The sequence below is a fragment of the Ruditapes philippinarum genome, unplaced genomic scaffold, assembly GCF_026571515.1.
Source record: "Ruditapes philippinarum isolate M1 unplaced genomic scaffold, ASM2657151v2 ctg2433_1_1_1_1, whole genome shotgun sequence".
Classification (NCBI taxonomy): Eukaryota; Metazoa; Mollusca; class Bivalvia; order Venerida; family Veneridae; genus Ruditapes; species Ruditapes philippinarum.
This window is the reverse complement of record NW_026862936.1, coordinates 1-72,089: the sequence shown is the minus strand read 5'-3', so window position 1 is coordinate 72,089 and position 72,089 is coordinate 1. Positions and strand designations below refer to the sequence as shown.

General features: G+C 31.9%; 4 protein-coding genes across 4 annotated transcripts; 1 reads left to right on the top strand and 3 right to left on the bottom strand.

Moving 5' to 3' along the window:
- Positions 1-41,823: 41,823 nt before the first annotated feature.
- Positions 41,824-49,417, bottom strand: LOC132720655 (uncharacterized). The gene is made up of 6 exons (XM_060704823.1): positions 49,345-49,417; positions 46,850-47,320; positions 46,514-46,558; positions 44,771-45,250; positions 44,033-44,069; positions 41,824-42,694 (listed from the first exon to the last, which is right to left on the bottom strand). Exons 1-6 carry the CDS (start codon positions 49,349-49,351, stop codon positions 41,824-41,826), a joined length of 1,911 nt encoding a protein of 636 aa, XP_060560806.1. The 5' UTR covers positions 49,352-49,417.
- Positions 49,418-49,590: 173 nt separating this feature from the next.
- LOC132720653 (uncharacterized) lies at positions 49,591-62,433 on the bottom strand. Its single transcript, XM_060704822.1, has 3 exons — positions 62,307-62,433; positions 50,105-50,787; positions 49,591-49,595 (listed from the first exon to the last, which is right to left on the bottom strand). The coding sequence occupies exons 2-3, from the start codon at positions 50,784-50,786 to the stop codon at positions 49,591-49,593; spliced, it is 687 nt and encodes a 228-aa protein (XP_060560805.1). The 5' UTR covers position 50,787; positions 62,307-62,433.
- A 4,189-nt stretch (positions 62,434-66,622) lies between these two features.
- Positions 66,623-67,933, bottom strand: LOC132720652 (uncharacterized). Its single transcript, XM_060704821.1, has one exon. The coding sequence runs from the start codon at positions 67,931-67,933 to the stop codon at positions 66,623-66,625; it is 1,311 nt and encodes a 436-aa protein (XP_060560804.1).
- Positions 67,934-69,730: 1,797 nt separating this feature from the next.
- On the top strand, positions 69,731-70,945 carry LOC132720657 (uncharacterized). The gene is made up of 3 exons (XM_060704825.1): positions 69,731-69,848; positions 70,275-70,357; positions 70,511-70,945. Exons 1-3 carry the CDS (start codon positions 69,731-69,733, stop codon positions 70,943-70,945), a joined length of 636 nt encoding a protein of 211 aa, XP_060560808.1.
- Positions 70,946-72,089: the final 1,144 nt, after the last annotated feature.

Genomic DNA, 72,089 nt, shown 5'->3' with positions numbered 1-72,089 from the left:
GTTGCTATTCGGAACACAGTAAATATGAGATGTTCTTATGCAAACACATTTGAACCGTTTTAGCTTCAATGTGCATTAGGCCTGGCGTTCAGTAAAAAGTAAATATCTCATATAAAAGATTAAATCTGTATGTAAACATCCACCACAATGCGGAAATAGTCCGTTTAATTAGAACTCCTACCCAAAGACTCGTTTGATGTACGTGGAGTTTCTCCTGCAAATAAAAAGTGTACTTCTGATTGCGCCACAATGAGGTTTCAGATTGTTATGCTTGTTAAACTCATTATACCCCCAGAAACGAAGTTTGGGGGGGGGGTTTATAGGAGTTACCCGGAGGTCGGTCGGTTGGTTGGTTGGTCGGTCGGTCGGTCGGTTGGTTGGTCGGTCCAGAGGTCCGTGCATTTTCCTTGTCCGGGTCATAACTTGAAGGCTAACGGTTGGAATTCAATATTACTTTATACAATGGTCAAGCACAATGAGAGAAAGTGCAGTGCACAAGAACCATAACTCCATCTCGACTAATTACAGAGTAATTGTCCTATGTTACTTTTCCTTGTCCGGAGCGTAACTTGAAAACTACTGGTTGAAACTCGAAACAACCTCATACAATTGTCAAGCAAAATAAGGGGAAGTGCAGTGCACAAGAACCATAACTCTATCTAAAATAACATCAGAGTTATTGCCCTTTGCTATTTTCCATTGCTTTCTTTTGTCCTGACTATAACTTGAAGGCTAATAGTTGTAATTCAATATTATTTCATACAATGCTCAAGCACATTGAGAGGAAGTGCAGTGCACAAGAACCATAACTCCAGTTTGACTAATTACAGAGTTACTTCCCTTTGTTACTTTTCCTTGTCCGGAGCATAACTTGAAAACTTCTGGTTGGAAATCCAAACAACTTCATACAATGGTCAAGCACATTAAGGGAAAGTGCCATGCACAAGAGCCATAGCTCCATCTTGACTAATTACAGAGTTATTGCCCTTTGTTACTTGTCCATTGCTTTTTTTTGTCCGGAGCATAACTTGAAGATTAATGGTTGGAATTCAATGTGGTCAACACATTGAGAGAAAGTGCAGTGCATGAAAACCATAACTCCATCTTGACTAATGACAGAGTTATTGCCCTTTGTTACTTTTCCTTGTCTGGAGCATAACTTGAAAACTACCGGTTGGAATTCAATAAAACTCCATGCAGTTGTCAAGCACATTAAGAGGAAATGCAGTACACAAGAATTATAACTCCATTTTCACAAATTACAAGGAAATGCAGTGCACAAGAACAATAACTCCAGAGCGACTAATTTCAGAGTTACTGCCCTTTGTTACTTTTCCTTGTCCGGAGCATAACTTGAAAACTACAGTTGGAAATCAAAACGACTTCATACAATGGTCAAGCACAATAAGGAGAAGTGCCACGCACAAGAACCATAACTCCATCTTGACTAATTACAGAGTTATTGCCCTTTGTTACTCTTCCATTGCTTTTTTGTCCGGAGCATAACTTGAAGACTTATGGTTGGAATTCAATATAACTTCATACAATGGTCAAGTACATTGAGAGGAAGTGCAGTGCATGAGAACCATAACTCTATCTTGACTAATGACAACGTTATTGCCCTTTGTTACTTTTCCTTGTCTGGAGCAGAACTTGAAAACTACCAGTTGGAATCCAATAAATCTTCATGCAGTTGTCAAGAACATTAAGAGGAAATGCAGTGCACAATAATTATAACTCCTTTTTGACAAATTACAGTTATTGCCCTTTGATACTCATCCTTGTCTGGAGCATAACTTGAAAACTTATAGATGGAATTTAAAACAACTTCATACAATGGTCAAGCACAAGAACTTTAACCCTGAGTAATTATAGAGTTATTGCCCTTTGTTACTTTTCCATTGCTTATTTCTCGTCCAGAGAATAACTTGAAAACTACTAGTTGGAATTCAAAACTATTTCATACAATGGTCAAGCATATTGAGAGGAAGTACAGTGCACAGAAACCAAAACTCTTTTTTGACTAAAAGTTTTTGCCCTTTGTTACTTTTTATTGTCCAGTGCATGACTTGAAAATTAATGGTTGGAATTCAATGAAACTTTATACAATGGTAAAGGGCAGTGAGATGAAGTGCAGTGCAAAAGAACAATAACTCTATTTGGACTAATTACAGTTATTGCCTTTGTGACCTTTTTTGTCTAGTGCATAACTTGAAATCTAGTATTTGGAATGCAATACAACTTTATACAATGGTCAAGTGCAATGAGAGGAAGTGCAGTGTACAATAACCATGACTCAATCTTCATTATTTATAGAGTTATTGCCCTTTGTTCCTTTTCCTTGTCTTTCTGGACTTATTACAGAGTAATCCAATAAAACTTCATCAATGGCCAACGATAATGAAAGGAAATGCAACATACAAGAACCACAACTGTCTTTAATTGCCAACAACCGTAACTCTATTTCAATTCTTTACAAGGTATTCTGTTACTAGTAACATCCTCATTTCCGAAGCAGTCTTGCGGGGGGTATTAATCACATTTAGTGATAGTTCTAGTTTTGGTTGTCTAGACACCAAAATTACACCTGGCATCGATATAAAACCCTATTTGAAATGTCGCTATTTCTTTTTATCGAATTTATTTAATACAGCTTTAAGCTAGCAAATATTTTATGATCGTTCGAGTTTTGGGGAGGAATTTACATCAGCTTAGGAGAGGCACACTTGGAGAGTGAAGCGTTTATTCTTAAAGAGAAGAGACTATTGATGTTTTGAAGGGAGTTTTGTTGATTTGTTGAAGTTGGTTTAATTTAAATGTGGTCATCTTATTTGTCGTTTTTGTTTGTTGCACGATATTTGGTTGTCGAGATATATTTGTTTGGCAAGATATATTTGTTGCTGTTGCTTGAGTTGTATTGAGTGATTTCGACTTGACTTATCGAGATTCTTTAAGTTGAAGTTTGGTTTTGAGGATATCATTAAATTTTGTTTATTTTGGTTAACTTGTTTTCTCAGTGTGGCAATACCACGTGACTATGACGTCATTTTCGGCATCATTTCCAAGACAAATATTGCTCGATTCGGAAAAGAAAATAGCCGTAAATATTTTATTTCTGTACCAATATCTTTGGGATATGCACCAGTCTACGGGGAAAAAATATAAGCTTTCCACAAGAATGTTGGATCTTCGTCAGTTTATAAGCCGTTTTATCAAACACTTTTGCATAACCTTGGGAAGTTGCTTGTATTAGAGCGGGCTTCAGTTGCAAGCTATTTCGTTTTTTCTGGCGTTATTTGGCTATATGCCATGATTAAAAAGTCAGGTTTACATCAAACCGGGGGTACCGAGAAGGCAAAATCCTAAGCCTTAAAAGTATGTTTATTATGTTTATTATTGTATGCGCAAATCTTGCCTGCCTTTTTCTTCAATTGTCAATTTTCTGGCAAAGCCAGTTCCAAGTCGAAAAAAAAGACTACAGTTTAAAAAGCAGATTTTATAATCGTTGCCAAATGCAAAAGAAACATGCCTTCGTTCTCTTTCTATAATTGTGTTATACCATGAAACACATTTTTATTTACTATATAACCATTTTACATAAAACACAATGAATATTTAAAATGATTTTTACTCGCTGCGCTAAATAAGTGATTTTAAAAGTCGTAAAATTGTTGACTGTATTTTGAAAGGAAATTGATTTGCTCTTTTTCAACGGTATCTTTTTAGTGTCATGTGTAGCAAATAACTAAAACGTGAAATATTCAAAATGAGAGAAAACAGAAACCCTAAATATCGCCCAAAAACGGCAAAATTGAAAATGTTTAAGCAGGCTTGGTTTGACTTAGCTAGACTGTCCAATGAACGTGCACATTCAGGATCACTTCCATTTGTATGCTGGGAAAAAGCGTTACGCCTAAACGCGGCAATTTTAAAGTCAAAAGGTTATTCTTTTGTAAAGAGTTATTTCATATATATAACTTGGTAAAGAACCTGTATGATAGATTCAGCTTTTTAACACAGTGGCACTCGTTGATAAAAAATATTTTTACATCCTGGTTTCATACCCACGGTAACCGTTTTTCGTGAACTGGATATAACTTCGTTCACATAAGAACACTTAACACTATTTTATTATAGAATTAATTTCTGTTGATAAACTGCATTTCTGACAAATTAAGTTAATTATATCAGTCAACCCACCATCAGAGAGGTCACCAATACACATTGTAAAGAGAGGAAGGGGTTTGAAAACATTTAAATAGAGTAGAATGTTTTAACAATAATGTCTCTTTCAACTGAATAAAAACGATAGGGCTATTTGGGACAATTTCTTATCGATGTGGTCATTGGCTGTAAATGCATGGATTATTGCACGCGGCATGACCTGCAGATGTCCTCAACAGGATGTTTGTAGCATTTTAAGATTTAAAAAAAGGACCACATATTAAAATCTAAAATATGATAAACATAATACATATGCCAAATAAGTGAATTATCTGATATGTAAACAAAGAAGTAAGTCATTTGACAGTTGATAGATAAAAATTGAATATACTCTTCAAATGTAATCGTAATTTTACTTAGCTTATGTTAGATCAATTATTCAATGGACGCACCAGTGTCATATGGACCCCAGTCATAGATCTTGCCGGTGTTGCTATTACAGATGTTAATGTAAATATTTATATAATTATTGATAATCATTGTTACTTCCGTCTTTTTGAATGTTTTGTTTCAAGAAATTTGACTGTGAGCGATGGCTGTTGGTTTGTAAAATCATTTATCTGTTTACTATTTTCTACTTTGTTTACTCCTCATGGCGTCCATTCTCGTTCTTTATTGGCGACTCATGGCTATTTTGGGCCTTTTTGATAAATAGTGAATCATAAGTAATGCAAATAAGTAACAATACTATCAGGTTTACACGGCAAAGTTCCAAGTTATATGTAATGATATTTAAAAATTTTAAATTGTTCTACACAAAGAACAAAATCTGACTGATGATGAAAGTGCTTATAGTTTAATAAGCATAAAATGTCAACGCCATGTTAATGCGCGTGACAATTAGATTCATGACTTTAATTCCGATACATGATACATGTGCATAGTACTTCAAATAGTGATTTCGTTTATTAAACTCTATAGAAATTTATTATACGGTAATTACAGAAAATATATATACCTTTTAAAAGTCTCTCTTTTGAGGACAGAAGTCTAACCTTTTCGTCACATTCACGAGAGTGACCAGTGTTTGTCAGTTACTCTTTACAAAAAAATAGACTGAAAAATTACCTTAAGCTTTACAACACTCGCGTTAAAGTGTAACGCTTTACGTAGCATACAAAAGTTTTTTTTTAAATTTTAACTCTTTCTCTCACTGAGAACACATACATTTCTTATCAATTTCGCCAGTGTGAAATAGAATAAAACATATTTTACTACATAGGATAAGATGAGCAATACTTTAAACATCTTCAAAACGAAACCAAAATATTATTTTTCGATAGGAAGGACTAAATCTAAGTGTTTTGACGTGCACTATTGCGATATAAATAAGTGTTATTGCTTTAAGGAACAATCAGTTTTTTCACAATTTCTCTGTGAAAGATCAACAATGAAAAACTAACTTGTAGAAAGAGATCGGTAGGCATGTTGCTTCGCATTTGCAACGGATTCTAAAATCTGCTTTAAACTGTAGTCCTTTTTTTCGACTTGGAACTGGTGCCAGAATTGACAAATGAAGAAAAATGTAAGATTTATGTCATTCATAATAAAAATATGAACATATTTAGGTAGAGTTTTGCCTTCCGTACTCCCGGTTGATGTAAACCTGACTTTTTAATCATGGCATAGACCAAATAACTTCTCTTTTCGAAAATGTACAATATAAGATCAGTTGGTACGTACGACAAAAATCGAATTTTAAAGCGAAAATGCACATTTGCCTAGGTCGGACATCATTTGACCGAGTGGCAAGAAGACGATTTTGAACATAAATCAATCCTTTTCTTAAGACTAAACTAATGTCAGTACATGCAAAGGCAGCTTCAATACAATCGCTTACTAGTCCAAATTTAATTCAAAACGTCTTTAGGTAGGCACTTTGAGTAGTTATTTGCACTAGCTTCTTTAATTTCTTGATAAATATTACATTTATACAAATCCTGATCCGGATATTCAAATATGCATGTCCTCTTTCTTAATTTAGAAACTCGATTTCCCGCTGTTACCGAGCTTCACTTACTATACGAAACGGGGTATGCATAAGGGGGGCTTGAAGTACGGGGGAGAGAAAGGGAAAATTAAAAACTATAGGTGTAAAAGTGAAGATACCTACCGTAGACGTCAAAAACAACAAGAAGGGACAAAGTGTCACCATAATAGTATAAAACAACAAAGACATACATCTGAGGGGCGCCGCCTTGGAAACGGTCAGAAGCATAAATACTGCTGGGGAGTTTTAACCCTTAATGATGCACCAAACCTCAATCTTAGCCAAACCATGTTCCTATAAACGAGACAATATTAACAAAATGAATCCCTCACCATAGGGAACGTGTTACAGTATCGCGTTTTTCGGTTACAGTATAGATTTTTCAAGATGGAGGATTATTTATGGGAAGAGAAGTAGGTGATTTTTATTCAGGTCCATACTACTAGTAGTTTAGTTTCTAAAAGATGTTTTTGTGCTTTGCTTGTAAGGAACAGAATCCGGTATCTAGTCATATATTTCTTCAGACTCTGCACTGCAGATTAATCTCTATATTGTCTCATAAATCTGCAGATTTGACGATTTAAAAATTTGAATCGAGAGACCAACGCATTTTTCTCCCATTTCGACATTATTTAAGCATGCCTAGATAAAGTAAATCTACAAAACGTTAGTCCTTTGTGTTTAGATAAGTTTATTAAAGTAAATGACCAGTTGAACCTATTTTCCTGTTGGTAAAATGCGTTTGAAAAAATAAACAATGTTACAGTATAGAGCGAGGTTAATTTTGAAGGGTTACAGCATAGACCTAGCGACTTTGATCCAATTTTGTTACAATTTTATACCCAGGTTTCGGTTACAGTTAAGATACTTGCCAAATTTCAAACAAAGTTCGTGTATCCATTATTCTTATGAAATAATACATACCTTTCTATTTAATACATTCTTGAAGGGTTGTATTATTTTTTTCTTCTGCAGAAAAGTTATAGTTTGCTATTTTTCTTACTTTAAGTTTCAGATTGAGACTTTTTGCAGTATAATAAGTAATGTCCTAAGTAAGGACTGTTTTCACGACAACAAGAGTAACTTTTATCGAACTGTATTGTGAGAAGAAAGATCATTGCTTGATTTCACATTATAATAATGCCTATTAGTAATAAAATAGAGAAAAAAGAATCCAGAATCCTTAACGGAAGTCCAACACGGAAAACATGAAAATGTTGCAGGCTCAGTTTGATTAAAATGTTCATAGACGGTAGTGGTAACTGCAAGCTACCTTCCATGCCTCCTAGCACCGGCTTCAGCAGAATTCACATTAGACATAATCTGGTACACTTTCGATTTTTTAACATCTGTGGATGTGTTCATATGGCGGTTATAATAAAGCCCTCAATGTGACACGTTATTGCAATTCTATGAAAAGCGGCATTTTACCTCCAGGTTAAAAATTGCGTGTGCCCTAAACGAGAATACAATGAGTGAAACTAAATAAAATGAAATTTTGCGAGGGGATCGGAGGTTATGAAGCCTGCATACCATAGATAAGCTGTCAAAAGACACAATTAACAAGCAGTCAATACCCTTAGAATGATTAAACAGTATTTAAGTGAGCAATACTGCAACCTTAAATTTTATTTTAAGTTGGAATTTCTATCTACCATAATGTATTTTGTAAGTATTTAAAAGGGTTTGTTACGTTTGGCTTTCTTGGATTTTAAGTTTCAATGACACTGAGGTCATGTGAAAACATTCCTGCTTTAGTGTAAAGAAAGAACCCAGATACCCTTTGTGAAACATTTCAGACACGAGCGGGCACCTGACTTGAACCACCGACCTTCCGTAAATTAGCTTGATAGATTCCTCACATACAAAGAATCTAAAGTCATGATTGGATTTCAACTACAGTAGTAAATGAAAGATGATTTGAAGTGGACGGCCGTATCCCGACTCTGCCACTATTATGTACCTTCATCAGGCTCACTAGAGAAGATATTGTAATTGTCTGACCTTAATTTATACTCTATAACTTTCAATATTATTTTCTTTTTCAGAAACATGAAAACTGCTACACAGGATGTCTGAAATTAAAAAAAAAGACTTATAATTTAATAATGATAAAATAATCGTAACTTCAACAAAGAAGCATTCGAAATGACGCCATGATCATGATTTGATTTGAATGTTTTTGGTTCGAGATGAGAAGGGTCTTTAAACATTGCCTTTTTCAAAATCTATGTTTTGGGTTTTCGTATCCATGATTGCAACCGAAACCATTTGAACAACTTATTTGGTAGAAAGTCATGTACATTTCATAACATTTAGTCAAGTAGTTACTGAGCGGATGAGACTGCACACACATGTGTACGACAGGCAGACGAATAACCATCGGGCCAATAAGCTCACAGAGATTTAAAAGTCTATGTAACATTCATACATTTTACCTAGTAAATATAGAAAATATCGAAGTCTAAACTGTAAACGAAATCTGGGTATAAACTGTAACAAAATTGGATCAAAGTCGCTAGGTCTATGCTGTAACCCTGCACAAATCACCTCGCTCTATACTGTAACATTGTTTATTTTTTTCAAACGCATTTAAAGGAATAGGAATGGATGGATTGATGTCTGTCTAATATAAATATTCATCATTTAAAAAGAGGTACCATGACAGTTTTTCTGTTGACATCAACCCTATAAGTGAGAAATTCGTGTTTTAAGACACTATTTTTTACTTGAGAAATAAGTTCATGGGCGCCGCCATTTTGGCGTTCTGTCATTCTCGCGAGACAGACGAGACTGAGATTGTGACGTGTTACACCCACTTCCGGTATAGGTGTACACGCTGGTACAACTGAAATATATCTTGATGAAGAACTTATTAATCTTATTGCGTACATTATAAATTATTTATGAAAACATCATATGGAACTGAATTGTTTTAATTAATTAATTGAAGACGCCGCTACATTAATTATCATTTGTCCGATTTTCAAGCTTGCTGATGATCTAAGCAATGATTGCTTAATTTTCAAAGATAAACCATCAATTTAATTTGGGTACTATGAGAAACTTCTTCAAATTGACGATATATCCTTTTATTTTGTACTTAATTTTCGCTAGACAAGCTGTCCGAATAGGGTACATCGCCGGTCATGTATCTTTTTTTCAGCGTAAAATATCAACTAAATTCAATATGCAGAGATCTGCTGAGGACGCGATTGTCCGCCATTGACGCTAAATCGGCAGCCAGACTAATATCGTATGAAAACAAAACTGTCCGTAAGGTTATTTAGGCACCCAGTCAAAACTGGTTCCAACAGCAACAGGTTGCCCATTTCCCTGTAATTAGGATTATTCTCGGGTTTATCTAGTTCCCTATAGCTTTTTTCCACGTTATCTACTTACCCAATCCCTTTCCAACACAGATACGCATTTTTACTACCGTAAATTTAATCCAGTAAAACAAAAAAAAATAAATCTACTTAATATTTAAAATGATTATTGGTAACTGGAAAAAAATGTGTTGCTATTTTATGACATGCTGTAATTTACAGTATATTGACAGGTGTGGAACTAAATTTCCCCTAAGGTCATTCAGTTCACTGATAAAGCGTAAAAAAATAGATGTCTATTTCGTCATCAGAATATTTGACAAGGGTGATTAACCAATCAGGGCAACATTGTGCATGATCAAAAGGTCTGTCGGCACAGAGGCATACAAGGGGCAATAAAAATCGTCAGTACACAGTGTGACAGGAACATTTGGTGCAAATTAGGAACAATTAAAATGGATAATGCACAGTATTAGACATAAGTAGTAAGAACCAGCAATTGTGTAAATAAATTATGCAAATTAGATTTTTGAGCAGCAAATAAAAGTGTTTTGCCTGCAGTTAGTATTAGGCTACGATTACGATGCGCAGCATCATACGTTGACAGACATGTTTACAATTTACTTTTCAAAAGAGTTGCTTATATTTTTGAAATGTGTACTTCAATTATACCATATGTTCACACCTTTTAATTTGAAAGTCAGAATCAAACTGCAAAAATTTTATTACATGTACTATTGAGAACACGTTTTAGTAGGATTTTTATAATAATGATAATTATCGCCGTTCAATAATTAACAGCCAATTATTCGATGGTGCGTTTTCTTATTTAATTGCATTATTTGATTGTGAAACTTTGTTAAATAATAACATGTGTATTTATAAATTTGTGAAATATTGTTTAAATACATTAAGATTAGACTTTAATGAACATAGCATTGCTTGGAGTAACGGGCATCATTGGCCAGCCTGAGGTGGTGCGACCGGTAGACGTTGATTTTTTTGTTTCTTTATTTTTTATTATTATTATTTTTTTTGATATTGTTACGTATTTTGAACCATAAAGAAATCTCCTCTACACCTCCTGTGAAAATTAAATTGTCTGGTCAATACTTTATTATATTAATATTTCCCTACGATTCAACTAGATTTATCATAAATCTAAAGATGTGGGGAAATGACATCACGCGCACCTGTTTTTATACGGCCAATACACAAACATGGCCGCGCTTGCTGATTTGTAGAAATCGGTGATTTAGCGATTTAAATTTTGTTATCATTCGTTTAATGTTTTTATTTGGCGGCAGAAAATTTGCAGATTTAATATTTATAGTATTCTTTTTCTGAAATCAAGTTTTTATTCTAACCTTGTCTTTCCCTTTAACGAACAGAAAAATAGGTTCAACTGGTCATTTACTTTTATAAACGTTTCCTTACATAAAGGATTAACGTTCTGCAAATTTACTTTTTCTAGGCATGCATAAATAATGTCGAAATTGGAGAAAAATTTGTTGGTCTCTCGATTCAAATTTTCAAACTTGTCAAATCTGCATATTTATGAGACAATATAGCGATAAATCTGCTGTGCAGAGTCTGAAAAAATATATGACTAGATACCGGATTCTGTTCCTTACAAGCAAAGCACAAAAACATATTTGAAACTTAACTACTTGTAGTATGGACCTGAATAAAAATCATCTACCTGTCCTCCCTACAAATAATCCTCCACCTTTAAAATTTTATACTGTAACCGGAAAATGCGATACTGTAACACGTTCCCTACGGTGTCCCTGTCAAGTGAAATTCGAACAGTTGTTATGGTTACAAAAGTTTAAATAAGTAAAACAAAGACATGATCATATAGAACATAAAGAATACCCAATGACCATAATAAAAGAACTCAACGTGTTAAAGGAAGACAGAGCAACAAGAAAATTACATACAAGGGCTCGATGTAGCAAGACAGAAGACGAACTTAAGACAATTCAGTCTCAAAGGGCTTTACGAACTGTCAATCATAGACTCCTATTGATCTAATCAAAAGAGGAAAATATAGCGTCCAACTGTAAAAAAGTTGAACACTTTGCATTTGGTATGTCTAAAATAGTAGGGTCATAACCTCTGTAAATAAAACGTTAATAATTTTAGTAAAAACCAATAAAAACTTACAATGACCCGAGATCTTACGAAGTTTGTATGTCACATCCACATTAAAATCAGGCTGACTAATCCATTGTCACATAAATGTTGTTAAATCACTTATGAATTTTGAAATCAAATCAAAGTTACGATTGTAAAATATTTACGTAACTTATAAAAGCGGTAGCCCTGTTTGAGCAGCTTGCTAGTAATGAAAATATTTTGCTCGTTAAAGTTCAAGCTCTAGCGAAACTTATTAACTGAGATACATATTCCCCGTAGGATGTTGCATGCAGTACGTCTCCATCTAAGTGTGGATAATTTACTTTAACAAAATCAAAGTCATCTCTTTAATCATAGATTTAAGTGTAAAAATAATTGTTGTTGGTAGTATTACGAAGATCCAAAGTTGATATACTAAAAATTCAAGAATTCGTTTTATTAAGTTGTAGCTCAGACACCATTTGATTAAAGTAAAAATTATCTTAATTAAAGATGTCATCTATGTATCTGTAAGTGTGATTAAATGCTTATAAAACATCTTGTCCTGTATTTTCAGAGAGACTTCAACATAAAGTCTCTTTCACAGTAATATAGAAACAAATTGGCGGCCACGGTGCACAAACAGTACCCACAGGATTTCCTATGATTTGATTAAATAGGGCATTTCGAAACCTTACATAAATACTGTCTAAATGAAAAGAGGTTGCTCTTCAAACTTCGCCACAGTTCCACATAGTATATTGGTTACAATACAGTTTGTAAAGAAGGCTTTTTGAGAGTTACATGCAAGAAAGGTAGCTTTTTGCCATGCAAACGTTTTCTAAAGAAGGGAAATTTGATTATCATTTTATGTCAGGAAGCCTTACAAAATGTGATAGGGCCTATATCCGTACAAGTTCCTGTTATATTTGTGAAAAGGCCATGTAATTGACTTTGCATAATGTTGACAATGTCTTTGAAAATAAACGTGTGTAATAATACTACTTTCTGAGCATATTTCTTATTAATTTGATCACAGATTAATGGATTTCATTATCTATAGCTTGTGGAAACTTTTCTCTGATATCCGAAACAAACTTTATTGACACAGCAACTGTTAATTATGACTCTAGAGATTCCGCGTCAGGTCTGACGAAAAAATGTGCACATCCAATGGTAACTGGGAGAATAATACGGTATTGTTAAGTTTGTCCTTGATTATACATGCATTTTTTCAATAAAAAACAAAATGCTGTAAAATAACCAAAAATCAACCATGAAAAGCAAAGTGTTTTTTAAATCTTAGATTATACGCGGAAGGCGTGGGCCCGGGCCTTGGCTTGGCTTGGCTTGGCCGGCTATAGACTACACGAGCCTTATACACTTGTTTTGTATTCTATTTATCATGTGTTCAAATATGTTTTAATATGCGGTTCTTGACAACATATTGCTAATGGCATTAACGCTACGCTTTCCTGCTGCCTGTTATTCGCTTAAACAGTTTGTTTGTTTGATTTGTTTCTATGTCGCACCGAAACCATATAGGTCATATGGCGTAATTTCAGCTTTACTGGTTGAGAAAGAGCACCCTTCCGTGCATTATTTCAGGCACAAACGGGCGAATGAGTAGAACAACCGACAGACAGCTAGCTGGATAGCTTTCTTACATGAAATAATCAAAATGCCATGTCGGGATTCGAGCCCGCAACGATGAGGAGCAAGTGGTCGTTTATATAGAAGGAAACGGGTGAATGCTACCGGGCAAGTATTCGCACTGCAATTGCCTAAATAAAAGCATGCTACTTTAACATCCTTTGATATCGATACAAAATCTATAATAGTTATTATATCATTTCAACATAAATTGATAATGAAAACGAGTGCCAAGTTGCCTTATGTAGATTTTGGTATTTTATCAACGGAGAAAGAACCAAATCATTTTGTCAAAAATTATCATAATTATAATTACAACTTTTATTATTATATTCCTTAATGTTTTTTAATTTTTTAATCATGTGTAATTGTAATTACATAGGGCCGAGGGAAGAGGGTGGGTTAGAACAATCAATGTAATATACCCTTAAAAGTACGCGCTTTGGCAAGGGGTTATCTATGTATAATTACATTAACAGATATAAAATGGACAATGTCATCAACATATCATGTTATATATCCAAGTAATTTGACAAAAGGTTTTTACATTAAAATTTCAACGTTAAGGCAATAATTATTGATCTTTTACTCGCAAATAGCCCACTTAATGTGATTGCCTAACGGTCATACAATTCTTTTGACTACACTTTATAACACATTATTGATTGGACAGCTTACTTGTTTACTGTATTGTAAACAGCTATTTTCAATACAGTACAGCTGCGATCAATTTAAGACATCAAAATTGCCTTTTCATATATGTATATAATTATTTCTTAAATTATAGACAGACAGTATTAAATAAATGCCATGTTTTAGGAGTTTCGTTTCCAGATTATGTTTTATCTTAATAGAAAATATAATGTTTAATATTTCGGAATTTTATGTTTAGTTCTTTAAAAACGATTTTTGTTATTCAAATTTAAAAAAGATAATATAGATTAAATGTTTATTTAACGAAAACTTAATAATTCATTAATTCCGTTAAGAAAAAATGCAAACTATAGTTACCTTCCATATTGACCAAGTTAAAGGATGCAGAAAAAGCTTTACTTAAATACAATCACTGGTTAGATCTTTGAATAAACAGTTTTAAAACACCCAGATGTTTAACGTGTGTTCTCTCCTTTCGCTTAATACAATAACTGGTAGATCCTTGAAATAAACCAGTTTACAAAACATCCTGATTTTAACGTGTGTTCTCTCCCCTGTGTGTTCTCTCCCTTTGCTTATAGTTTAAGATACAATATGTTTGAAAAGTAATGATATAGAAAAGTGTGCAAGACTTTACATTAAACATGCTCAATATCATTTCAAGTAATAATGTTCACAGTAGAAAAATTATATGATCTTTGTGTCCTAATCTGAAACAAAATATATTTCCGGTGCAGATGGCAAGCAATCTAGATGACAAAATATCATTTATTGAATTTTCATTACAGATTGCTTTATCACAGACGTAAGAAGCTATAAAGGAAAACGAAACATAACAAAAAACTGGCATTACTTGCGAGAGATGGATGACAACGTTTACAGAAATGAAATAAAACTTGATCTGTTACCAGAGACGTCGTTTTCTGAAGCCGAAAACTACTGCGCAGCCCGGCTCTCAAGTAGGGTCACTTGTTGTGTTATGCAGTCACAGAAACTGGGAACAGTAATGACCGGTTTGTGGAATACCGAAATGCTGATAGGCAACACTTTTAATGTTTACCTTAAAGTTTCCTTAATTTACCAAACTGATTGATAAGTTAAATAAAGTCTCAAATATATAAATATATAACATCAGTGTGAAGTAAGTCAAGAAAGTATTTTTGTTTATCTGTTTCTGATATTGCATCAGCCTTTAAAAAGTTACATTATAAATATACATGCCTTTTGTCACACAGTATTGGTTTCAAGCAGTCATTGCTAAGTTAAGGCAGTTAAAAATAAATAGCTAAGAAATAGAAAAAGCTTTTTTTATTTTTTTTATTAGAAAAAGTGTATGTTGATTAAGTCTTTGTTTGGTTGTGTTTACGTTGTTTTGAAAGAGGTTTAATATTTCTCCTTTGATTTGAATAAAACATTTTAGTTTGATTGTGTCTTTGTTTGTTTTGGTTTACGTTGTTATGAAAGTTTTGAAAGAAGTATAAATGAATAGATTGCATTTCTCTTCTGTAGAGTAGACAGATGAACATAAAATACCAGATACAATACATAACATTTGCTCAAACAATAACAATGCGGTATCATTCACTAGTGACTAGAAAGTAGACCGACCACCAATATATATCAACAAATATTTCAAATCGGCATAAAAGTCAATAAACAACAAAACCTAAGCAACAAAACAACAAACTTTACTTAACAACAATTTTTTGTTGAAACTTTGTTTTCATTTGTAAACATTCAAACGTTGTGTGATATCAATTAAATTGTTTAATGGACGAAAGATCTATGCAAGAATATTCAATATCGACATTTGCGTAATGACCAATTAAAATGTTAAAAGGACTCCATCGAGGTTTTTTTACATAATGGGATTGGAAATAAACTTTTTAGGTTAATGTACCATTTGAAGAAGGTTTAGACTTATAATCTATGTGCAAAATTTCAGATAATTCGCGCAATTTGTTTTTCCAGAATAATTATTCAAATCATAAAAAAATGACCCGAAATGAAAAGCGTCACTCAAATCGGGCTAAGAAAAGCATAAAGATACGTTTTCAATTTATTTCAAACTATATTTATTAACTATCTTTGCATACATTTCTGTTTAAAGTGTCCAAGATCATTTATGTAAGAAATTCAAATGTTATGTTTTTAGGCTTTGAAACCTTAGTGGAGTCCCACTGTGTTTGTCCCTTTCAAATTCCTACATTTCCAGAAAAATAATGTTTAGTGAACGGCATCCATTGTTTTCTGAAAGCTTTTGGTCTGCAGTAAAAAATGTAAATCTTGGAAACACAAAAGCTTGTTGAATTTGCAATATCAAACATATCATGTAATCAACCAATCGACTGATCGACTTGAGAAAAACAGCGTTTAAATAAATGCAATTTTTAAATAGAAATATCCATATGTGTGCGGTTGACTAAATTAAACTAACAAAGATGTACGCACAATTGAATTTATTTATGAGAGACAATTAAGATGAAATAATTATCATGACTCCTTGTTCCGGCTTATCAGTAGTATTCGACCGTCACCTTTAACAGTATGGTTATACTATACGTTTCCCAAGAGCCAGTCAATGAAGAAACACTAGGTGTAGATGAATTCAAACTGCCCCTCACCGCTGCTGTATTCCATATTAAACTTTCAGGTGTAATAAATTGACCAAAACATCTGATTTTATGACAATCACAAAGAATATCAACGAGCAATGTTTTCCATAGATTATCACTAATTATGAAAAAATAGATTTATTAACATTACAAAGATGTGTGCTTATTGCAACATAACAAAAAATAACCAGCTGTAGAAAGTTCTAAGGTAACCAACATACATTAATGCATGATTCCGGAAATTATCTGTTAGGTTAATAGAACGACAAACGTTCCATATGCTTCTGGATAGCTTCCAAAAACACATCAACCCAAACGTCTTTCCGCGAAAGAGGATTCAAATACGCTTCAAGATTTTTATCTGGCCTAAATGAATAATCAAAATCATTCATTTTATTTTCACTACATACATTATGTAAAATGAGTGAGGGAATATAAACGGAATTGCGGTTAATGACTTTTCTCAATGAATAGCTAACTGAAAACAAGTGATTGATATGTTGTTATGACAGGCGTATATATATATAATTAGCATACATCCATAATGTGATCATTATATATTGTATAATACAAACATATCCATCAATGGTATATATTTCTACCATTGAAAAATCCAACAGTATGAACAAAATCCAACGTAATTTGATATTAATTAAGATTTTAATCTCTAAAGATATCTAGACTTTTGTGCATAATCACATGTAGGCTGATTTTGTTCATGTCATTTTGACTGTTATTTTCGCATCGAAACAGCCGACACATTCTTTGTCGTCAACGTGTTTTTGCTTTTTCGAAATGAACAAACAAAGAAACGAGAAAATTTTGGGCAAGGATATGACACATGCTACTTTTATACGGCATACGACACATGGCTTAATGTGAAAAGCATATAATATGCTCTTTAACCATTGTTTAAATGTAGTAAGACATATTATTCTCTTCTGAGATATAATGTGCCTTTGATCAATGCTTTAAAGTTCGAGTAGGCATGAATATAAAGCGGTAGATTTGCATTCATTGAGTGAATAAGTAGAACTTAACAAATTCTTAATATGGTATCGATAAAGCGAATACTGATAAAACATATGTTATAGGTACATACGTGTTTAGCTATGTTACTGTTATAATAAGACATACAATCCGGATGAGATATTATTCTCTTTCAAGCAAACAGATCCTTCAGAAAAATTTTACATCAATGTTTAATCGCATGAGACACAATAGTAACTTTTATAAATATTTTAAAACTACCTAAGGAATTTTAACAGCGAAATTTAACGTTGGGATAGGCATAATAGCTATTTAATATGAGGGGAATTTACTTTTATTATTATTTCGGCACAATATCATTTTTTTTCACAAATCTACGATGTTTGTAATATATCTTTATTTCACAGAATTCTTGTGCTATAATAGCCAAATATCACTTAAGTACCATTCGATGGATTCTAGATCTGAATCTAATCAAGGATAGATTAATTCATTTACATGTTTAAGTAATCACTTTGCGCGGCATACAAATTAATCTAAGACACTGTCTTAAAGATTCATGTAGATGTACAATCGACTGTCGTTATCTCGAAGTTACCGGGACCGTCGAAACCCGTCGTAATAGCAAAATGTTGAGATAAGCGTATAAACTATAATAAGGTTAAAATGATATAAGGACCATTATGATCATCAATTAAAATCAGCTTTTCATTTCTTATATTCTTTTCTAGAAAATTTTCGACATTTATTTTTTAAATATTGGAGACTATTATTATTCAAATTATTATAATTATTATTTGATTTATTATCATTATTATTGTTATTATTATAATAATAATAATAATTATTATTATTATTATTATTATTATTATTATTATTATTATTATTATTTAAATGCCACGCCCTATTTTAGAATTTTTTCTCTGACGTCTTAGAGCCACAAACAACTTATATAGTCATAAGGTAAAAATAAGAAGAAAACAAAATGATTATAAATTTAGGTTTGATATTTGTGTTTGTAATTCTGAATCAAATACACTTTACCAGGCCGGGCGGTTTTTTTGTTTTCTTTCTTTCAAAATTACAGAATGGCCATTTCTAGCCGAACACTCGTGCACAATAAGTTAATTTTCCATCTGCCAGCCATTGCATGGATTTCGTTGCAAATGAAAAGTTGCGGATTTGAGCACTTATCGACAAAATTGCTTTCGTTTCATAATTTTAAACGGGAGACAAAAGAAACGGAGACAAAATTAAAAAAGTCCCTTATATGGACATCAATACCTTATATACTGTGCTACTTCATGAAATAGGAGCCAGAGAATTGTTTCTAAATAGTGTTCAGTATATACCCCCTACTCCCTTTGGTTCCAGGGATATATAAATATTTCCGAGGTTCATCAATGTAACAGTTGAAATAAGTTACCGGTTGAATTGACCTGTGCATTATACCTGAAATCATCCCGATGTTTATATGTATGCATTAAGACATTTGCATTAAATACTTTATATTAAATATTACTAAAATATACGCTTAAACAAATTAAGAGCTTGGCAACTACTGTACCTTAACTGTGACTTATTAAGTGTTTTTTTCCAGCCATATATTTTGTTTATAATCCCATGTGTTTGGTATCATAATATAATCCCGCTGTATCTCGTAAAATATGAAATTATTCTTTCATTTTTTGTTTTTTATATAACCTTCATTTTGATGTTGTTTTGATGTTGCTAGTCAATGTTTTCGAAGATTCATTATCAACGGATGCTCTTCAGTGACCTCTGACGTGGCACACGTCTCTCAAATCAAGTTAAAATGTTTTTCTTGCAATATTGTTTTGCTAGAATGCTAAAACGAATGACTGCTTTCTAACAGAAAAGACATATGTCTGAACCCACGCTATAAATAACAGCATCAACAGTCACGAAATATTATATTTTTCTGAAACATTGTGACATTTCCGCAAAAAATGACTTGCGGTTCATTTTATTCAGCGCAAAGCCTTACGAGATTATATTCTGCGTTTCCAGAATTTGGTAAAATGTTTCCATTGAGTTCAACCAAAGATCAACATATGAACAAACAGCAACAGGCACGTTCAATGATGAAATGAAATTTAAGAAAGTAGTAGCAAAATACTTTCCAACTTAAGCATGATTTGTTTGATATTGATAAAAAAATTGCTCTCATTTTAACTTTATATGTCAAGTTGTACCTAATAAAAATCTCTAACAGTTAAATTCCTGGTGTAATTGTGTAAGTGTGCACGTTGTAAATTTAAACAAAATTTATACAAAAGATTAGTGAATGAAGTTCTTAGAAATTTGTCTTTTAATAGAAGCACGTTTCTGTATATTATGCACGTGTAAACCTAAACACCGGGAATGCGTTCAAAAATGATCAATAAGTCACTTTATGTTCATTGTCATTGTGGTTAATAGTTCAATCACATATTCTCTGTTAAATGTCTTTAATGAACAATTTAATTAGAGATATGGTATATTTCATTTTAAGACAAACATACATGACTTATTATGTTAGTTATTGCTTTGCCTGCGAAGTACATGAAGTATATAAATAACTTACGTAAATATTGCTTATGTCGAAGAATATTCAAATGCTTATATGAATGATTCAAATGGACTAAATATTTTGTTATCCCAAGTTTTATTATATTCCTTTACGCTATTTATTATCATTTGTTTGCAAATATCAATGTCATTCGTAATTATGGTATACAACATAGATTTTTGTTCTATTTTCAATACTTCTTTCGTCGTGTCCAACATTTTGAGAGCTAGAGAAAAAACACGCACACAACACTGATGTCACTAGTAAAAGCATAAGAAACCATGTCATAATCTTGGCAATTTGCTTACTTAAATTTGAATGTTTATAAAGAAAGTGAGGTAAGACAAATTTCAGTTTAATAAAGAGAAACAATTTTTTAAAATGTTATTGTACATTTTAGACGTAGCATTAATGAAGATTAAAAACAATGTCTTATGCAATATATAGAATATAATGATTAGTAAAGACATCAATGTGCAATATCTACTTTATTATGATCATGTACTATTACACTTTATAATACAGGACGTAAAACAACAACATATATTGCACATAACACTGTATTTAGTTATAAACGCTAAGAATTGACCGAAAAAAGGCACACATGAATAATGCGCGTAAGTTCCTATTTATTTTCTTGGAAAAGGCTGACACCCACCGGACAATTTAACCTTTGGTAAGTCCTGACTACGGGTACTTGATTTTTACAATAATATTTTACTATGAAGTGAAAAAAGGTTCTAAATGGAGATTATAAAATGTTCAATCATTAATAGAAATACAGAAGCCCTAAAGAAAGCCCAACACGTGAGAATTGAAAATGGTGCCGGTTCAGTTTGATTGAGCCTGTTCATGGACGGTACTGGAAAGTGCAAGTTACCGTCCACGCCCCCTAGCACCGGCTAAAGCAGAATTCAACATTTAAACACGCAAATTGTGAAATTTTGAATTTAGAGATATCCGCAGATGTGTTCATACGGCGATTATCATGGAACCTTCAATGTGACACAGTAGTGCCATTCCATGAAAAGCGGCGTATGGTCCCCAAGTAAAAGAAAGCGTATGCCCTAAACGAGAAAACAATGGGCGGAACTAAATAAAATGGATATATTCCCTATAAATACCTTTCCATTTTGTATAATGTTGACTTCGTCGTTATATATAGGATTTTCTTATACATTATTCAAGATTTGAATAGAAAGGTATAAATCAAGTTCTGTGAACAATTTCTTAACTATATTTACAAGCAGTCATTCGGCGTCTTGCCCTTAGTTTTTATTATTTCTTAATTGCGACATTTCTGAACGAATCATCTTAATAAATCAATTTGTTATTTTTTCAAATGACTGTAAGCAGTTATATTAAGGCTGTAAAATGTTACAAAAGAGCAAAAATCGTCATTATAATAACTTTTATATACTAGATTAAGTTTTTTTCTGGTCTGACAAATTCGGTTTTATTAGATTTATTGTCTAGACCATTCTGTCCTAGGAAAATTCTCGTACATACTAAGAATAATCGTCAAATTCATTAAAAAGTAGCATAAACACTTTAATAATTCAAATTCTATGAAAGTGATAACGTCACGTGAAGCTAGATGATTTTCTGTTTACATGGTAATTTTATAACAAAAACGTTTTTAATAAATTATGTTCTGACAAAAGAGTATCTATCTCGTGAAATGTTTATCTATCTAATACTACTGTTGATATTCTTCATTATTATTACAGTTTTACTGCAATTTATCTAATTCTAATATTGATATCAATGGGTTTTAGTTTTAATTACGAATAAATGTTTGATTTTCCGACATCAAACTCATAGTTCGGATTTCTGTAAATCTTAGTTGATACATCTTTGTGATCATCAAATTGTTTATTTATTCACGAAGTTAAACTACACTGACGACCCCTTTGACAACATGTTTGTGATCATCAAATTTCATCATCTATTTATCTTGTTAAACTACACTGAAAAGCCTTTGTAAGCTAAACATGACTGATGAATTGATGTTCAACTTAATTTATATATATATATTATAATATAAATCTTATTCGAAATATCCGTAAAATTAAAATAATATTTAGACGATATTTTCTTTTTGTTTCAGTGAAATATGAAAATTTAATGTATTTTTCATGAAACCTGATAGAATCCAATATATATGTACTTACACGCGTAAAATTAAATTGAACAGTTAAAACTGTCATATTTAGTGACAATACATGTATATTTCATATTTCACTCACTCGAAAACATCTTAACCTTTTCATCGTAAAAAGAAACAAATATTTTTGTGTGACTTAAGAAATTTTTGTGTTAATGTATTAAAGAAAGAAAAACATATTTTTTACTCAGGACGTGGGACTGGCTCAATTTTATAAGTAACATGCATGAATATCAGTTAATCACACAAGATACAGTTTCACGCACAACATTTATATATTTTATTTACCTACCTTTTCATATACAAGCAAAGATATTTTTATTTATAATTTTCAGACTTACTGTTTATGAAGATCGGTATGCATGTATTATTTTAAAATTTTATAACTCAAACTATTGCAAAAACATAATGTAAAAATCTCATATATTTAAGGTTGTTGTAGAATATTTTGAGACAAGGACAAGATATAAATGATAAAATGCAGTATTATTGAATTTCTTTATCCATGACGGTACAATAAAAAAAAAAAAAACAAAAAAAAAAACATAAACCTTTTTAGACAAACGATGATTGTGATTCACACTACATATGTTACACATTACATGAACAAATTGTGTTTTATATCACTGCTTAATATAATTTCTTCTGACGAACTTTTATACTATTTTTGAAGAAATGCAAAGCGCCCTTGTGTAATTGAAATGTCTGTGTACATGAGCAAGGTAAACATTTCAACAAAGGGTGATTTTAACAAAAGATGTATTCACATTGTCACACTAAACGCAAAGAGAAGAGATATGTGACATTGGTTTAAATAGGATGTCTTCTTTTATTTGCAATGATAAGGCTTAAACAAGCTTTTAAAAAATTAGCTGGACCTTTTTCACATCGTGTGAAATGTTTAATTTTTATTTAAACCAGCATTATCTGTACACTATAATATAGCATTGGAACACAATACATTTCTTTTCAATATTAATACACTACATCAGAAAAAGACGAACTATAAACATATTAGTTGTCTCTTTGGTTGAAAAATATTTGTAAGAAAATGTCATTTACACTTTTAAACAAAAAATAATCAATAACACCAAAACAATTTTTAATACTTGTTTGAAGCTTTCAGACATTGGAATTAAATGTTTAATAAGATGCAACTATTTGCTGTTGCTTAATTTCCAATAATGTTGCCGTGATAATACTTAAACATGTTTAGTTGTTCTTTTTATGCGACGTTTTTATATTTTATTTATTGCTTAATTTAGTATCCAGGATTGTTTGATTTGTTAGAATATTAGATCGTGTTTACCGTCTTTTTATTGATATATCATGTACGATATTATGATCCCTATTTATGAACAATTATCATTTTTATTGATATATCATGTTCGATCTATTCCTTATTTATTATAAAAAGAAATCATATTTTACGAACTGTTTATCGAAGTTTTTTTTTTTTTTTTTTTTTTTTTTTTGAAGCCCAAGAGGTAACTCCGTTTATTGTCCCCGTAGTAGGTAAAATAGGGTCGGGGATCTATCCACTATTTTACCTTACAATTTATTATAATGTTACAAAAAAAACATATTACGGGCATTTATATCATACATTATTTTATAATACATACAATACACAGAAGATAAATGTTCTATGATGTTAATTCCAAATATTTATTAAGTAAATTGCTGACAGTTACTTTACATAATGAATTTTGTTAACCGTTTTGTCTCCACTTTAAAGTTTATATTTTCATAGGCTTATTACCTTCACAGTAAGGCAAAAATGCTTTCATTGTAATAAGATATTATTAATATTTTCACTATCATCAAGAAATGAATAACAATTTAAATGATTTCAAGCTATGCTTTAACAACTTTTTTCAAATAATATGTTATATCATAACTGCCAATATATTACAAGTTTATTATATATATATATATATATAAACTAGAAGGCAAATTCACCTCGTTATACCGAATTCAAAGTTTACGATAAGAAATAAAACAAGACAATAAATGTATATATTAGTCTGGTTTTGACCATTACTATCACACCGACTGATTAATTATTTTTTCAAGCATCGAATCAAAAATAAAAAGCAACAATCAAAAGCAAACATCAGGTGTAGCACAAGGACATTTGATGAGTTCCAATCTTAGTAATGTTATCCTATTTGCTAGGGGCTTTTGAGAATATATCAATAATAGAATGGAATACAGTGTTAATTCCTACAAATTAAACATTTGAAATTGAATTTATAATATGTTATATTGTTTTATATTGTTTTTTTTTTATAACATCGGTATCATATCATTACAGTACAATTGGCTATGAACATTGATATTGAATAAATGTCAAGTCCAAACATAGGTGCCAATAAATATATTTTTTTAACAATAAAAACAATAAGACGCAATGCTATTTTAAGATATTAAGGAAATTAGATATTTTTCAATACATTACATGCACTTTCTTGTTTGGCGCCCATGCAGGTCATTTTTACTTTCTTTTTGTATTTTATATAACCTTTGTTTTGATATTGCTTGTTAATGTTAGCGAAGATTCATTATCAACGGATGCTATTTAGTGACCTTTGACGTGGCACACGTCACTTAAATCAAGTGAAAATGCTTTTCTTGCAATATTGTTTTGCTAGAATGCTAAAACGAATGACTGATTTCTAACAGAAAAGACATATGTCTGAACCCACGCTATAGCTAACAGCGCCAACAGTCACGAAATTTTATATATTTTCTGAAACATTGTGACATTTCCGCAAAAATGACTTGCGGTTCATTTTAATCAGCGCAAAGCGTTACGAGATTAAATGCTGCGTTTCCTGTATTTGGTAAAATGTTTCAATATATTTCAACAAAAGACCTACATATGAACAAACAGCTACAGACACGTTCAATGAATAAAATGAAAATTAAGAAAGTGGTAACAAAATATTTTCCAACTTAAGAATGATTTGTTTAATATTGATTAAATACAATTTTCTCCCCTTTTAACTTGATATAATCATCGCCAAGTTGTACGTAATAAAAACCTTTCACAGTTAACTTCCTACTGTAATATTGTGTAAGCGTGCAAATTGTAAACTGGAACACAATTTTATACAAAAGTTTAATGAATGAAGTTCTTAGTAATTTTTCTGTAAATAAAAACACTCTTCTGTATATTATGCACGTGCAAGCCTTAACATCAGGAATGCGTTCGAAAAAAATGATCTATAAATCACGTTATGTTCATTGTAATTGTGGTAAATACTTAAGTCACATATTACCTGTAAAATGTCTTTAAAGAATAATTCAAAGATTTTTTTAATTTTATTTTAAGACAAACATAATAACAATACTAATTAAATGTTATTTATCGGTTTGCCTGCAAAATATATATTAAATAACTTACGTAAATATTGCAAATGTCGAAGAATATTCAAATGCTTATATGAATGCTTCAAATGGAGTAAATATCTTGTTTTCCCAAGTTTTATTATATTCTTTACGATATTTGTTATAATATGTTTGCAAAGATCAATGTTATTCGTAATGTTTGGTATACTACATAGAAATCTAATTTGATAAAAGTCAAATATCATTTTAATTCTATTGTCAGTTGAGATATTCCTGGAATAAGAATTCTTTGAAGATAAAGTTTATTAAACAAATTAATATTTTTTACGATTGTACTTTTGAGGCTTAAACACTTTTTTGATAAAATCATATGGATAAGTTAAATACACATAAGTTATTCTACCCATATGTATAAAAGACTAAAGTAACAAAACGTAAAGAAATGGGACATAAGGCGCTTCATAAAGTAATAGAGGTTTAAAGTTCTAATTATACAGTGTTGATTTTAATACAACTTTCTTTTCTTCTTTTTTCTACAATTTATTCGTCGTGTACAACATTTTGAGGGCTGGAGAAAAAAAAAACACACACATCACTGCTGTCACTAGTTAAAGTATAAGATAGCATGTCATAATCTAGGCAATTTGCTCATTTAGTTTTGAATGTATATAAAGAAAGTGAGTTTCGACAAATTGCTGTGAAAACATCAGTTTAAAAAAGAGACAATATCAAAATAAACCATTTGTTTAATGTTATTGTACATTTCAGTAAAGATTAAAAACAATGTCTTTTTGCAATATATAGAACTTTATGATAACTTAAGACATCCATTGGAAATTGGTGACAAAATGTATTGCAAGAATATCAATTTCATTAAAACTCAATAATTTGACACATTTATCTTAAGGTCTTTATATCTCCGTGATCAAGCTTTATATTTTATGTTGCTTGACCTATGGAAATAGACGAATCTTCAACTGATCATGATTTGATATTTACCTTTTGTTCTATTGTTTGTCAAACAATGTGGTAATGTCTGTTCAAATACTATGTGATAATGAATCAAACGTCGGGAAATTTAAGAACTTGTTTTTATACTTTACTCATAAACATGATGATTACAATGCATTTTCTTAACTATATTTATAAGCAGTCGTTTTGCCCTTAGTTTTTCTTATTTCTTAAACGCGACATTTCTGAAAAAATAATCTTAAATAAATCAATTTTTTATATTTTTTTCACATTACTGTAAGTAGTTGTACTAAGGCTGTCTAATGTTACAAAGGAGCAAAAATCGTTAATTCAATAATTTCATAGAAGTTATGTTTTTCTCTGGTCTGACAATTTCGGTTTTATTAGGATTAATTGTCTAGACCGTTCATTCTGCTAGACAAAATCACGTAAATATTAAGAATAATCGTCAAATTCATAGAAAATTGGCATAAACATTTAAATAATTCAAATTCTATGAAAGTGACAACGTCACGTGAAGCTAGATTATTTTCTGTTTACATGGTAATTTTATTACAAAAACGTTATCAATATGTTCTGACAAAAGAATACCTCGTGAAATGTTTAGTTATCCAATACTATTGTTGATATTTTATTTTTTTTTCCCAACTAGTTTTACTGCAATTTATCTTATTCTAATATTGATACCAATGCTTTTTAGATTTAATTACGAATAACTGACATCAAACTCATATTTCAAATTTCTGTAAATCTTAGTTAGTACCACTTTGTGATCATCAAATTGTTTTATTTGTTCATGAAGTTAAATAACACTGTCTGCCCATGTATAAGCTAGGCATAACTGCAGTAATAATGTTCAACTTCATTTGTATGTATATTACGAAGATATATTTATTCAAAATATCCATATATTAAGTAAAACAAATACATAGACGGTATTTTCTTTTTGTATAAGTGAAATATCGAATATATATTTTTCACGCAAAGTGATAGAATTCCATTAACCTTCCCGTGTGAAATTAAATTGAACTGTTAAAACTGTCATATTTATTGACAATACATGTATATTTCATATTTCACGGACTCGAAAACATAACCTTTTCACTGTTAAAAGAAAAAAAAAATTATGAAAGAAATTCCAAAATGAATATTAGTTTTGACCCACTTTCATGTTTTTTCATATTTTTTAACAAATGTTATTTATTTTTGATTGATATAGCACTTTATTTCAAGGATAAAAAATGATTAAATGTCATAAGGTTGTCCATTATTGAAAATTTGACAAAATTTCATATTTGCTATAATATATAAAACTACAAGGCAATAGCACCTCGTTAAAAATTCAATGTTTACGGTAAGATATAAAACAAGACAATAAAGGTAAACATTAGTCTGGTTTTGACCATTACAATGATACCGAGAGATAAATTGTTTTATCAAACAACGAATAAAAAATAAAAAGCAACAATCAAAAGCAAACATCAGGTGCAGCACAAGAAAATTTGATGAGGTCAATCAAGTTATGCCATCATTTCAAATGACATTTTCACACTACCTCTGTTAGTATAATAATAAACTTAGTTTCAAGTATATCGAAATAGAATATGAATAATCGAAAATATAGAAATTCATTTTGCTGTCAAGATATCTCTGAATGTTAATTCATACACTTTAAACACAAAGATGGCTCAAATAATGTTGCATAAATTGTATCTAAGAAATTATAATTTTGAACAACGACAGATGTCTAAATCCACACAATATTTCAACATTTAATTGTTACTAAAATATATTGACAGATGACTAAAACAAAATTCGTTTCCGAAAATTTTATGAAAAGCCAAAATTACGTTTTGTGCTTATTTGAACTAAATGTAAATACAATTTCAAACGTATTCATTGGTCGCATGTACGGAATTTTTGCTGCCAGAAGTCTATGACGTATCTTGCAACTTCATCCAAAAGGTTTTATGTTTCTTAGATGTTTTACTTATTTATTTTCATATCTGATTGCTAAAAGGCATTATAACAGGACATCGAAATGATTTATAGAAATGAAAAAAAATAGAAGTAAATGTTTTAGAAAATAAGTCAAGTTTCTGCCGTCTTTTTGTCCTCGCACTACCGGATAAATGCCGTGGTTGACAAAAGAGCTGAAGATGCGTCCAACCTGTAGGGAAGAGGGTTAAAGAAAATTTAACCATATAACTGACAATGCATGGTAGGAATTCTACTTATTTTGAAAATTCCGTAATTTACTGGGATTTCGAACGAGCTGGCCTCTTTATATTTTGACTTATATATTCAGTATCAAGAATAAGATTTTATAGTAGGTAGTGTAGTACAATATGGCCGAGCGGATATCCTCAACTGGTTGACATCCAAAAGTTGATGATATTTATTCTCTATATCATTTAACTAAAAAAGTGCATGATAAAATAATGTACAAAAAGAAAAACAACAACACACAAACAAGAAAGTAAAATGTACGAAAATGAATGAAAATTAAATATAATAGTTTCCGTTTACCGTACTTAATTATTCCTTAAAGTGACATTATGCCAATCCAGGGGTATATAGTGAGTGAACGGGTGAAGATCAAAGTATGTTTTCATTTTGCCATAATCCCTTTTAATTTAATAATTAAGCTCACATAAACAATAGATAACACACAAATCCAATTGAAATTTCTGTAAATATCCGTTAGAATTTACGTATAACGCTTAGTTTCTAAAAAGAGTGGGGCAGATTTATAATTTTATCCGGAATGTTTTCCAATATCAACTGTTGGTCAAACACCATTTTGACAGTCAATCTTTAGAAATATAAAGTCAATTCAGTTCAACTTGACTATGAAAATATGAGCATAATGTCACTTTAATTAGACAGAAAATGACTCCGTCGCTTTGGATTTACTTCTTCATTTTTAACTAGATTTTTTTTGTAACGAAAACATGTGTCTTCCAAAACTATGTTTTGTACTGATCACTCCTTTGCATTTTGGTCCAATATCCCGCCAGCAGTTCGACTTATGAAAGCTGGGCATAATTTTCCTATTTATTGCTCTGACGGCCATTTTGTGCAGCATGCCGGCAATATGCACACTTCGGGGTGGTTTTGATCACTCCTGTGAAGTTTAATTGAAATCCTGCCAGCAGTTTGTTCTGTGAAAGCCGGACACGCTGAATGCGGCCGGGCGGGCGCACGGACAGACGGTTGGACGGACGGACGGTGAGTTCAAAAACAATATGTCTATCCAATCTTGTGGGAGACATAATAATTATTAGTTTTATATATACATATATATATATATAAAATAAATACTTAAAACAAATATTTGATTAATGCAAAATTAATCATGAATTATAATTTTGTACGGTGGCACATAAGGTGACATGAGTGTGTTTTTATTTATCTCGTGCGCACGAGATACTATGTCGTGGCCACGAGTTAAAGTCGTTGCCACGCGATAGTTAAGTAGTGGAATCTAGAAACTATGGTGAGGCCACGAGTTACTTTGTCGTGGCCACGAGATAATTAAGTCGTGGGCACGATATACTAAGTCGTGACCACTAGATAATTAAGTGATATACACGAGATATTATGTCGTGGCCACGAGTTACTAATTCGTGGCCACGAGTTACTAAGATGTGCGCACGAGATAATTAACCAATCAGATTACACTATGAATCATTGAACTTAGAAAATTACTGATTAAAGTTTTACGTACAACATTAATCTTTGAAAATACTGAAGTGTTCACTTTAAACTTGATACATGACTTTAGGATCATATTAGACAGTCACCTTCTAAGGCCCATAAATCAGACATTAATTTTGACTTATTTATAGCCTTTTGTGGGGACAATTCTATGATAGAAGTGGTTAGTTTGTACGTACAAGGGCCTGTTTATCTTGTACAACGACCTGTTAATCTTGTTAAGAAGGAAGTAGTCCTGGTTTAGTTTATTTAGTAGGGACATTGTCCATGGGCAGTAGATAATCTATAAGGATGTTTGAGGTCAAGGTAAACATGACATTTCATGATTTAGAGGAAAATGCCATGGTTTATATAACCTAGAAAGACCATTGCACCTTATCAGTAGATGACACCTAATTAGGGTCACAATGACGATAAATGTAAAATCATTGACCAATCAATAACTTGTATAAATGACACTTCTGCAGGCAGCTGAAGTAGGGGCATCCTTGTACTATAGTACATGTCTAGTAAATAAGGAAATTTCATATAAAAAGTGTTATCAGATTTGTCATTTATCTAGTGCGCACGATTTAGTATATCGTGTCCACGACATAGTATCTCGTTCCGACGACTTAACTATCTCGTTCCAACGACTTAACTATCTCGTGGCCACGATATAGTATCCCGTTCCAACGACTTAACTATTTCGTCGCCACGACATAGTATCGTGTGCGCACGAGGTAAATATAAACACAAACATGACAACTTTGTGCCACCCTAATTTTGTTATAAAAATACCGCATTAAAATTTCTATAAGGCCGCACACACGACAGCGCGCTTCTCTTTTTCAAGCACCACAGCAACGGATACCGTTAATGCCATGCGCATTTTTCTACCCCCATAAACTATATGTTATATCATTTAGATTAGTCCAACTGTCTGAAAAGGCGTCTATATACTAAAGAAATGTCTATGTAACAAGATACTTGTGTCTTTTGTCTATTTATTTTTTGAAGGAGAAAATCCGACTCGTTGACAAATGTTTATGTTAACGCCGATTTCTTGACGCCTTAATGGTGACTGTTTGGAATAAAAGACTGTGCAACTACAAAACCTTGAAACTTGATAATACAAGAATCCTATGTTTAAATGACGCGATATTAAATTATTTGTTTTACTAACATCTCAAACAAATTTTGGAAGAGATCCTTATATATATTAGGGCATTTGGTGAATTATAAATCTTTAACGTACGTTGCGTTTCTTTAGCTCCGCCGCTGTGGGGTTTCCATGACTATTTAAGACGGTCTGAAGCGTGCTTTTGACTTTTCCCTTTTTACAGATGTATGTTTGGGTTTTATCATTTTAAGGTGAAAGTCCTAATTATATTTGAACTGTAATGTATTTTTTGGGGCAGTGATATAGGTTACATGCAGCCATATCCTCCGGAAAACATTTTTCACATTTGCTGCAGCATCTCATGCTATTTATTCTAAACTGATTTTAAATAACGTTTTGATTTTGGGCAAAAAATAAGGCTTAAAATATTAAATAAAAATGAATTTAAAGAGTGTTGTTCATAAAGTAATAGGACTGCAGCTCTATTGTTCACATTTTTAAATTTACGTACACATTTGTACAAAAACAAAGATCGGACAATGTGTTATATAGAGTGAAAAAATCAATACATAATATGTATACAAACAGCAATTCTTTAAACTTTCAAATGATAAAGGGTGTCCTTCCCAGCGCATTAACAATAAATTAATTACATGTATGCAGTAACAAAATATAGGGCATTTCAAGGCCAATATGGCACGATTTAGGTCATTACGCAATTTTAGCCGCTTTGCTACTCTGCATTTTTTCCATAATGGACGAGAGAAAAAAATCAATAACTCTACCAAAGACAAAACATGACCCTAAGAAAGTCAGAAAATGATTTCAGATTAACGGTGGAGAAAGATCGGGGGCAACTTTGACATCAGAACCTGTTTTTGTAAGTAAACAAGTTCCTAAAATGTCTGGCACTAAACGTTATTCTCAAAAAGAGATATAATTTAAAAGATAATTTGTCAATATAAATACCGATACAACAACGTTTTCCATACTAATTTTGTGTTATCATGTTTTTTAAGTTAATCACAGGGATAAACAGAATGACAGATATTTGTTATTATTGACAAATGTCTGTTTTTTTTTTTAGAAAGGGCGACAACCAAGATCAGCGGCGATGTCTTAAAGCCACATTTCCGACATAAGTATTAACATCAGTTGATGTTTCTAAATTCAAAATTTCACCATTACCATGATTGTATGTTGAATTCTGCTTAAGCCGATGCTAGGGGCGTAGTCGGTAACTTGCACTTTCCATTACCGTCCATGAACAGGGTAAATCAAAACGAGTCTGCAACATTTTCAATTCTGCCTTGTTGTGCTTTCTTTAGGGATTCAATATTTCTTTCTATTTTCAAGAATTCAATATTTGGTTGCTGTTTTGCATCATGCTATTATGACCCTCGAATCAATTTTGTCATTTGGCCTGCGGCACTTACACCATGATAAACATCTACGGGCCATTATCGCATAATGGTGAGCAGAGAGCAAGTATTAAAATTATTCAAAATATATCAAGCATTAGTCTTCCTTAAAGTTTCTTGACGTATGGTTCATGTAACTATATATAGGCCTCGCTGTGAAGATTTAGCATAAGAAAGCGATCACATTCCCGTTCCACTCTCCGAAAAAATGCGCAATAGTTGGCCACTCACAACTTTTTCTCATATTTTTGGGTAATCTTGGCATAGAGATCGAATATAAATGTTACTTAAATTATTGTACGCATGTCATAGACCGTTTTTAAAGCAATGTGATTATAAACAGTGAAATTACAATATTTATCCATTGAAAAATATCAATTTCTAATTGTTGTTATCTATTTAATTTAAATCGAGAAAAATGATACAAATTATAATTACCGTAAAATTACGGTTAATCATTAATATATTAACTTATAGATAACAGGTACATCTAGTTAAGTAAAATAAAATAGTGTTTAAAACAAATGTTTCATATTGAACCCTTTGGTCACAACTGAATAAGTAGACCAGATGAAGTTATAAAAAATGCCGGTCAATTCGTGATTTCTAAACCGTCGATTCTTTTGCAGCGGTTTTGCAATAAACGTCACTATTGTACCGTCAATTTTCCACTTTCATCATCGCCCTTTCCTGTTTGTGATCTCTTATTCGCCGTCCGCAAGCTATAAACGAGTGTCCTAATGCCTGGTTAATTGTCCTTTCTTAATTAGATCTTTTCGTATGCATTAGAATGAGTATTTGCGCTAAATTTAAAGATCGAACAAATTTTAAGTTTTTTTTTTAACAAAAAACATTTTTCTACGTTTAGTGCTGCTGTTAAAATGTGATAATTTAGCCATTTTATGTCTGAATGACGTCAACTATAAACTAAACGTTGCTATAATATAAATAAACATGTTAGTGGAATACATGGACAACAAATCATAAATCATGAATAAATTACAATTATAGCCTTGCTTCAGTATCTGTTTTGATGCACTGCACCGAGTGCTATTATTATGGTTAATCAATATCACAGGGAATTAACGTTTAGAACAATAATCTAATAAACTGATGCTCAATCTGAAGAAAACATTTTACGATCGCTATATATATATATGAACATATTCTAAACTGAATGAACTATTGAAATGCAAGAATCTTAGTCGTATTCCTTTTTGAACAACCCTCGTATTTGCCAACTAACTTAGGGGAAATACGAGGCGTCCTTGGCCGAGTGGTTAAGGTCGTTGACTTCCAACCACTTGCCCCGCTGTGGGTATGAATCCCGACAGGGACTTTGGATTCTTACATTTGAGGAAGCTATCAACGGAACGTCGGTGGTTTTACTTAGGTTAAAAAAATAATGCACGGAAGGGCATCTGAGGTCTTCATCCACCAGTTAAGCTCACAATGTGATCTATACTTTGATGGTGTGACGTAAACCCCAATTAAACAAACAAACAAATATGAGATACGTATAGAGCTTCTACAGAAGTTATAGATAGTAAATCATGTATCTGGAGAAAAATGGCCTATTCACATTTGTTCTATTAACTTTATTGCAAATATACTCATTTTTACAATACTCATTTTTGAAAGCACAATATCTTAATTTGTGTTTATAATTTTGCATGACTTTTGTGGCGTTACCTTGTTGACCTCTATAAAAGTGAATTGCATCAGAATAATGGCATTGTGTTTGGTTTATACAGAATTTATTTTAGTTCGATTAAGTAGGAAGCTATAAGCTATAAGCTTATAGACACACTTTCGAATCTGTTCCTGGAACCAACCAGTACTGAGTAATGAGAGTAAAGTCTCTTCCTCAAGGAAACAACGACTTGCCCCTGACGTGGTTTAAAACCATGCGGCTAGCGATCAATAGATTACATTGTGTTTAGTTATAAATGAACACCGATAAGTACATACGCACACACGCATGCGTGCGCGTACATCCCAATACATCATCCTTTGTTGCCCTTATCACACGCCATTAAATTGACCAACTAGTGGGTCTGGAAACTGGACCTAACCAGGACTGGTGATTTATAATGAGGAATTTGCTTGAGACCTCTGTAGGATACCTTAAGCTTTGATAGCTCCCTTTACATTTCATAGTTCCTGGCAATATCTAAATTTAGAATGCTAAGGTTCAAATTATTTAAAGATAACCACTGTAATTCTGACAGAAATACTGCTTTATAAATGAATAAAAAGAAAGGGGAAAAAAGAACTATAAAAAGCCCAAACACGTTTATTTCTGAAAAGTGTTTATTAAAGGTAATAAACAGCATTAAAGATACTTGACACTCTTAATCGTACAATCTACACTTATGATTGTTATGTTCGGTAGGTAATATTGTAGTTAGTTGTGCACAAGTTGTTAGTTACGCAGATAAACACAGAACATTGAAATTCATACAAACATTAAGACTATTTTGAACATTATTTCTGTTTATGTATAACGCGTTATTCTTGTTTATTTATGTATATAAAAAAATATAGATGCATATTATAAATGATAATATATATTTTTTATGATAAATTCTATTTGATGGACTTGATGCTTTAATTGTTTGTACTTGTGTTATTTCTTGTTCATTAAATCAGTCGACCATGAACTACTAATCAAACTTCAATAAATGTCATGTTTCCAGTATCAGTCTGTGTTGATTGTTTTGTGAATCATGTTTTTTTTCCTACTTCTGAGTTTAACTAGCTAATCAACAAAAGAGCAGAAAATAAAAGTACTCTTGAACGTAGCATCAATGCTTGTCATATCAACGTAATGTAAGCACCGTTATCATCTGTGTTCTTCCTACTAACACTAATGCACACCTGTCACTATCAAATACAATGTTTTCATAATCTATATTACTGTCAAATTGAAATAATTCTCCGTAACATTTTTGTCCGTTTGGACTTACTTGTATTATTTTTATGAGCTTACTGCCATAGCTTTTTTCAGCTAATATGAAAACATTACCTTGGTCATCTACACACACTTGTTGTGTGGTTGACAAAGACATCTGATGGTTAATTTCAGGAATTTTTAACTTGAATAAATGGTAACCTGAGCTGTTTATAGTAATCAGTACCTTTCTGTTGTTGAAAATGTATATCATACAACCGTCATTACTCACTGCAATGGCAATAAACTCACCCGAAAGACATTCTTCCAAAACACTGTAAAAAGAATAATTCGAAACAATTTCTTCTTTATAAAGAGTTTCAATAAATTCACCATCAATTGAATAAATATAGACAGAATCTTGGTCTAAAAGATAAAGTTTGTCACTGTGACATGTTAATGACCTCAAATTTTGAGAAATGCTCACTGACCTTATCAGTGACATATCTTCTTTAACATCGACAAAGAAAAGAACACTCTTACATGTTTCACCAAAAGGAACATAATTAAAACCAACACCAACAAGAACATTATTATTGCTAATATAACACGAATCTACTCCACCATAATAATTTTCTAATGCTACCTTGCTGATAGCATAAAAATGTTTGTCCAATTTTGTAACTGTGGTGGTTCCATCTAAATTATAAACCAAAAGAATAACTCCTGTAGGTGAGATAGAAACGCTCTTCAATCGGATTCGTTTTTCCACGCGACCATTTTCAACCAAAATACCACACTTCCTAATACCTACAACGAATCTCAAGTCACCAATCTGTGTTGCATCGAGTTTGGGTTTTCCTTCTGGTAATACATTCGTACTGAAAAAAATGTAGATAATCGAGACGTATTATAATAGATATTTATTCTGACTAATATATCATTTCAACTGAACTAATGTGTAAAGTAGAGTTGTTTTGGACAGCTTGGTGTTGGAAGAAATTCATATTGCGCGGATACAACCGTATGCGGACAAAAATGTGTAAATATGTCAACGTATCTTTAGCATTAACCTTTGAAAAAATTGAACAGGGCGTCATTACTTTAATATTTATTTACATAACTTATAACTATAAGATATTAACAATATAATTGGCTGTCTTTATTTACACGTAAATTTTGTTAAGAGACCGCTTTTAAACTGCTCTGTCTTTGTTAAATTTATACTTTACAGTACACAAACAATTTCAAAACACTTCACGTGTAAGCTGAAGCTTAATGTTTATTCTTTTAACTAGAAATACTCGTATTATTATAAAGTAAATCGGTTGACCGTAGTCGTTATCACAATGATATAATGTAAGAGGCGGACCTAAAGTAAATGAAAACGATGTTAAAATAGTAATTGTTTACTCCTCTTTTACAAAATGCGCGTGACAGTATATTAATCATAGTATTCTATAAAATTTTATCTTTATCATGGTTTGATGATTTATATTTTCCTACTCTTGGGGGCATCATGATTTGGCTTTGTCCGTCAGTGTTTCCGTTCACATGTTGTGTCGCATGTAGCTTAAAAGTATTCGACATAGTGTCATGAACGTTTACAGCAATGTTGGTCAGCATGTGTAGTTGAGTTACATTTGATTGGCGTGCGGATTAAATCAGTTTTAAAGAGTTATTGCCCTTAAATAAGTAATTTCTTTTGCAATTTTAAACTATTGTCACGTGTAGATATAAATGTTTGTCCTAGAGTCATACAACGTTACGGAAATGTTAGTCAGCATGTGCTGTTGTTCAACTTGGGGTTCGCTTGTATTTTTATTCAGATTTATAGAGCAATTGCTCCCTATTTAGTCAGAAAACGCTCCCACGAGTTGTGTCACACGTACCCCTCAATGTGCTTGAACTGAGCACATGGGGCTTCGCGTGTGTATGCTTTCATTTTTGTTAGAGTAATTGCCCATGAGTTAGTACAAATTAGAAATTTCCAACTTGTGTCAAAATGTTTTGAACTGGAGTCATTAAATTGTTTAGGAATGTTGATCGGCAGGTGAAGTTTATTCACTTGGATGTCTGCTTGTGGATTTATTCAGTATTTCTAGAGTTATTGCCCATTACTCAGTAAAGAATTTACAATTTTAAACTTGTTCTTGCGTAACTCAAAAGGTATTTGACTTACAGTCATGAAATTTATAAAAGACTCTTGGACAGCATGTGTAGTGATGTACCTTGAGGTTTGCTTGGTTTGTTTTCTTTAAAGCACACTTTATGATATAAAATTTAGATTCGAAATTTGTTATTTTAAATTAAGATGGTTACATTGAAAAATTGGATGTCGTTTTAATGCCCAAGCCAATAAGGTGTTGAAGATGTCATGAAGAGTCTTCCACGTCTATACCTCTGTCGTATTGTTCTGCTGTAAGTCAGAACATTTGAATGTGGGTGTTTCTGTGTCCTATGGACACATTGCTAGTTGGCACTGGCGTTTGTCTTTTGAAATTAAAAGTAAAATTGTCAATGTATACATGTAAATTTATTTTTACTACAAGTAGTTTTTCATTTCGTAATCTACTTGCACATGCACCTTGACTTGTGTATTGCTCCCGTTGTATTTTTAGTTAGGGTTCGTCACATCAACATTTTAGCGTCTATCCAGGTAATTCTAGGACAATAAGCGTAAATGTGCCTTTGTCCTATTGTACTTTTGAAGTGGAGCGATTCAAGAGAAAACATCGGACTCCAATATCTTTTTTGTGAAATATCCACCACCAACTTTTCTAACGTACACGTGTTTAGTTTTGGTAAAATTGCCACATCAGAATTCACAAATAACTTCTTCTCATTACTATTAATTTATTCTTATCGGACGTAGTTGATCTTCTCTTTCTTATCAGGGCCAAAAATAATCTAAATAAAAAGTGGCATAACTTTGCAAAATATAGCTTAAGGATTATCTATTTTTTGATATTGAAAAACACGATGATAGTGAACTAGAAAACCGAGTTGTTTCAGAAAAATGATGACTCTAACCTAAAACCTGTATTTAATATCACAATGACCATTGATCTTTTGACTTCAAAATAAAGCCTGGTTGAACTCATCAAGGTGTATTCACAAATTATTAGTATAGAAGTTAAGTGCCATAAACAAAAACTTAACCAAAAAAATTAACCAACACTGATGCTGACGAGTACGTCATGAAAATAACTTTACTTTTTTTTCTTCGAAAAATGGAGCTGAAAATGGTGGATAGCGACGAACATAGAGGGGCTCACTGTCTAATCCTCGAGCTTTGCCTAGTTTGAAACATTCGAAATTGTCAATAAAAAACAATCACTATCATTCGTAATTTAATGAATATGGAAAAATGTTAATGCAAATTGAAGGCTTCGTTAAATCTTTGTCTCGTTCAAAGTAGAAGTGATGTAAAATAATTTAACCAGGAAAATCTGATATGCATAGTTTGATAGCGTATTTTAAACGTCATACGTATAAATATGTGCTGTGTAATAGTTGCTACTTATTTAAGTGCAGGTAAGTTAGAATTAATATAAATCAAAACTGGCAACTGCTATTTATTCTATATTAAATCGATTTGTTTTCTATGCAGTTTCTAGGTTATATAGATTACATAACCTGAAAGTGTTAAGTTAAAGAGATCTTGGTGTGTTTTATAACAGTGCATGGTATAGAGATTATACCGACAGGAACATAATCACGAAGGCCGTAGGTTTAAATGATAATTTACAAACAACGAAACGATATAACGTGGAGATTACACTCAAAACAAAGTTCTTTTTTCAATACGGCACGACAATGTATTTTCGGACTACATAATTGTTTACGGTTTAATGGCTGATCCAGACGGCTGAAAATGATACGTCGATATTTTTTCTGTTTGCGCAAATCTTTTGAGAATTAAATTTTGAACGTTTTGTGTCTATATTCATTATCATACATTTGTTGTAAAGTTGGATTCCAAGTACAACAGGTTATATAATCATAATGTTGCATAAAATTACCCATTAAGTATAGCATATATAATCTTCATATATATTTTCGCAGAAATATTAAGGGTTTAAACTTTTACTTAGATTTAAGTTTATTTAAAGGTTTTATGATAATGAATATGTAAATTGTTTTATATACATTTCATTCTTATCATTCACTAGTTTAATGTTGATGATGTTATTAAGTAACTTTTGAGAACTTATTGATACACTCTTTAAAAGTAACTTAGCATGGCCTAAGGCTCTTTATATACAATATATAAAGAATGGTTCTTTTTTTCACTTATACTGGCCTTTAAACTTAGTGAGATACATCTTGTTCATTTAGCATTTACATATGTTTATAAATATGTTTAGTTGATATTAGTTACTAGTTTTATTGTAACAAATATTTTGTAAATCATTATTATTTCAATAATCATGGTCAACATTCTCCATGAATCATTATCTATTTTAGTATAATTATGTTAAGCCCTAATGAGCTCTAATTGGCTAAAATTCCTTACCAAATCAGAGTGTTTCTGCATTTTACTGGTTCCATTAACGTTCTGGTTGCGGGTACATAAATACAGGCGCTCTGCAGAACTTTGGCATTCTGCTGCTAATTTTTTGAAAAAGTCACATCTGTAAAAGCTCTCTAAGGTTAATAAATGAATTATTTATTAATTTATTTTAGGCACTTTTGCATATAAATGAACCTTAGAGATTATCGTAATTCACTGAAACATTTTTTGATAATTTGTAAGTAATTTCTTTTAACAGAATTAATTAAGATTAATTAATATCTTCTCTTTGGTTTAAGTTGTTGCCAACCTGAATTATTATATCTTTATTTTTGTTGATATTGATTAAAACAGAGCTTGCCTTTATTCAGATTTATTAGTTTAAGACACAGCATCATAATAATAAGGTTATTTTTCATATTTTCAGTTATTATATTTTTAACAACTTTCAACTTGTTTAAATCTTCTATTCGACTAGTTATTCTGATTTTCACATGTTTGGTTAAATAAGAACAGTTTTATTAAAGTGATTATTGTAAACTAATTTAGCTTTAAGTAACTTTTAGTTAAGTGTAAATAAAAACTTGGTTCATTAAAAGCTTAGTTGATTTAATTTACTCAACCACTTCCATTTGCATTCAGGGGTTGGTGTCATCCTGACGATTAGATTTATTGCATTACAGAGTCCTCCTGAGCAAAGTAAGAACATCAAAAAGTAAATATTAGGTAATAAGTAACTGCATTCAATTTATAGAAAACAAAAAGCCTATTAATTTTTTAACACCACAGCAATGGTGTCAGAAGTGGGATCGAGGTCTGCTTCTATTTTTAGAAACGATAATTTATATATTTTTGTCACTACAATACAATCAGGAAAATATTTTTATAAATAGCTTAACACGACAATACTTTAAAGAAAAATAAGTAGATAACTTTGTCCATTATTTTTCAAAAAAAGTTTAACAATAACAAGTGAAACTGTGTTTTGATTATGTCAGCAGTAATAGAACTATCTGTTATGTTCGCTTTATACATACAAATATGCACTTGAGTGCTGCACTTTAGTAACGAATATGCGAAGTATACGGAAAAGCGTATTGTTGTGAAATAACGCGCCAAACTTGCATTCTTTGATTACATACAAAACAATATTAGAATAAACTATATATCAAAGAGTCACTTAATCATTATTTACTGTTTTAACACTTTATAGAATATATAGCAATTAACACATTAAAAAAACTACTGGTGCAAATTGAACTTTTCAGTTATTGTCGTCATGTAATTAACTGAAATACTAGAAGTCAGACTTTAAAAGAAAGCTTTGTTTATTCTTATAAGTATCTAGCTAACAATTTGGACATTAACATGATATAATAAATCATATATGAAGTAAAGCAATGTTCATTTTAAAAAAGCACTTCAAAGTAACTAGCTATCAATTTGGTCATCAACATTTTACATGTATAATAATAGAAATTAAATAAATTTTCAAATATCAATCATGTTTGTAACTTGTATTTGAAAATATCAACGTAGTTCTAAAACTGTTAGTATATTAGAATTCCCTGCTAACATAATTGCATGTTTGACACAATCATATTGCATCGTAGAATAATCAATATCACTTTCGAATTGTAAAATAACTCTGCAAGACCTTGAACAAGGATGAACTTGTACAATCTTTTTCTGATTACTTCCTTTTTGAATTTCACCAAATATAAAGACATTATCATGAAAACCTACACATAAACGTATCTGATTTCCTATTAATACACCTTCAATATCAGGAATGTCTAACATGAATAAATTGTTTCCTAAGTTGTCGATACTAATAAGTTTTTTCGCATCGGTCATAATAAATATCATACTTCCGTCATTCCTCACTGCAATATCAATGAATTCGAGCATTGTGTGTCTTGACTCATAAAGATCTTTTAGAAAATCACCATCAGTTGAATAAACATACACTGAATATTTGTCTATAACATAAAGTTTGTCATCATAACAGGCTAATGAGTAGCATTTGTGAGATATGCTGCGTGAATTGATCAGTGACATATCTTTTTTGATATTAACAAACAGTAGCTGATCCTGGTTCAATATAACAGCAATATCTTTCCCAGTGTAACATACACATGAACGCAACACTCCATTACCTATTTGCAAGGTACTGATTACTTTAAAATCTATGTTCAGTTTTATAAGTTTACCTGAATACTCAATTAACAAAATTTCTCCTGAAGGTAAGATAGAAAAACTGATAATCCTACAACGATTAGAGGAGAATATCTTAGAACGAGAAATTCTATATTCCCGAAAACCTTTTACAGACCTTAGATTATTTTCATCAACAGTTGCACCAGCTTGTGTAGAGTTTCCTTCCGGTAATACGTCCAAACTGAAAGATATATAAAAAAACTATATACAGTACAAGACTTCGCATACGGAACAAATGAACTTCAAAATTCAATTTTTGCTTTTCATATATTTACAGTTTAACTTATCAATAGACACCATTGCAAAAAAGATTACAAAAATATATCTTATGAAGATTTATAAAAGACATTTGCACACAAGAAGCCGTACATATACCTATTGTTGTTATCACGAACATTAGTAAGAAAGACAAAATGGATAAATACATTTACGGAAAGACTGTACGATATGTCTTTTAAGGCTTGACTTAACATAGTTATAAAAAACTTTGATTCTAGTTACAGATTCTAATTATGAAATAACAACGGCCTTAGAGGTGTGTATCGGCTATTTAACACCGGTTTGGAGTTTTGACGCGCAGGAATTGACCACGAAGGCCGTAGGCCTGAGTGGTTAATTTTGTCGCATCAAAACGACAAAACTGGTGTTAAATAGCCGATATACACCTCTAATGCCGATGTTATTTCGATTCTAACACGATCAAATAAGACAAATCACTTAATGTTATTTTTCAAGCGGAAATAACTTCCGGTGCCGATTTTCGTGTAATGCTGTTCGATTTTCGCACCCTACTACTGCGAGGATATAGACATTATTAAACAAAAGAAATAATAGGAAAAAAAACGTTATTTTATCAAGTTTTCAACAATAAAATCTTACGTCGTATTGTGTTTACATCAGTGCCCCATTTATCATTCTTGTATGTATGAAATAACGTCAGCTTGTTTATGAATGAGTTGTTTACTTAGGTTGACGTCATTACGCTGCTTACGGATTGGCGCCGTTTTTCAAAATATTTATTAAATGATATGGATCTAATATGTGGCGTTAGTGTATGTGAGATATTATTTCGGTATTCTATGAAAAGAAAACATTATACGAACTGAAAATATCGATAAAAATGCTTTTTATTGTTGCTTTAAAATGCCTTGTAAACTATACAATCGAGGGTGAAAACATAACAGCGCATATACAAGTAGTCCCTAACCGGTGTTTATTGGCAGTTTAATACCAGTTTTTTCCTTCTTTGTCTATAGTGGCAAAATCACGTGAGTGTTAGAATATTGTGCATATCAAGCAATGAAATGTATTACAAATATCTAAGTAGAACAGACAGAAATGAGGTAGAGCATGTCGATAAACATTAATGCTGCCATGATTGATTTTAAATTGTATTCCTTTATAACACTAAATTATGCTCAATATTCTATATTAATAAACATTTAAGCATTCAGTTTTGAAATTGTCAAATCAATAAACATAAACAAAAAAGTTAAAATATTTAAATAACATTATTTACCTCATGTTGTCAGTCTGTACTTCACAATCAATTGTATCTGTAAAAAAATATATGAACCCATGTATAAGATTGGTCGCTTGCTTTGATTTGAGTCAATCTCGCGTCTCTAAATGATTTATTTGCGTTCTTAGAAAAACGTCATACTGCCTTTACAAATAAAGTTGATAATTCATACGCAAATTTAATAACAAAAGTGCTAAATCTCTATATTAGTTTTCTTAATTTCGATCTGAATTATGATTAAATATAAATAATGGAAGATCTACAACCGTCAATTTAGCTAAACTCGTAGAGAATTTGACTGTGAATCGTAAAAAACGGGTTCGATTCCCGAATTATGCAGGTCACTTTGTGACTGATTACGAAACTTTGTCTGCAATGTTTTGCACCGTACCTCTGTTTTACCATGAACAAAAGTAATAGCAAGCCCTTTGGAAAGCCATTTCACCTGTTTGACAGCCTGCCAAGAAATGATGCGGTGCCTGAACTATGCTCTAATAAATTCAAACATACTACCATTAAACTTACACATATACATGTACAAAAAATACATTTACGGAGAAATAAAAAAAATTAAAAAAATACATCTTAAATGGATCATTAAAATTAAAATTGTAAAATAGTATTTAGTTATAGTCTAAAACTGAGCTAAAGAAGAATAGCATATAATAGTTCATATAAATATATAAATACTTATATCCAAATGAAAAATATATGGCATTATTGCTTGCAAATTACCTTTGCTTCTTTTCTCGCTCTCGTTGACAGAGCTGCTTGTCAATTTTACAGTATGTGCCAAGAGTTGATGTGGTGGCATATGTGATTGAATCCTTTCGAATACCTTTGATTCTATTGTAATGATAACGGCTATCTGATTTATCTTAACAGCTGCATACAATCTGTCTAACTGGCTAAACCACCTATGCGCTTCAGCATGGTTAAACTTCACTCCACACAATGACTTGATGATTATTACAGGATGCTGCGAAAGATTTACAAACTTCAGCTCGCTTGGATCGGAGATAACGACAAAATTGTCTTCTCCATCGCTGAGGTCGTACAAGGGCAACAACTCAAATGAAAGGCTTGTTTTTCCACTTCCAGTTGGTCCAATGATAGCCACCATACTCTGATCTATGAACAGTCGTTTAGCAATTTCTTTTGCTTGATTGTCAACTTCCTTTGGTATGTATGCTTCTTTGAAAGTCTTTGCCATAGCTGCAAACATATATTTCAGGTCATAAATATACTAAACGTTTTCAGTAATTTCCTTTTCAAGGGAATAGCTCAGAAAGTATTAGAGAGATTCCAATGAAACTTAAAATATCAATGACTATAATTTAAAATCTTATATATTAATTTAAATATTCTCACCTTATGTACTTATGTGCATGTGCAGGTATAGTATTCATCATGATTTGGAACTTAAGTCCAAACTCATAGCTCTCACTTTTGAAAAATGCCATTGTGTCATCCCTGATGTGGGGGACATTGGTAACTCCGTTACAAATTCGTATTCAAATTAATAAAATATTAATAAATATTTTATATATATTTACATTAAGAGTTCATTTGCGCCTTGATTTGGAATATTTTGATTAGTATTTTGTAAATAATAATATTTTAATTTGGTGCAATTTTATGTTAAAAGTCTTTGATGAATGGAAAGGTTTTGTACCAGACATGAAACAGACCATATATTAGATCATGGAGATACGAGTCTGGGTTTCGTGCATGACGAGACATCTAATTATGGTTAACATTTGTGCCACATATTCTGTAGTTTTTTCTTTTCTTTTTAAAAACAAAAAAGTCCATTGATGGATAAAACATATTCTCAGTCAAGCAATATTGACTCTTTGGCGCCAAGTGTGACCTTTGTGAATGCAGTCTTGTTGTTTCGCATTACACGTTGCCTTTTCATTGCGATCATTTGTATCAGGTTATTATTAAATCCATTGATTAATGGCTGTGTTATGGTATCGGACATGAAGTGTAAAGGACGGACGGATATTTATCCCGAGTTGACGTGATGTTGTCTTCTCTTTGATCATCTATGATTTCAGAAACGTAATAAATTACGTTTTTTCACCTATAAGCGTCATTTTTAAGTACCTTAAGTACAAGTCTGAACGGAATGAATAAGAATAGTCATCCCATAATGTCACTTGAGTCAGTAATGACAGAGAGACGGACAGTCAGACTGACTAATTAACTCATTTTATGTCCCCATTTTACCCAACAGGCGGGAAACAATCAAGGTGGCATAGTTGTTAATGTGTTTACCTCAAGACTTCGTTTATTTGAAAATTACAAAAAGTGTCACTATCAAATAAATTCTACTTTTTCTTTATAAAACAGTTTTTACAAAAGGTTCATGTAAAACCTTTTATTTCTTTATTTTATTGTTTTATAATTACAACTTTTCCAAGTAAGACACAAAATGTTATGTGATTTCTATTGTTTATAGAATAAACTTACCTAGTAAATTCCTGTGTATGGTATCATCTACAACAAGACGTTTATCTGAAACATTCCAGAATGGCAAAATAACATTTTTATGTATAAATATGACATAAGTAGATATATTAGAACATATGCACCGTCTGATATGTTATGTATACCCTTGTGATTTAGACATAAATATGAAATACAGGGAAACGGTATATTCACAGCTCAGTTTTAACAAAAATATTTCATTTATTTAATTAAGGGCTTGGACAATATGATAGTTGCTTATATCCCGGAAAAGGCAAAATATTATAAAAATATGTATGAGAATGAAAGTAAGGAATGCGAATATGGGAAAAGCTTTACCGACTATATTGCTTGAATCAATTTCAACAACAGAGGATGTGCATAACATCTCATGATCTCTGTGATCTTTCGCTTCTTCAAGGTGTCTTTTGTTTGCCACAATCACGATATCGATACGGTCGTCATCCTTTTCTTGAGTTGCGCTGAGCATTTCGTCGATTTCGACAATCATTGCTTCATATTTTCTTTCATCATATTTTAACCTTCCAAATGGCTCGTTAAACAGAACAAGTTTAGCGTTCTCAGAGGTGATCAATCTCCACTCAGATGGGTCATTAATTTCTAAGCATTGATCAATGCATTGGTAGATTCCTTTTATTGCAGCATAAGCACATTTGTAATTCAGATCGTTATTGTTTCCCGTGACGATAACACGGTGGTTTTCATTTAGCTGCTTGGTTATAAGCAAAATATGGTGTCGATAAGACTCAGAACCACTAAAAGGCTTATTATAACCCTTTTTGAACTTATCTGAAATATTTCAAATTTCACGTGTTTCAATACAATTGATTTGTACAATTTTATAGAGAGATACATATTATTGCTTGATAATTAAATTCCTTACACGATAAAGGTTTGACTTTCAACAAAATTTTAGGTTTTTCAAGTAAATATAATCATTATTTTCGCGGTGAAATGTAAGGTAACTTTACAATTTTTTTCTTCAAAGAGAATAACTTGATTGCAATGCGAGGATGATATGATATCATATGAAATTAATATATAAACCATCATATGTTATTTTTGTTATTATGTTATTTGTACAAATGTAAAGGTAAATCTTAACAAAAGGTTGTAATGCTTTACAAAATCAATAGATGCTATGAAAGTCTTTTTTTGCTAGTAAATTAACTGGTTGCATCACCGCTTGCTTTGGAAATCACTTATTATTATGAAAAGTCAATTGCTTTAGAAAGTCAATGGTCGCGGTGGAAAGTCAAGAGTTGCGTTAAAATACAACTATTGCTATTGAAGCCCCTGGTTGCTATATAAGTAAATGAATGCAAAAAAGTCAGTATAGTTGCTTTGCAATAAATTGGTTGGTATGGAAAGATAATTGTTACTATAGAAAGTCGCTGCTTCCAGTAAATCACGTGTTGCTAAAGAAAGTTTACAGTTTTTACTGAAAGTTAGTGGTTGCTATGGAAGTCACTGTTTTCTATAGAAGTCATTAGTTCTATTCAAAATCACTTTTTGCTATGGGAAGTTACTGGTTGTTTTGGAAATACTTCGATACTAGCTACGGAAGTTATTTGTTGCGATGAAATGTCAATGGTTATTATGGAAGTTACTGATTTATTTAGAGTAAATGATTGCTATGTAGGTCACTTGTTGCTTTTGAAAGGCAACGATTGTTATAGAAGCGACCGGTTGCTATGGAATGACAATGGTTCTAAGTAAGTCACTGATGTATTGCATTGGTGGTAAATGATTTCTGTGTTGGTCACTTCTTGTTTTGAAAAGGCAACCGTACTATAGAAGTGGCCAGTTGCTATGGGAAGTCGAAGGTTGCTGTTAGTGTCACCGGTTACTATGTAAGTCACTGAATGCGATTGTTAAAGAGGAGTAACCGTATTAGGAATGTCGATGACTTCTGTGGAAGTCACTGTTTGCTACAGAAAGTCAATGACTGTTATTTAAATCAATGGTCGCTATGAAAGTCACTTGTTGGTATACATATTCGGAAAATCATAACCTTGCTTCGCAACTGTGGAGGCGTTTTAATTCTCATGGGTATAGTTTAAAAAAAACTTGGTAGAGGTTAACAATAAAATATTTCATGCTTTAGCTTTTGTTAGTTTTAACTGTATACATACATGGCTATATTTTGAACAAATTTAGACGAGACAATGTTTTCTGCAAAAAAGCCTTCTGTGGTTTTAGAGAGGAAGAAGCTTTTTTTTATATACATCTAAAGAAAAGCCTTGACCCCAGGATAATGATCAATATAAATATTTGAACATTTTTCGTTGTGAACTATACAATGTTTCAAGCAGAAAATCAAAGCTTAGGTCTTCATGCTTTAAGAGAGGGTATTTTTTAAAAAGTTATACACATAAATGAAATATTTTAATAAAAACTTGATATAAATCTACTAGACAATAGTTCATGCTTTATGTCAAAGCTCTTGTTGTGTTAGAGAAAAAGCTTTGTAGTTTCAAGTTGTAGAATGTTTTAGAATAATTAAACAGTAAGGCATGATCATCTTTGGCAGATGTTAAATGTAGTAAAAATATTTAAATATTTTAATATAAGTCGTATACTTGTAAAACCCTAGATAATTTCCATCGATATTGGCCAAATAATATATGAGGAAAAAAACGCTTGAAAACAAACTGACGACGGACGATGATTGGTGCCGGAAAAATGTTAACAACAAAAGCTTAAATTCGTGCCCAAGCGTGCTAAATCTGCCTTTTTTCAAATTTCAAACTGATATTTCGCCATCATTTTTATGTAATACATTAAAATAAAAAGAAAGTGTGTACACTAACCTTCCATATTTTCGATCCTACTGTCATAAACATTTAAAGCCTTTGTAGCAACGCCTGAAATTGTTCAAAAAAAGACAATTAGCAATAACCTTAAACATTTAAGATGTGAAGTTATCATTTCTGTAAATTACGCTTCTCCATAATTAGCTTCAATCTACCTAGGTACTAATCTTATTGTGAATAATGCTTCGGGCGAAATTAAGTAGGAACATTTTGTTAGAAGTTTAGAGTTATCAATTTAGTGCATTACACTGTTAATCAATCATAACAATGATTCATATACTCATGAAGTAATTTCATCTGATAGCATTTTCGAGTTATGCCTAGGAAGAATTGAGGTTGATATATTGTGCACTGCACTCCCTTAGGGAATAGATCCATCTATAAACTTGATTATCTAACGTGTCCATTTTTTCCTCTGGACAAACACAAAAACGTCAGAAAAATAAAATGAAAATAAGTCTAACATTTCTAGCTATGCTCTTGACAAAAACACATTAAGGGTAGAATTATAATTATTGTGCACTGTACTGTTCTTAACGATCCTTCTACCTATTAAGTTAAAAACATATGGGACTGGAGGGCGGGAAGACGTTTACTAAAAACGTTTTCTTCTATGCCGCCTTTTCTGTGGAAGAAACAAATCAGCTGAGAACACTTTTGTGTTGAAAGCATATATATTTATGATAAATAGAAAACACACTAGTAGTAAGTAAGTTAATTGAACGTTTAGGAATATCAGTTCCTAAAAAACAAATACCTGAGCGTCCCTGTGTTTTCCTGGATGCTTTTAGAAGTATAGTTTTTGATTTTGCAGACGTAGCCCCAACATTTCGTATCTTTGAGCTTTGTTTTTTTAATTCCTCCTCCAGTTTCTTGTTTTGTAAACTGAGTTGTATATACAAGACTTTGTGCCATGTTCGTAAAACATCTCCAAGATTCGGCATATTTTCTGTTAAAGACTTCTTAATTTCTTCTTCTATCGAACTTTTTTCAGGAGCTCCAGCGCATTCCGCAAGCTTTAAGACTGCCCTTTTGAGATTTTCCCACAACAAATCAAACTGTTCTGCTTCAATACACTCAGTGCCTGAAATATGCTGCAGGTCGTTACGAGTAGTTGTAATTTCATCGATACAACGTATTTCACTACAATCGAGCTCAGTCTTAAATAAACCTCTCAATAAGGCTGATAATAACGTAATGTCCCATGTCTGAATATCTACGATCCCGTCAGACGGAAAAATGTGATCACACTGATCGGTGCTGATTTTGTTACGGCTTTTCAATGTATCAATATCTTGTTTGCGAAACACAAGGTAGTCTTTTAAAGTTGTGTATTGGGTGTTTTTATCTTGTTTTGCCTTACTGATAAAAAGGCCACGCAATGGCTTCGGACAAATGTTTATTACAAATGTTACCAATCGGTAGTACCTGTCAGACATTCTGAAAAAAGAAACACCAGCAAATTAAAACAATTTTAAGATATGTCGAAGGAAAGAGTCTAGTTTGTTGTGCAAACATGTAATTGTTGATCTTAACTTTATTATATTGTATATACATTTTGAGGTCCATACAATGTAATACTATATCATATTCTTACCGTATGTGACAAGAATAAAGTAACTGAAAAAGAAATCTTAATTTAATTAAGTGTTAAATTTTATCATCGATGGGATAAATGTATTTTTCGATATACCTGTATCGGTGCTTAGTGTAAGCAGAATAGTCTTTTTCTATCCACGTAATTACTAACAACAGGGCGAAATGTGCAAAATAGCTTTTACTGCGATAGTCACACAGTAGAAATAGGGTTATTTATTATATACTACAAACCCACTCATTAAGTGTACTAGTTTTTATATTTTTATTTGCATCTTGAATCGTTTTACTTTTATTTAAATGTCAGTACATTTTTCTCATGATTTATTTTCTTGAAATACTTTTGTTAATCTGGAGGCATGCAGTTTAAATCCTTTGTATACAAGGTCATTCTGAAAAAAATATATATATCTTAACCTGGTTTGTTACATTTAATTTACCTAAGTGTTTAAATGAATATAGACGTATACATTTTATAAACCAAAATATCCTGTTATCTTTATCAGTGACAAATTTTAAACATTACGTGCAAAAACATTTATTTATTATTATTTATAGTAATATTTGTTTTGAACACAATCACTTTAGTGTATAGAGAAATTAAATCAATACAGAAATCTAAGGATTTTGAGGTAACTGATTTTAGTGCATGTAGTCACATGATCATCAAAAACATTGAATATGTAAGTAGTCACACGTTTACAGGAAAATTGATACACAAAGACTTATATGAATTATAAAGCTGACTCAACGTACAAAAGTTTAATTGATATTGACTGGATTCTTTATTCTCCGTAAAATGTTTTTAAATTACAAAGTTATTGAAATATACTATTATATATCTGTATTGATTTTATGTTCATATGTATGTGAACGTAATTGATATACTTGCATGGTTTGAGCTTATGAAAATGCGTTTACGAGATATTATGTATTCTTTTACACTGCGCAGACGGTTCTCGGTCTATAACATAGCAATTTTGAACATACTGTCTATGCTCGTTTAAACAGTCGTTTATGTTGATAAACCATGTCAGTACAAACCTGTACCTTTTTTATTTTATTTACGTCCCCGTATCTGCTGTATAGCTTAACCACAATTATTTCACAAAGTATTAAACAATTTGAAAGAAAATAATGTAATCAATAAAAGGTAAAAGTGATATTGCGAAATCTCAAAAATGATAAAATCGCTGCGTATGCAAAATTGTAACAAGCACTTAAATAGAAGTGCGTATTTTTTAAAATACAGGAGTGTTTAGTTGCTGAGTCACACAATGTCGTATCGTTGCGATTTTGCCACGAAAATGCGAAAAATATGGAATCGAAAAGACACACAAAATAACAAAAGAAAAGGCATGCAATAAATTGTATTTTAATAACTTTTTTTTTTCTTAATTTATACAAATGTATATTATCTTGTTACAACCCAATGAATACATTAATACAACATATTCACATAGAGATATGTGCGAATATGACGAGTGTTTATAATAAATATATTTAACTTACAATTATATGCACATAATTTTAGGGGATAAATATAGTTGAGAGTTCAAAATTGAAATCCTGGTTTCAAAGCTGGATATATGGCATACATTTTTGTTACAATTAGAAAATAACTCAATAAAATGAATTTAAACATAGATAATAGTACCCCTTTAGATGTTGTCTGTATAAATCTACAAACTTTGGACAAAGACATATGAAATGGTACACATCCTCCAAATCTAAAACATTACAGCACTGGCAATATCTAAAAGTTCAAGAGGAATGTTATTAATGGCATAACTTTCAGTTTGTTTTCTGAGGGGATGAACAGATAATATCTTAATCTCACAAAAAATAATAATACTATTCTTAACTCGCATGGTAAAATGTTAAGATAATGTACCTAACAAAGACATAACTTAAATTGTAATTAAAAAAAAAATCAAAAGAAATTTGATCTATACATAGATGATATGTCTTTGATTTGCATGAAAGATCGAAATATATTTCACTGAGTGGACACCAGATGCAATATTTTAATGAAGGTGAAAATATAATAGCTGGTGTCCGCAAATGAAATATCTTTCAATATAACAGCAAAACAAATACATTTTCTATTTATTCTCATGCTATGAATTGGTTTTAAGTCATTGTTTGCCGCGTAACGTCATGCGTTCTTCTTCGTGACGTCATCACATCATGACACCACCAAACAATGCTGCAATTTTGTTCTGTAAATTTTCTAGATTTTTGTTATATTTCTCACAAAATGTATGCAGTTATTCACTTGCTTCTAAAGAAGCAAAAGTTATATGTTATATGTCGTAATTTATTCCAGTGGATAATTCTATTTATATATGAAATATTAGTTTCATTCGTATTTAAATACTGGTCGGAGAGATAACTCTGACGCATAGATAACTCCGACACTTTATAAATACAATTGTTATAACTTTGTTTTTCAACAAACAAGCACATGGTCACCTAAAAGTATAGGAACAGGACAGAATGGGGTGATTTTTTTATAATTTGGTAAACTTTTAATGTTTTTCAAATAACCTAAACTTTTCGTAGGCAAAACTGCTTCAAATTACTAAATTACAATAAGGTAGATAGAATTGTATTGACCACAGGCCACTGACTTGGGAAAGATTTTTGAAAAATTGTTTGAATATTCACAAAAATAGATAAATCATATAAGATGTAAAAATAAATTATTGATGCAGATTTTCAGTCATTTTTTCCTTAGAAAATTAAGTGTCGACTTTATCTACTGTTGTGGGGTAAAAAGACCATGTTTTGTATACCATATTCAGGACCTTAAAGAAGTACCAGATTCCATTTTCATACATTATTTTTGTAGTGTAATGTAAAGTCTTTGATCTGAACTTTGTATAGGTGGTTCATTATTAAGATATTAATACACGGCAGAGTAGGGCCGGAAGGTGATAATCGGCCCGCAAAATGATTACTGGCCCTGAGGGCTTCATCCCGAGGGCATTATTCATTTCAGGGCCGATTATCACATTCCGGCCCTACTCTGCCGTATATTAATGTTTTTAATACACTTGGTAGATCTAATTGTAGCATTGTTTAAAAAAACATATACTTTGAAGTTCTTTCGATGAAATTCTTGTCTACACTTTTACTGTTCTGTACAGAGTTGATTACTGTTTGTGTGTTCAAATCGGTAGAATCTACATCATTTTTTTTTTCGAAATAAATTTGTCGTATTATTTCTTCAAATTTCAGTAGTAACAAAAATGTGTTTATACGAAATACGCTTAAGCTCTCATAATAAAATAAACATTCGGAACTGCCTCGGCTTTTATCTATCCGAAGACTAACGGAAAGGGTCGAGTAGTTGCGATTGTAAAATAAAGCGATTCGTGCTGATAACCTACTTTCTACGTGACACTCATAATCAGTTGAAATCATAGGCAATCGACTTTGGATCGAAGTTGATTATATGTCACGACATCAAAATAGTGAAAAGGAGACTCTCCAAAGAACGTCTAACATGCAAAATTGAAAATATTTTGCATGCTTTGTTACCCGAAATACATATCAACATTTTTAAATTATGTCGGTAGGATGTAATGGCAGATTTAAGTAGAATCTCAAAAAGAAGTATTGACTGCGTTATTTCCCTTTGCCCTAGTTAATAACCCTTACATCTTATTTGTTTAACAGAAAATGATGAAAATACTTGAAATTACCCTAAATCGCGTTTTTTTCATGTTTAAACATGGCCTGTCATATAAATTTTAAGAAAAATTGTTGTTTTGTAGATTTTTTTATTTTTTTCATTAACCCATTACTTCATGAGCATTTTGTGAAAAATGGCTGTTTTCATTGAAAAGTCTCCCGTTACAAGTTCAAATTGCTATAATACTATTAAAACTGCTTCAACACTAATCAAACTTGGCACAAATGTTGACTGGACCATTGCCCTTTCAACAACATGCTCAGGCTTAAATTTTCTGTTACCATGGCAACGAGGGGACATCTCAAAATTGCCAAAAATCACTATTTTTCGTTGATTTTTTCCATCAAAATTGATTTCAAAGTGCTGCAATTTCTCAATGGATTGAGATAGAGTCAAATGCTTTTCAGCGTTGGTTACACGTTACCTTATGATCAATCTGAGGTCATTTACAGCCTCTCACAAGTCCACAATTTTCTTGGCGATGAGGGGGACTCCACCCCCTTCAAACCCCTCAAACAGAAGGGGGCACATTCCCCTTCTGGCAACCCCCTGATGTATCTTTTGGTTGGGGGGGGGGGGGGCGCGCCGAAAAAGAGGTCACTTTTTTAACAACATTTCTCAAACAAAAACAAGTGTTTGGGGCCTAATTAAGGCAATTTTTCATCATTTGAGACAACAAAAGGGCGGGGGGGGGGTGAAAAAGGCGGTAAAAGGCGTGTATATGAAGTAATGGGTTAAGATAAACAATCGTATTTTGTTATTTTATTTCTTAAAGTTTTTTTCTTTTTCATTTCCATTCTAGTTTTTCTTATTTTTATTATATCATCATAACAACGGACAAAATAAGTATCGTAAATGAAAAGGAAAAGCATGGAAACTCAGGTGAATTTCAAATCGAAGCTATATCAACAACACTACAACAACAACAACAAAGGAATGGGAAATCCAAATTAATTTTTTGAACATCATCATTATTGAAGCCTACGGAAATATTGAAAAGTAAGTGCAATTTTTTGCAGGTACTGTAAATGCATATAAAACTTAAAGGCACTCCACTGAGGTTTTTCGACATGACGGGACTGGAAATATTTTTTTGAGATTATTACTCTATTTGATGTAGATCTATACTTATAACTTATGTGCAAAATATCAGATCATTAGCTCTTTCCGTTTTTCCAAAATAATTATTATAATAGTGAAAAAATGACCCAAAATTGAAAAGCGTTTAAACGTTTAAGCGTTCACTCGAATCGGACAGAGTAAAGCACAAACATATGATATTCAATGTATTTCTTGTATATTTCTTAGTTATATTTTATTTATGTTTCTGTTATAAGTGCTCATGTTGATCTATGTGAAAAAATTAAAATTTTATAATTTTAGGCTTATTAACCTCAGTGGAGTTCCTTTAACGCAGGCATTGTTACATGTATACTTGATAAATTATTAGTTTTACGTATATAGTTCAGGATTTTCTGAAATTCTTTTGTTTAATTTCTAACCCAGATAACCTAGTCTGATTCGCCTCATTTAACGTGTTGGTTGCAATTCATACAAAAAAAGAAAAGCATTGATGCAATGCATCATAGGGCGTCCGAGCAAGAAATACAGCAAGTGAAGATGAACTAGTAGACATATGGTGACAAGATATTCTTATAAACTTTTCAATGGTTAATTGGTTTTTACCAGAATTGTATATCGTTTATGAATGGGTTGACGAAAGACATTGTTCATTATGAACTTTGGTAGGCATGCTAGATATTAGAATATTACTTGTTTTTTTTCCACATGAACTTGAAATTTTATCAATATTAACAATAATATCCATAATTTACAGGATAATGATAAGATATCCAAAATATACTCCCATATATATAGTATAAGTTAATTTATACTTTATATGGGTATTTACGGATGTTGTCATTGATATTGGTGATTTCATACAATTTCAAGTTCATGTGGTATTCTTTTTGGAACATACAAAATAGTTGTCAAAATCAAACGGGAAATCAGGGTCGATTTTTGAAAAAGAGACTTGAACAGGGAGAAGGTTCTTTAGTATACTAGACCTATTGACGATGGAAAGAATGTGAAAGGTGCAATCAGAGCCATAAAAAAGAAAACCGGAAAGAACCTACGGAAAAGACTTTTACAAAATGATAATACTATGATATAACAATTCGTAAAAAGTCGTATACTTAAATTTTTTCTATAAATTTATAACGAATACAATTAATTGTTTGAATATGTTTCCATTTTATTTCCTTTAAAATTCTCCAGTTTGTTATTTATTACCATAAATTGTGCGCGACACGGAATGCCGTTTCGTTAAACTAAAACTACTAACAGATTTTTGAACTTTCACAAAGTTCAGGTCATCATTCTATATATAGCTTTAGGATACATGTACAACAATAACATACATAATAAACCACTGTGTACTACAAAATGATTAATAAAAAAAACCCCGAAAAGCGCGATTAATTGACGGAAAAAAGTATTTCATTCGAATATGTTTGCATTGCTAAATTCTCCAGTTCGCTAATCATTGTACATATCTCGACATTTCATTTTCTAAAATCCAAATCGGAATGATCGGCTATTATGACCGACTAAAATGCCCGAGAAATTACAATTTCCCTTTCACACAATCTGATTTCATTCCATAAGGGGCATCGCGCTTCGGCGCGGACGCTATTTAATTTTAAGACATTTTTCAAAACGTTTTGTTTTATTGAATGAGTTATTGTCATTACATACCTATACCCCTTCACCCCTTCATGACCCTAATCTGCCTAATTCCATTCTCCTGATTTAAGGATTACAATAAGAATTTCACAACAACGTATTTGTTAACAAAAGAACACCTGTTAATATCTGTGGTTAAATCTTTAAAAAGCATGTTATTCATACACAATGTAAAAAGTGACAGTAGGGTTCAATTTACTTGTATTGTCAAAGTCAATACCCTTTTAGTCAATAATAACAGGTTTTGTTTTAATTTAAAGACCGACGCTAACGTTAGAAGACAATGAGCCCATAAGATTGTATTTGTTTTACATGAAAACAATCGGCAGAAAAGAATGCCCAAGGTTGTCAAAGTATTAAATGTCTTTTTAATGTATTATTTACTAATAATTACCCTCCGCGGTTTCTGTTTGATGAACAATTAACTATGATAAGTGGGGGAATGCCTAATGGTTAAATTACTCGATATGTTAGGCATTGAACACATATTTGAAATCATTAATATGGTTCACAACATCAATTGTCATTTCATTTATCAGTTTATAATTTGCTAGGGTATTTTATAATTTTTATTCAATATCATTGATATTAGAACGATATTAATTGGTTATTATGTACTTTTTTATTTTTGTTTCCCTCTTGGAGTTTCAGACAAAAACAAAAACTGTACGTCACCTCAAAACAAGTTGTTTCTGTAAGCATACCTATTTTGCCATTTTTTTTTTCATTTACATATACGAGGGTTTATCCAAATATATGCGAACCGTCTTTGTTGCGTAAAATATATTTGAGATATTGATTTGAAATTCTTATACTGCTCAGAAGAATTAAAAACAAATAAACATGTTCTTAGCTTCTTATATTACGACAATTTTTAATTTTACATATCCGCGACAGCGGCGCACTCCAAAAAGTTATTGTCGTCAACGTCATAATAACGTACAATTTTTGCTTCAACGTTATGCAGTCAATGACCGTTTCTGCTTCTCAAAGTAATGTCCGTTTTCCAGTCCATCACTATATCTTTAATGTCACTTAAACACGTATGATCGTGACATTTTTCAAATGTTTTTGTATGTGTCATTGCCAAAATACAACAAAACTTTATGATCGCGCGTTTTTCTAATGTCTGCGTGTCCATCATTTTCCCGTTGTTAACAATATCGGCGTCAAGCATTTCTAGCAATATCAACAAAAATTAACGGACATGACGTCCACAATTAGAAATAAAACTTAAATGACATCCTGGAGGAAACATGCAATGTTTAGCCGGTTTTCTAAGTAAATTGTTTTTGTTTTTAGCAAAAAATATACGATGACTGAGTTTTCTTTTCTACCGTGCGCCGGGAGCCGTGTATGTTCTTATTTGAAAGCAATATAAAAAAAATTATCGTTTTTTGGCAGTTAACTGTTTCCTTTTAAAAATTTTTGATAATATTTACAAGGTATTCGATAAAAAATTATTACATTTTAAAAATTTTTCACGACATTTTGAAAAGGTAAGAAAATTTTTTGATAAACCCCCCGTATATGCCCTTTTTCCCGTAAAAAAACTAATGTCAAGTTATGATTTTTTTTGTATTCTAGAATTCTTCCTATGGAGGACTATTTCTCAAGATTTGATATTTTTTAGTCATTTTAGAAAACACTAGAATGAAGAGAAAAACTAACGTTCTTTCCTTAAAAGTGAACATTTGTTGCACTGTATTTAATAGTGACAGAAAGGAAAATTGTTCCACTCATAATTTTGTTTTACTTTTTACTGAATATATTAAAAACTTAAAAACGATGCATTTTATATGATTTTTATTTAGAGTTATTTAAAAGGAAACATGTAGTAAAACGTTAGTTCTTTTAATTAATGTATACTATACGCCTTAAAATGAGAATAATTAATTGGCTGTTTTATCGTTATGATTACACTATCTAAATAATTGAATTGACTTATACATGTTATAGAGATCTGGTGAATGCTTAGCTCTATTAATTTTAATTTTGATAGTGTACTAAGATTTTAGAAATATTTCACTTTATCACCATCACTATAAATGCCTAAAAATGAGTTCATTTTAATTTCTATATTGAAAATTTGTTTTTTAATGTGCAGTTTTTTATGACTGTACGAATTTGAAATCATGGTATTCATTTAATTGTTAATTACTATGTACAAAGAATACGAATTATCGTGAATTTTCTGGAAACATGTAAGGCATGGTTTTATTACGTAAAACATTGAAAATGCGTTCCATTTATATTAGGAAATGGTTTTATGAAAATGATGTGAATTACGATAGTATCTACTTTGAATCATGTTTGCAAATTGTTTGGTTTACACTGACATTTGATTAGAAAGCAGTTTCATGTACGTTTAATGAAAGTTGAAGTTATGTAATTTATGTTTTATTAACAGTGGATTCAAACGTATCTTGGGAAGTCATGGCTGCTTAGTTGAATCCTATTTACATGATTTAGTCCAGTTATTCAATTACAATTGTCTGTAGTCTGCATGGATATTTTGTCTTTAGAAATGTCTCATGGAGGTGATGAAAATATCATAAACATACCAGAACACTCGTTTTGCTCAAGCTATCTGTGCCAAGAACCAAAATGCACCGACGACCGCTGAAATTATCTTTAAAAAATTGTGTCACTGTGTTTTCCCTAGTCGCAAAAATAGTTCTCAAGAGTGAAATTTTTAAGAACACAATGTGATCCGGGAGTTGTGCAAGGTTGCCGATATTGACAAGACCAGAAGAACTCCTAGTCATCCGTTGGGACATTGAATGCTCGAGAGCATCAACGAAGCTCTTTTAGATATGTTTGGGAAATTTGAGGATGACAAGAAGGCATATTGGAAGTCACATGTTCCCGCTCTTGTCCATGCTTATTATTCTACTCTTCATTCTTAATCTGGTTAGTCTGCCTACTTTGTCATGTTAACACGCCGCCCAAGGCTAGTTATCAATGTGTTTCTCGGATAAAAAAAAATAGACAAAGCTCCTGTCAGTGACAACCCTTATGTCACTTGTCTCCAGAACAGGCTCAAAGTTGTTTACTTATATATTCTGTTGCAATCCGAGAGGGCAAGAAAGAAGGCAAGAAACATATAAGGTATTATGACCCCCGTGTTAGAGAAGCGAAATTGAAGCCCGGAGACCTAGTTATAGTCCAAAATGCAGATTTAAGACGAAAATATAAACTTGCTTATAGAGTGTGATGTTCACAGGTAAATAAGCATAATGCTTATATCATGTATCTTTCCATTGACCATTTCTGTATTTCTGCGCTGTATTTATGCGCTTCGATAGATCTAGTTTCTTTGTTTTAGCAAGACATTTTTGGTTCTCTTTATTTATCAAAATGTCAAGGCGTTTGTTTATGTCCTTTACAGGCATAAATTGCTATTCTTTTATGAAAGAAGGATCAAACGACTAATTTATCACAAACAATGGCACACAAACAATGGCACAGGTATTAAATTTTCAAAATTTATTTAAATAATGGATCCGCGACACTACGAATAACAGAAATTAAGTAATTTAATACATTATTTGTAGTCTTTGTTTGCGAAATCAATATCTGCAGTAATAGTATACATTTGTACATATCAGGCAATTTAAATGTCCGACTGTTGCGAGCATAGTCTCTGATAAGCAGTCTTGTGTATTCACATTAATATAACAATTTAAAAAAAAACACACACACAAAGGCGCATGGTCACTCTATTCAGAAAGAATTTATAATGATATTATCTACATTCATTGGTCGATGGGCATATTTACATTAAAAAAACGTAAACTTGAAGATTTAAAAAGATCAAACAATTTAACACCGTTACTTTTATTAACATTGTAGACCGAAATAGACTCGTTTAGTTGTAAAGCCAATATCATCTGTGCATATATTTAAAATATAATTAATAAATCAAATCACTTTTCTTTTCAATCCTATTGTTTTATGTGTCCAGTGACAAAACATCTCTTATTTGTTTATATTTACGAAAATCAAAAGAGTGTGCTGCAGGAGAGCCCTCAACCAATATATAATTGTCATAATTGTATAAATATTACATATACACACATATATATATATATATATATATTATATATATATATATATATATATATACTTGATCATATGTACTTGATCATAATCTTTAAATCACAAAATGATAAATATATATAGTCAGTTTTGTCTGATGTGAAATAAAAACGATGAGTAAGTTTTTGAATAAGAATGGAATTAAACATAGATAAATGTTTGTGTGCCCCCCTTCCCCCCCCCCCTGATACAGATAAATAAAACTTATTTTGAGTAGGTCGCCTTAATGATATTTTTATGATACTTGACTATTGTTGCATCTGGAACAAGGCAACTACTATGTGCTCTAACTACCATTTCTTAACCTCACATAATCAATATCTTTTCCTCTTAAACAAATGATATAAGTGATAAATGAAGCTTTCATTATCGCGAAGTATTTTACTTATAAATTGTGATATTTATACAAATAATATTTAACCTTCTTACTCAAACATTTGTCAAATCAAATTCAGTGATCATGATAATTTTATGTAATACAATATGTTACTTAGAACACTAGAAATTAACATCATTTGAATATTTTTTCCTTTCATAAAAATTGTTGTTAATATTCAATAACATGTATATTAGATTGTATCCATTCAATTTTGTGATTTTTTTCTTCATTTAAATTATCATGAATGATTGAGTAAGTGCACAAGTGGCTTTAATTTTTAACTTTTCTGCCAGGATAATAGAATTATAATGTATCCGAGTGCTAGAGATCCTTGTATTCAGGATTCGTACTCAACTATTTTCTCTTTTACAAACCGATCAGGTAATAACATGGTTTATAATCAAATTATAAGGCACTCAATTAATTTCAACTTACCTGCAAATACTGTCCTAATTATGTTTAATAATTATGTAAACCCAATATTAACTGATCACTAATTTAAATACGAAAGTTTACAAAATCGTCGATAAAATATGTTTCCTCTCCATTAACTAGTTTGTCACTAAAGCGGTAGTCAATTTAAACCAAATATATTATTTGTTTACCAGTTTGTTTCCCGAGATCCGATACGCCCGGTCTTCAAAATTGTATTTAGATGTCACTCCGGTACGGAATAAGACAAAGCCCGTTGTATTCAAGAAAGTAGTTCCGTGCAAGATTTTTTATATATTAAATACATGAATATATATTTTTTGTAATTGTGTACATGATTTGCAATTTATTTGTGTATCTTTGCAGGACTGTATAAAAAGTTTCATAAAGAACTATGCGCCAGAATACACCCCAGTTATTATTTGGATTATTTTTAAAGTGATTATACAAATTAAAAGCTGATCAAAAGGTCCAAGGGCTAATGTATTTTTATGTGTGTCAAATTCAGTTAGATCATAGTATTGTTGATATTAAGTGTTTTAGTCACCGGGTATGCTGTATCCACAATTTAATCTTAGAATTTATAGATTTACAATAGGATGCATAGGGTGAAATTCTGGGCCGTCTCCTAGATTTACTACTGTAACAATCGATATACTGGTCAATATATATATGATTTAATGTTTATCTAATTTAAGTTTATCAGTACCACTTATTAGGAACAAAATATCAAAACTCAAGACAGTATATTCCTTTCCCATTTCCCTCTATGTTTGATACGTTAACCTAATCCCAATTATGTCCTCTACATCCCGCAGTACTAGAAATTAGCCGGATTAAATAATTATAATATTCTAATTATAATAAATATTTTGTTTCTTACAAACGACTGCTTTGGTAGAGGGGAAAAATAATGAAATAGAAAAATTATCGAAAGGATTTTTTTCAACAAATATACAAAAAATGTTAACATAGCTTTGAACAACCCATTTTTTGGCATTTTGTTAGTTTACGAAAATGTTAAAATTTAACAACTGTTAAGATAATTTGCTGTTAAAGTTAACAATAGTTTTGAACAACTGGACCAATATATACAGGCCTATAATAGAAAAAGAACGAAAGAAATGTTTAGTACTAAATATGGCATTCTAACCCATTCAATCGAGTGCATTATATAACACGAGATTTGCACGGAATAAAAATAAAAGTAGTCTAGGCTAGGAGTCTAGACGGGATTTTTGAGTACAAAATCGGAACCATTCAAGCGAGACGTGATTTATCCGCAATTTATGCTCTGTTGCGCATGATTCAGTAGGGAAGACAATTATCTGGGTTTTAAATATATGTTTGTTTGTTTCATTTTACGCCTTTTCTCGTTTTAAATAATATATATATATATATAATATATATATATATATATATAATATATATATATATATATATATATATATATATATATATATATATATATATAACAGTATAAAACAGACGACGTTTTTTTTTTACCGCCGAATGTCCGTTTAACTGAATAATGCACAGTCGAGCAAGAACTTTTTTATTTTCTATTTGTCTAGAAACAAATCAAATTTTGAAACAATTTCACTACACAGATGCCTTATGTTTCTGTATAATTGTTCATTTGTCCTGGCTTGTGCACTAGCTCACTTTTATTCGTTAGATTAACGATTCAGAGAGAGAAAAATAAAACAACTGTTACAGTTTCTAGGGTTTAATATTTCCAGTGAATTATATTTTTTTCAAATACAAACAATACAAAAAAATACATAAATACAATTAGCATTCACATATTTCTCTTAACAAACAGTGTCCGTTTTTATATATCTAATATCCGTAGGGGAATGAGTTGTAATTTTCAGATAATACTCTATTGTCAAAGACAATTTTATAGTCTTTGGTCTCAGTTGTTGTTATGATATTGCATGTATTTTGATTCCTGGGTACGTTATATACACGCCTTTTAACGCCTTTTTCACCCCCCCCCCTTTTGTTGTCTCAAATGGTGAAAAAATGCCTTATTTAGGCCCCCAACACTTGTTTTTGTTTGAGAAATGTTGTTAAAAAAGTGACATCTTTTTCGGCGCAGCCTCCCAACCAAAAGATACATCAGGGGGTTGTTTGGGGGGTTTGAAGGGGGCGGATTCCCCCTCATCGCCAAGAAAATTTTGGACTTGTGAGAGGCTATAAATGACCCCAGATTGATCATAAGGTAACGTGTAAGCAACGCTGAAAAGCATTTGACTCTATCTCAATCCATTGAGAAGTTGCAGCACTTTGAAATCAATTTTGATGGAAAAAATCAACGAAAAATATTGATTTTTGGCAATTTTGAGATGTCCCCTCGTTGCCATGGTAACAAAAATTTAAGCCTGAGCCTGTTGTTGCAAGAGCAATGGTCCAGTCAACATTTGTGCCAGGTTTGATTAGTGTTGAAGCAGTTTTTATAGTATTATAGCAATTTGAACTTGTAACGGGAGACTTTTCAATGAAAACAGCCATTTTTCACAAAATGCTCATGAAGTAATGGGTTAATGAAAAAAATAAAAAAATCTACAAAACAACAATTATTCTTCAAATTTATATGACAGGCCATGTTTAAACATAAAAAACGCGATTTAGGGTAATTTCAAGTATTTTCATCATTTCCTGTTAACCCATTACGTTATATACACGCCTTTTAACGCCTTTTTCACACATCCCCCTTTTTTGTTGTCTCAAATGGTGAAAAAATGCCTTATTTAGGCCCCCAACACTTGTTTTTGTTTGAGAAATGTTGTTAAAAAAGAGACCTCTTTTTTGGCGCAGCCCCCCAATCAAAAGATACATCAGGGGGTTGCCAGAAGGGGGATGTGCCCCCTTCTGTTTGGGGGTTTGAAGGGGGGCGGATTCCCCCTCATCGCCAAGAAAATTTTGGACTTGTGAGAGGCTATAAATGACCCCAGATTGATCATAAGGTAACGTGTAAGCAACGCTGAAAAGCATTTGACTCTATCTCAATCCATTGAGAAGTTGCAGCACTTTGAAATCAATTTTGATGGAAAAAATCAACGAAAAATATTGATTTTTGGCAATTTTGAGATGTCCCCTCGTTGCCATGGTAACAGAAAATTTAAGCCTGAGCCTGTTGTTGCAAGAGCAATGGTCCAGTCAACATTTGTGCCAGGTTTGATTAGTGTTGAAGCAGTTTTTATAGTAACGGGAGACTTTTCAATGAAAACAGCCATTTTTCACAAAATGCTCATGAAGTAATGGGTTAATGAAAAAAATCAAAGAATCTACAAAACAACAATTTTTCTTCAAATTTATATGACAGGCCATGTTTAAACATAAAAAAAAAACGCGATTTAGGGTAATTTCAAGTATTTTCATCATTTCCTGTTAACCCATTACGTTATATACACGCCTTTTAACGACTTTTTACCCCCCTTTTTTTGTTGTCTCAAATGGTGAAAAAATGCCTTATTTAGGCCCCCAACACTTGTTTTTGTTTGAGAAATGTTTTTTTTAAAAAAGTGACCTCTTTTTCGGCGCGGCCCCTAACCAAAAGATACATCAGGGAGTTGCCAGAAGGGGGATGTGCCCCCTTCTGTTTGGGGGGTTTGAAGGGGGGCGGATTCCCCCTCATCGCCAAGAAAATTTTAGACTTGTGAGAGGCTATAAATGACCCCAGATTGATTATAAGGTAACGTGTAAGCAACGCTGAAAAGCATTTGACTCTATCTCAATCCATTGAGAAGTTGCAGCACTTTGAAATCAATTTTGATGGAAAAAATCAACGCAAAATAGTGATTTTTGGCAATTTTGAGATGTCCCCTCGTTGCCATGGTAACAGAAAATTTAAGCCTGAGCATGTTGTTGCAAGGGCAATGGTCCAGTCAACATTTGTGCCAGGTTTGATTAGTGTTGAAGTGTTTTTTATAGTATTATAGCAATTTAAACTTGTAACGGGAGACTTTTCAATGAAAACAGCCATTTTTCACAAAATGCTCATGAAGTAATGGGTTAAGACATGTGTTTTGTTCCTGTTCAGTAACCATTTGCTTGAACGTGTTGAAATTTATATTCAAAGAATTCTTAAGATTTAGAGTAATGCCCAGTACTTTACAAATAGAAGATTGACCTTTTTTTTTGTTTTTTTTTCCAAACAGTACGCGTAGTTCTTAGGCCCTCCTGTCACAAATTTAGTTATTTGTTTGTTGGGAACTTCATCAGTTAAATCCCCCAGGAAGTCACCTAAAGGGGGCTGCCACTGTCCCTGGGAACAGGTGAACACAACATAATCAGTGTCGCAATATAGAACCCTATCTCCAAGTGGTTTGTAAATAACTATACAGTTTAAATCGGGCTTGGGCTGTAGTATACGCAGCAACAATTATGTTCGTACGGCATGAAGTCTCTATGAAATCACTGGTATAAGCCCAGTCTAGCTGTACTGCTTCATCATTTATGAAACGCACGTTTTTCACTTCTTGTTGGTCTGATGTCATCATGTCAATGAACTGAACGGGATCATCAATAATGGCTGTTTGAGTAAGATTAGAACGTTGCCCAAATTTTCCCCAGAACGAGTTTAAAATTATTTTTGCCAGCAGTCTTAGGCCAGGATTTTCCTCAATATTATTATACTCTAGCAAAATGCCCTCCCTTTCAAAATACTCTTGAATGTATTTGTGTCTGTTTGTTTCTGTTTTACACCAGTCTGGCCAACCACTGGCTTCTTGTTTAACTTTCGGGAAGGTGTTCACATATTCCGTTAATAGGCCCCCTCCTGTTTTGGTGTGAGGGTCATATTGAGCCATTTCATTAAAATGCCAAACTTCATAAACATTTAGAAGCCTATAACCCTGGGATAAAGCCATTTTTACCTCATCAGTAACCCAAGTGCCTGTAACGGCTCTTTCATTGTCATCGTGTTGACATTTTCCATTTTCATAGGTTTCGCTGCAAGTACGACAGGAACTGAACATAAGTTTACTGTTACATTTACTTGGTAAAACGGGAATATACAGTTTTTTTGGAGGTTGAATCTTACATTCGATTAACCCTTCATTATAACTTAAACCTACAAAATTTTCAGTGATTATATTTTGATGACCAAAGGGGATTATCCCTGTTTTGTTTATGTTAGGATATAGGGATGTCACATCGAAGTACATAATCTGAGTATCTGCCGTGGACTCTGCGTACATTTTAAATGCTTCAGTTCGGTCGCTATGGAAAACATATCTCGGCTCTAAAGGGAGAGTTATTTCCAAAGAATCAATATATGCTTTCATCTTTGGATTGGAGTCTAATTGCTTTTTGAAATCGCATTCCCATATACACTCATAAACATACCCTTCTGATTCAAGGTATTTCTGTTTCTCAATAGTGTTTGTGTATAATTCAGACATTGTTGATCCATTAACCTGATTAATTGTGCTTTTGGAAAAACATTTTGGACACCCATGCCAAAAATTTCCATAGAACTCTAGAACAACTTTTTGACCATCTTCTGTTTCATAGTACCCATCAACTTTATAAGGTCCTATCTGTTTCTCCCCCTTATTTCGGCCATGTTGAATATATATTTGCCTTTCAAATGCAATGTAAGATAGCCACTGATAAGCCATTACAGACTGTTTAGCCTCAGGGCGATAACCGTGGGATGGGATGATGCCAATTGTATCGTGACCTAAGAAAAGTGTTCTGAATACAAGATTACAAGCAGAAGCTATTGTGATACATTTTTTTGAATGGATCTATTCCATTTGTATCTTCTGACAATTTTATATTGCCACTTTGTAACAATGAACTGCCACAGCAACATTATGGCTTAGATAAATAAAATTGATTTTAAAAGGTTTTAACAAAGCTTCAGCCGTGACAAAGGTCTTGAGAAAACATAAGACTGAGTTTGAAAATTTATTTGAGACTGATATTACTAATGATGAAGAAGTGACGAGGAAGAAAGTGACAACGATAAGGAGGACTAGGAATAACAAGAGCCACCGCCGGGCGGGGGCAACGCTCGACTTTTTACTTCCTCTAAAAAGCAAACAAAGAAATGTTTGAACAAAATCTTAACGTTTCTTTTTTATAAAATTAATCGGTCTGTCTTGTCACATTAGTTTTGTCTATATATTTTAAAAGAAACACGCAATTCTATAAATAGAAACATGCAGTTCTAAAAATAGAAAATTCTTTAAATAAATACACGTGATGAAGTCACGTGGTGACACGTGGTGGTGTCACTTGGTTGACAGATGGTGGTGTCACGTGGTGAAGTCACGTGGTGGAATCAAGTGTTGAAGTCACGTGGTGAAGTCGCGTGGTAGAGTCACGTTGTGAAGTCACGTGGTGTAGTAACGTGGTAAAATCACATGGTGGTGTCACGTGGTGGAGTCACGTAGTAGAGTCACATGGTGGAGTCACTTGGTAGAGTCAAGTAGTGGAGTTACGTGAATAAGTCACGTGGTGGAGTCATGTGGTGTCACGTGGCTGTGTCACGTGGTGTCACCTGGTGACACGTGTTGTTGTTGTTGGTGATGATGATGATATATATATATATATATATATATATATATATATATATACAGACACACACCCACACCAATAAATATATATGGTCATCAAATCTGAGAAAATTCAGTAATTTAACCTTCAAGGTTCAAGGACATTAAAGAGCCCAAAGTGTTAGTTAACAACAAGGTCTTGTCCCTAAGTATGATCTGTTATAATATGAAGTTGATCCTTCAATAATAACAAAGTTACAGCCAGTTACAGCCAAAAACAATAAAAAAATTTCAATAATTTGAACTTCAAAGTCTCAAGGTCATTAATGAGTGAAGGTCAAGGTCTGTCTGGCTATTTTTAGGGTTATCCTTGAAGATTATTATGTTCAAGTTTGAAGACAATCCATTCAAAAATAACAAAGTTACAGCCAATAATAGCCAAAAAATGAAAATTTCAATAATTTGACCTTCAAAGTCAAGGTCATTTATGAGTAAAGGTCAAGGTCTGTCTGGTTTATTTTTAAGGGATATCCTTTGAAGATTATTATGTTCAAGTTTGAAGACAATCCATTCAAAAAAAAAAAAGTTACAGCCAATAACAGCATGAACAAGCAAAATTTGGACTTTTAACCTTGAAGTCAAGGTAATTTATGGATGAAGGTCAAGGTTAGTGTGGTCTACTGAAAGGTCTTGTCCCAAGGGTTGTTGTGGCCAAGTATGAAGACAATACACCAAGAAATAAAAAAGTTATGATCCAGGTACAAGTTTTGCGGACGGCAAAGGCAAACACAACGGCAACGCCGCCGCGACTTTAGCAATACCTCTACTTTTTTTTCAAAAAAATAAAGTCGAGCTAAAAACAGTTGTCAAAGAAAAAAACAATCATTTGATATTCGAACATTAAACTGTAAAGATATGGCTCCTTGGGAAAACTTTTTAAAGAAAATATATTTGGATCCAGCACATCCGGCAAGTTTTGCAGGCCCTCAGAAACTGTACAAAGTGGTGAAGGATGAAGGCAAATATAACATAGGTATGCACAGAATCAGGAAGTTTCTACACAATCAAGAAGCATATAGTTTTACATAAACCGGTGAGAAGACGGCTTTAAAGGAACCACGTTGTCAGTGCGGGAAAAGATGATTTGTGGATGGCAGACTTGATCGATATGGTGAAATTTGCTAAATAGAACAACGGTTTCAAATACATTTTGTTAGTGATAGACACATTCTCCAGGTATGTTTGGTTGAGACCACTCAAACAGAAAACTGGACAAGATGTTACTGAAGCTTTCATAGACACCATGGTTGAATCTGGCCGGAGACCTCGACGATTAATAACTGACAAGGTATTTATAAACTATTATTATTTCACCAGTTTACTTTTTATTATTTATATTATGTGTACTTGAAAAATGACAACAGTATTAATATATTTTATACATTTTGTTTGTTTTCAGGTCAGGAGTTTAGAGCCAAGACGGTGCAAGAACTAATGAAGAAACATGACGTAATATATTCACCCACACAAAATGAGACAAAAGTGAGTACATCCGAAAGGTTAAACTTATTATTGATACGAACATTAAGGTATTCTTCAATATTTAATGTAGTTTTTTAATGTTGACTTGAATAACTATTTAATTATATGTAATGTAAATCGCATGTAAATATATTTTTTTCTTGTATCTTGTAGGGCCATTCAAACAATAAAAACAAGGACAATTACACGTATTTACCAATTCTTGATGACATCGTGGAAAGTTATAATCAAACGTTTCACAGAACAATTGGAATGAGGCCCATTGATGTGAAGGAGACCAACCAGGAGGAAGTTAGATTATCCACGTACTTTACACAAAACAAAAACAAAGGAAAAGGGAACATTAAATTGAGACCCTTCAAATTTAAGATTGGTGATTATGTACGGATCAGTCATCTGCGCACTGTGTTTACGCAAGCGAATGATGAAACCAACACTGGAGAAGTGTTTCGGGTTTACAAACGTTATCACAGAGGTACATTGCCTATTTATCGTCTTCAGATCATGCAACAAGAAGAAATCAAAGGCACATTCTATGAAAGCGAGTTACAGAAAGTGGACATTGATCCTAATCAAACATGGAAATAGAGAAAATATTAAAATCCCGAGGAAAAGGACGAAATAAACAACACTACGTCAAATGGAAAAAAGTTTCCCGCCTAAATGTAACAGTTGGGTAAAAGCTTCAGACTTAAATTAACGTTTTTTGAGTTTTATGTGTAAAATACTTACTATTGGATGAAAGCTTCGGCCTTAAAAATTAACAATTTACTTTGTGTGTTAATGTGTAAAATATTTACTGTCTAAAAAAATATTACTCTATTAATGATTTTTTAAACATGTTATTCCCCCTGTCCCCATAAAAAAAAAAAAAAAAAAAATTTTGGGAAAATAAAAGTAAATAGTTAACACCACTTTTTTGCCAAAACCCCTGTATCACTAAAAAATAAAGGGGGCTAAAGGGCCCAACTGCATTTTGGGACGTATGAAGGGAAATCAAATAACTATTTTCAAATTTCGGGGCAAAATTAATTTCCAAATGAGGGGAAGGGTGTTGCCGGTTGATAAATTTTAAAAGTGCACAATTCAGAAAATGAACAGTAGATTGATAAAATTTTTATTTTAAATGCACACATAAAAATAAAAATTTTTTAAGGTTACATGTACGTTAGGTCCATCAAAAACCTTTATTGGTTTTTTTTTTCCCAACAGAAACAAGGGGAAATGGGGGGGCTACCAAAAGGAAAAAACTGAAAAAGCTGACTATTTTAAACACATAAAATTTAAAAAGGGGGAAAACCCAAAGCTATGAAAAAATTAAATTGTGAATATATAAAAATTTTCCTGAAACCCAATTTATCAAGTAAAAAAAATAAAATGGTCAATTTTTTTTTGGCTTTCACTTATATAAATGTACCATTTTCATAAAAAATTTTTAATGGTTTTTGGTTTTACGGGCCAATTCTCATGCTAATTTTTTTAAACTGTTTTTAACGTTTTAAATTTTCAAAAAAATTTTCCTTCAATTTTTTAAAATTCCTCTCTCGGAAATATCATAAAAAATATATACGGGAAAATTTCCCAAAAATAAGTAATGTGGGAAATTTTGGTTATTTAAACAAAACCCTTCCTGCCCCCAAGTCCCTAAAAACTGAAATTTATTTTTGAGTTTTGATATTTTTGAAAATTTTTCCCCCAGAAAACCCCATTTTTTTAAAAAGGGTTTGTTTAC

Coding starts and splice junctions, on each gene's coding strand:
- LOC132720655 (XM_060704823.1), bottom strand. Junction 44,070..44,770: donor GAGCGAGAAAAGAAGCAAAG/GTAATTTGCAAG, acceptor ATTTTTTTACAG/ATACAATTGATTGTGAAGTA. Junction 42,695..44,032: donor GTACAGACTGACAACATGAG/GTAAATAATGTT, acceptor TATATCTTTCAG/TTTGGACGTATTACCGGAAG.
- LOC132720653 (XM_060704822.1), bottom strand. CDS start 50,786: ATGTCTGACAGGTACTACCGATTGGTAACATTTGTAATAAACATTTGT.
- LOC132720652 (XM_060704821.1), bottom strand. CDS start 67,933: ATGGCTTATCAGTGGCTATCTTACATTGCATTTGAAAGGCAAATATAT.
- LOC132720657 (XM_060704825.1), top strand. CDS start 69,731: ATGGCTCCTTGGGAAAACTTTTTAAAGAAAATATATTTGGATCCAGCA. Junction 69,849..70,274: donor TGAAGGCAAATATAACATAG/GTATGCACAGAA, acceptor GTTTGTTTTCAG/GTCAGGAGTTTAGAGCCAAG. Junction 70,358..70,510: donor CCACACAAAATGAGACAAAA/GTGAGTACATCC, acceptor TGTATCTTGTAG/GGCCATTCAAACAATAAAAA.